Below are 60,948 nucleotides of genomic sequence, written 5' to 3' on the forward strand. Positions count from 1 at the left end.
AGAAGGGGGCCATCCCCACGCCCATAAGGGGTCTGGTTTTTTTTTTGTGCATTTTGGAGGTCGATTTTTGCCAAGGAAGAGGCTCAATGAGGAGCTCTCAAAGGAGGAGCGCTTGCCAAGCTTTGGGGCCAACGAGGAACCAACACAAAGGATTTTTGCTCACACTCTCAGCGAGAAGAGCTACACAAAGGTGAAGCCGAGGATCGCCCAAGTTTGTTGTGCTCTTCAATGTTGTGCCAATGGAGCCACACTGTAGCAAGTTTCATGGTGGTTGTAGAAGGTGTTTTTGGTCAAAGTTGAAGCAAATCATACCAGATTCTGTGCCATTTCTACCCCCTTTCTCCCCCTGTGCCTCCCCGGGCCTCTGTGTGTGAGAGAGAGAAAGAGAAAGAGAGAGAGGTGTGTTCTCTGTGAAGGTTGTAAATGGGCAAGATTGGTGTGGTGTGCTGTCATTTGGTGATGCAAAGCGTGCATGCATATGGTCATGTGCAAACGGTGGTTTGCATGTGGTATGTATCAAGTTTTGAAGGTGAACACTAGTGGATTGGGGTGCAGTATATATCCTAAGCTATAGAGAGGCATCATGTTTGTGTTCCAGGTGTGTCTCCTTTCCCCCTCTCCAACATCTAGGATAAATCTCACCACCCACAATCACAGGGACATAGCAGTACCCTCTATTGTAAGATCAAATAAAGAGAGAGGACGACCTTCCATTTAAGGCTCATAAAAGAAAGAGAAGGAAGACTTTTTAAAAAACAAGAAGTTTTGGTTTAATTTAACCCACTAGGATAGGAAATGGATAAAGAAAGAGAGTCCTAAATTATCTCCTCTCTCTCTCTCTCTCGCTCTCTCTCTCTCTCTCTCTCTCTCTCTCTCTCTCTCTCTCTCTCTCTCTCATACCCAAGTGGAGAGCCTTCCTCCCCCGGTACATTTTACATATAAGACATCTCTCTCTCTCTCTCTCTCTCTCTCTCTCTCTCTCTCTCTCTCTCTCTCTCTCTCTCTCTCTCTCTCTCTCTCTCTCTCTCTCTCTCTCATGCCCAAGAAGGTGGAAAAAAGAAACTCTTTTTACTGCATGTTTCCTTCCAAAAATATTTTGTCACTTCCTCGTTCTCTCTAGCTCAAAGATTGGATAGTTTCTCCACAAAGGTCTACCTCCAAGATATTTCCCTTAAAACAAGTCCCTGGAAACTCACCTGATTATTAAAAAATGGAAAAAAATACCCATAATAATTGGCCTGCTTTTTTATTTTTATATAAAACCAAGGTATATTAGAAACGTTTTTAACCTACCTTGGGATTATTTCCCCGCATAAATATCTCTTAGAATATTAAATATATTTTGCATCATCTGTATAAATCTAGAAAAACAGCTTTATAGAAAAAAAATGAAAAGAACACTACAATTAAAACTTGATCACTCCCCATCTTTCTTTCTCTCCATTGTCTCTCTTCCTATGAGCAAGAATACTAGGTAGGTATAAAAATCCCTTGCATTCTCTCACACTTACTATCTCACCTGCTAAGTAACACCTGACAAATGCAAATCCATTTCCATTTTTTAAAAAAAATCTCCATCTGTAAATCCTTGGAGTGGATAAAATACAGGATAGGGGGGTTTTTTAATCTCACGTTCAGTCTCTTGAGTTCAACTCTCCTTGTCGGCTAGATTTTTAAAGACTCTTGGGTACGACGTTTAAAACTCTCATTTTCTTCTTCTTCTTCTTCTTCTTCTCTCTCTCTCTCTCTCTCTCTCTCTCTCTCTCTCTCTCTCTCTCTCTCTCTCTCTCTCTCTCTCTCTCTCTCTCTCTCTCTCTCTCTCTCAATAAAAAAAGGATGTGCAATTTTTCAGAACCTACATGGGCTCTCCCTAATACCTATCTCGCTCTCTTATCCTCCCACCTAATACAAATTGGTGCCAACCAGAGCTAGCGAAAACATTTACTAAAAAAACCTATTATAAGCATGGAACAAAACTATAAAGAGACTGCAGCATTTTCTATAAAACACACCCAAGGGCACTGCATATGAGCAATTTGGCTCTGCGCTGCTCTCTAGCTTGCTCTTACAAGTGGTTTGAGGCACTAGCAGACATATTTAATACCTACTACATTACATTCACCAACCTCCTCCATTGCTCAGGATATTTGATGAGCTTGAAGCCTATTACATATAGCTTTGTACACTCACACACCAAGCTTACACACACACACACACACACACAATCTATAGGGATTGGGCTGATTATAAGAGAACGAAACCTACCTAGATGAGAACACAAGCCAGGTTACATACACACACACACACAAACACACACAAATACACAATCCATAGGGATTGGGATGATTAGCAGAGAACAAAACCTACCTAGATGAGAACACAAGCCAGGTTACACACACACACACACACACACACACACACAATCCCTAGTTTTTTAGATATTCTCAAAAACGAACTTGAGAGATACACACCACGAGACTGAGACTCGTACACACATGCAAAGATACTTAAATTGCGGTTAGCACCACTAGAATCTGCAACAAACAACGTGAAGGTATTTCTATAACCACACATGATTGCGGCAAGATTCGACAAAATGGTACACGCCTCCAAAAGCAGCCCTCGACACCTCAATTATGGTGGGAGCTTCAAACCAGGTAGACTCCTAGTCTACTGAGATGGGGTTTGTACATTTTTAATGAGGTTTTTAATGAATCATGCATGAAAAACATAAGCTTTCATACAGAATAAATATTGGGTTATGGTCTTTTAAAATATCAGTATCATCTAAGCTAACCAGTAACTGAATTTTATACGATATTGCTTCATTAGGTTTATACTATGTCCATATTTTTGAGGTCTTTACTGTTAAAAGCCTTTTTTTAGAATACGCAATGGTTTATATTAACAAATTTGGATGAAAAATAAGACGCATGTACATGCTTAAGCACAATCATGTGGCAGGACTAAAATAATAATGTAACCATAGCAAAAAAGTAAATATAGATGTACAAGTTCTGATTAGGCTTGATGGACGGTCTCAATTATGTTTAAAAAAATCAGGATATTGACACACACAGTAGCATTCTTTAAGAGAACGACAGTAGGGATAAAAACATAGATAAATAAAACCATGATGGTATAAGAAATCCTCGAAGTGAGGTAGCCAGATATGGTTCAAAAAATGGTGTTATTTTTTACAAAACCGTCAGAAAACAAAGGAAACTCTGCCATAATTTTCAAAAAATTTAGGAAATCTTGTTTTCTTCTTAAAAAAGAAGTTCTTACATGCGAAAAAATTTATTCTAAAAGCTGGTACTTACCATGAAAAAAGAGAAAACAAAAAACAATGATCTTTTCAATATGCTGTCCTAGTTAGGGAAGATGATAGGATCTTCAACTACCTCCCCCCTCCCTTTTATCTCACAAAAACTGATTGTACTTATTATCTGAAGGACAATACATGTATTTCGCTCCCAGAGCATGGGCTTTCCTTGGAGGTGGCTAGTATGAACATGCATAAGTCTAAGTATATGCTATGGTCTTGGTTTTTTGGGAACATGTTAGGAAGCAGGTCTCTTGTGTACCGTGGAAAATCTAGTCATGAAAATGCAGGTTTGAATAAGTTTGTGTTGATAAATGCATGCACACTAGGTGTTATGGGCCCTAGTGTTTAACACATGCTTTTTTGGAACATCATGCAAATTCATGGGCATGATAGCTTACAAAGCATATTGCACCACAGGTGCAGTATTTCTATGAGATCTATTCTGGATCTACCAACTACCATATGAGGTGAGAACTTGATATGGGTGTTTGTAGATAAATTGCCTAAATTATATACGTTTATTCCAAATAAGTTCACTCTTTAACCAAGTTGGTTGATCATAATCTGTATAGATTATACAGATTCAATAAAAATTTGTAAGTCATTGTGAACCCACCTTATCAATCATTTTTGGAGGATTGTTTGTAAATGATTGGGGAGAAACAACATACATACTACCACTCGTGTAAAGAAAAGTAGGAAATTGGCATGTATTAACTTGGTGCTAAAGGATATGCTAAGAGCATATGTTAGCAAGAAGCAACAAAACTTGAAAGATTACCTTTCTAGCTCGGAGTTTGCTTCTCATGATGCAAAGAATGTTGCAACTTGGTTTAGTCCCTTTCCAGTGTTCAACCTTGATCGCAAGTTCTGATTGGGTTGTCTACTGATAGAAATGACAACAAGTTAAGGACTTCATACAAGGTGATGAGTTATGTCAGCAGGTCACTTCTATGGAAAGTTGAGAAGAGGTGTTTGCAAGTCTGACTCTTGGTCATTCACTTAAACACCTCTTAGTTGTGGTAACTCATTTACAATACTCAAGTGAGTTATAAATAGAGTACACACACTATGTTGCATTTAAGCCGGTTACACCAACAGTTGCACATAGGCAACAATGTGGGAAATCAAGATGTTTCTCTTGGTTTCATTTAACCTCCTACCAAACTGTGTACTGATCACATGAACAACTAGACATCTAAGAGGTGCCACTGTGGAAAACATTAGTGTTCTTGAGAATATCTTACCACTTTGTTTTTGAGGACAAAAACGCTTCTCCAAGGGGGGAATAATGTCATGCCAAGGGTAGGACTAGGAGGGCATGGCCCTAGAAAAGTTCCAGACACACTTGTAGTATAGGGGTCTATTTATAGCTAAGAGCCAGAGGGGTAATTTATCTAATCGTTAAAGTTATTGATACTCTCTCAAGCTTTCTACCCTTCAAATTTCACTCTCATCTAATTTGATCACAAAAACAACATGAAGCTGCATGCTGTTGCAAATATGCCTTTGCTAAAAACTACGGCTCATAGCACCAAGTCTGCATGCATTTAGAAAAAATTTTAGGAGCCTACATTTCCTAGCGTGCAAAAAATAGGAAGGGGTGAATGCTAGCAGTCAATCCATACAAGTTCCCTTCAAGTGGACCCCTTCTTCCTTGAGCCTAAAATTTTGATGTATTCTCATTCTTTTTCCAAAAGCCTTGTAATTATTTTAATCATCGCTTATTAAAGATGAACAAGCTTTGAGAAGTTGAGTTATAGAGTCTATAATGATTTTGAGTCTCGTATGGTTGGCCACTCGCCAAGAGAGCCCTAAGTGTAAAGCCTAAGATGTAAAGTGGGAAAACACATTATGATCATTATCAAGTGTTTAAAAGTTGGTCCATACAGCTAAGAGTGGCATCTTCCCTACAAGTTGTAATCCTCATATCTTGAGTTTTGATAATGACATTTCCATTCTAAAACTTGCAAGGTGTTCCTTGTTTGATGTTTCATTCAAGTATGCTCACTTTTTATTCTGCTACACATTAGTAGGATAAATCTACTAATTTGAGTGCACTAATGACTTTTTATGACATTCCGACTTTAGGAGAGTGTTCCTAGATTCTAGGGCAACCTTTTTTATGTGTTCTGTTGTAGTTTTTGAGACTTAAATTATGATGGATCGTGATTTTTGTACCTTTTCTAAATTCGATTGAATTTGGTAGGTTAGTGCCCCTAAGTGTCCTTGACCTCCTCTTAAAGTTTTGTAGCATTTGGACTTTGTTCGAGTGCCAAAACGGGTTGATGATTGAGTGCAGTGACGTAGGACATAGGTATATGCTAGAACTGAGAGTGAGAAATTTTCATGTGTTAGAGATAGAGTTATTCTGTCGAATCACTTCTGAAGATTGACACCCTCAAGAATCTCCGTGCCCCATCTGATTTGCTTCCCCGAGTATTAACATTCTAAATCTTCTTGTAATGGCTACCATGTAGCTATACATGACCATGTCGCATGCATCAAAACAATTTTAGCAACATTGTTGCACAACTAAGAAAAACCCTTGGTTTGCTGTTGTCCAAGAACCCTTGGTGTTACCTTAGTAATTTGAACCATTCGTTAGATTCTAAAAAGATACTACTTAAACCATTAGGTAGCTGAGACCAACAGAGGCTATTATGCTACCAGTAGTGATTGTACATAGATTGGTATGATGCACTTAGCCACTACCCTTTGGCTATTAAGAAGTTCTTTCCTTGAAATTCCAAGTGTGAAGAGGCCAAAAATCAACCATCAACACTAATTAAATGATTTTTCCATTCACAACAAGTAAGGTCGTCCCCAGAAATTGTGCTTCTATAGACACGTCTGGTTCTATAGATAAAGCAAGAGATCCTCTCAAGTTGGAATCATATTCACAAATGGATCTTTGAAACAATCATACCTCCCCATTGAAAGAAGAGAAAGATTCACAAAACTTAAAGAAGGTAGTCATACTAGGGTATTCTTTGGCTTTGTTGAAGATATGTCATGCATAGTGTAATGTAAGCAAGAATTTGCATGCCTTGAGGCTCTCATAGAAGAGTCATGTAGCACATGAACTAGTTCCTTGATAGCCACTCTATGCATGTCTACTATAGAAGAATATTAGCACACATAGTGCATGCACCTTGTGCATATAGCCAAAGATATAGAGTGCCCACCAATGTAGTCATATGCAACTAACATAAGAAAATATACCAACCTCAATTGCTATTCAATAAAATGTTATAATCACTGGGAAAACAAACAAGATCTTACCTTGTCTTAAAGAAGCATGCGATTCTTGTGCATGTAGAGACATACATCGAGTTGAATCCATCTTTACCATTAGGTGGAGAATGTTGTCCTTAGTAGAGTATCTGGTGTTATAGTAGAAGCATGAATATTGATTGAGTGGAATTAAATTTGCCTTACTAGCACGCAGTTGGAAAAATAGAATGATAAGCCATTGGCGACAATGATGGCCTCAATGGTTTGAGCCGATACATTTAGGTTCCTTGCACTATCCAAAACTAAAGTTGAGACATTCAAGCATAATTTGGCATTGTCATACAAAAATACCAATTTCCCAAACCTATGTGCCAATGCCCTTGATCTTAAGTGAATGACTAGTACCTTGGCATGGGGTAGAAGCCTTGCTTCTTGATATATCCTTCAAAGTAATTTTCTTTGCACAACAAGAGATCCTTCCAAATTAAAGGTTTAAAAAATGGAAAAATGAGAAGAATTTGAAATTGTCTAACCTTGTCGCCTATCTGTGGACAATTGTCTCAAAATCTAGAGGCACATGCTTCTAGAAAAACAAGAAGAACTTGAAATTGTCTAACCTTGTTGCCCATCTGTGGCTAGTTGTCTCAAAATCCAAAAGCACATGCTTGGTTGAGAGTGAAGTGTGTGTAGTCTTGGTAATTGTGTGTGTGACTCCCACTAGCATATAGAACAATGATTTTAGATGTTAATTTTTTTAATCATGTATTGAGGTCAATACTCATCGACAATGTCTTTAGAGATCCTTTTGAGGTAAAAAATAACATGCCCAATACATATTTTACATATATTGGTTTCTTCATGTCTTTTATGTTCATCTCCAAGTGGAATGACCTATAGAACACCAAAATGTAGTAGATTAATTATGGTTTCTCTTCATCCATTTGTAGATCTTTGAGGTACCAAAATTGTAGGAGACTTTTATGGGTTCTGTTTAAGCCATAAAGGTATGGTACTTTGGATATCCAAGTTCTCCATTGTGTGTGGAGTATTGACCAATGTGTATTTTGTCAAGCATAGTTCACTGATTATCACAATGCCTCTTGAGTATCACACTTTTATTTAGAGATTCACAAGAGGTTCTCTCTATGACAAGTGGAATTTTTCCATTCACTAACATCCTAAGAGATATTTAGGAATTTTTGGAATTATTCTAGTACCACTTTTTATAATGCTACTTGAAAACTTAGAATTTTTGTGTAGTTTGAGCTATCATCTATTTGAAGGCACACTTTATGTCCCTTTAAAATATATCCCTTGACACATATCTGTAGGGGTGTGTTTATATAAATACAAAGGTACATACATAAATTACAATGACATCAGAAGCATTAGGGAAGAATAGCACTATATTAATTTTATTATACAACATTCTTCATGTGAAAATAGTTCTTTAAATCAATAGCTGAAATTTGAGACCTTAAGATTAAAGCATTGGCTATATCAACACCGAAAAAACTCAAAAATACTCAAAACAAATTATAGAATTGAAGGGACCTTAAAAGAGTGTGGTGTGTAAAAACACCAATATAGAAAATAAAACCAATTCACATATCAACATGGATCCAAGTATTTACAACTCATCCTTAGGAAAGATACTATGTCAATAGGCTCAATGACTACAAACACATCCTCAAACATTGCATTTTCTCATGTATTGCTCCAATACATACAAGGTTTCTCTATCATAAGCTGCTTCATTTATTAGAGTGTTATAAGTATACTCTTGTTTGTCCTTTGCATAGATCCAACCAAGTAAGCAAATAGTGATTTTTCTTCTAAAAAAATTTCAAGCTTCTCTACTGATTGATTCCACAATTTTGGAAAAATCAAGTAGGTTCCAAGAATATTCCATGTTACACTATAGAGGGCTTCGTAAAAAATTCAGGCATTATTTCCACTCTAGTCATGAAAAATTCTCCATGGTATGTTCTTATGGTATACTTTGGCATGATGCCTACCCTACTATGACATTAAATTTTTTATCATGTCATGAAAATATTAAATCAATAATATGGTGAGTCCTCTAGAATCAATTAATGCTCCAAATCCACACCTCAAACCATTGCATGCAAAAATCAAGGAAAGAGAATGCATCTTTGCAAATAAAATGCTAGACATTTGTACTCTCCTCAAAGAGATGTGTATGTTTTTCCCAATCTTGACGTACATCACCATGTTGGATCTCAATGGTCTTAAGTAAAACACCATTGATTTCAAGGATTGATAATCTTCTTTGTTGCCTTGTAGTATCTAAGGGTAGTGAAATCCTTTTCCTTCTAGGCGTATGAGTCCCCAATGACATGTGCCACCTCATATAAATGATTTGTACATTTGAAATCAAAATTATATGATTCAAAAATTCGTATCCAAAACTGGGGGCGGGGGGGGGGGGGGGGAGGTCATTATATCTAAAACCTACATATTGTGTGTGTACAAGGACTATTTATAAAACCTCTTAGTATTGAAATTTTCACCAATAAAAGGGACCCTTTTTGTACTCAATCTGTAATTTTTTTTCAAGATCATTTTTTCAATACCCTTCCATATGTTAAAATGGGAGAAGATATAGAAAAAAATAATCCCTACTGTTGAACCCACGTGATAGGAATTTTTTTATTATAGTGACCCCCTCGAGTCCAAAACAAAATACATGATGATCAATAGAAGAGTCAATATTTTTTAGTAACACATTGTGTACCAACAACATCTATTTCATCCATGATATATATAGGCTTAAACCTTCAAAGACACATTCTTCAATACAAAGGAAAATATCTTTCTTCAATATAGAAGGAATCTTGTACAAAAGTCTCAAGCCCTTTCTAGTATTGAAGCATTCACTATATGTAAAACTCTTATATCATGTGCGTTCAAGGAATACCTTATCTAAAGGTATGATCCTTTTATTTATAATCTGTAAGTTTTTTTGTTTTTTTAACCTTATTTTCTACGATGCTCATTAGGCTGGACTCACATGGTAGTGCTACACTAACATATGGAGGCAAGACCAAAATTTAGTTCATGCCTACAAACTAGATGTCAATCCTTTATTAGCTACAAAGAGATACAAATCTTGCCTAACAAATGCAAGTGCTACATTAGGATATGGAATTTTGATCCTCACTTGGGACTACTCAGATAGGATTTTATGACAAGGATTTTTGTGGTTGAGGCTCATACACACAATAACGTGATGCTCACCTAGTATGCTACCTAATGCACATTCAGAGGTGAGGCTCTAGTTCAATCCTAAGGCTTAATTCTTGACCACATTAAGCTCATGTTTCAAGTGTAAGGTTTAAGTCTCAGTCCCTTTCTAGTCTCAAAGCGTTCACTATGTGTAAAAATCTTATATTGTGTGCATTCAAGGCTTATTTATAAAACCTCTTATCTATGTATTTTTCAAGGTATGACCCCTTATTATTCATAGTCCATAAGTTAGTTTGTTATTTGTAAGATTATTTTCCTAAATTGTTCATGAGGTTGGCCTCATATGGTAGTGCTACACTAATATCTGGAGGCAAGTCTCAAGCTTAAGTTTAAGCCTAAAAAGTAAATATTAATCCCTTGTTATCTACAAAGAGATTATGAGTCTCACCTAACATATGTAAGTGCTACACTAGGATATAGAATTTTGAGCCTCATTTGGAACTACTCAGCTAGGAGTCTATGACAAGGACTTTTTTGGTTGAGGTTCATGCACTAGTGCTTCACTAAATCTCTTGGTTAGGCTTGAACTTAATTTGGACCTCATTGATGTTTGGTAATGTCACCAAACCCAAAATTTCTAGCCCTTAATACATTTTCAGAATAGCTACATCCTTAAGCTAGCTATAATCTGCAAAAATTAGAAAACACATGATTTGTGATGACTTTGGTCTTTTAGTGAAGCTCAAACTCCAGTTTGATTCTCCCATACTTTGTTAATAGTAGATGTGCATAGATGTCACTCAATTGACAATTGATTCCAAGATTTTTGTTTTTGAAAATTCACTCTTTCAATACTATCACATAACAAACTTCACAAAATGTTGTACAACTATATTTACAAAACGCTTTTAGAGAAAGAAAAAAGATAATTTAGATAAAATAGTTTTTGAAGGAACCTAATTTTCACAATTAATCAAGTTAATACATTTTCCTACCTTTTACACTTTGGGAGTTTGTTGTTGATATATGAGAATGGAACGAATCATTAAAGTTAGTGTTGCAAATACTCTAAAAAGCATTCCCACCTTTTTCATCAACTACAATGTTTTAAGGGGCTCCATCATCCTCTCTTGCATCATCATCGCCCATACCATGATCTTCATTAGCTCCAACATTGTTTTTTTCACACTCAACATCCACAACTAGACTAATTTCTTGAGCATTGTCTCCCCCTGCATGGTCAAAATTTATAGCTTCTTTAACTTTTTTGTCATTCGTATTGTCTGCATTATCATTGTCTTCATTTTTGTCACCATCCTCTCTAGCGCTTTGTTGCTCATAGATGTCAAGATTTTTGAGATCTTCTTTTCTTGCATCATCCAACTCCATTGCTTGTCTTTTCAGTGATGCTTGACTTGCACCACACCACTCCTACAAGGACAGTCTCCAAAACAGTAGAGCATTGAGATTCTAACCCCATTGCTTCAAAATCATCTTTACGTAGAGGAATGGCCCTTCTCTTCTTTAACAGGATTTTCTCCAATATCGTAAAAAAGTTCTAGAACATAGCTCTTCTCAGGACAAAAACCTGTAATAATGACATTAATGAAGCTTCTATCAATAAATTCTTGATCCTTGCCACAAGATCCTAAGATAAAGACTCTTCTTGTAGAAGCCTTGTCAATCACCTCAAATCTATCAACCTTGCTAGCAAAAAGAGAAACCATTGCAATCTCCACAGTCTTCTTTATCCATGAGTCATCTCTTGTTGCTTGGATATTGCAAAAAGAGAAACCATTGCAATCTCAACAGTCTTATTTATCCATGAGTCATCTCTTGTTGCTTGGATCTTGCCATATTTGATATGGACCTTAGTTGACTAGCTAGAAACCCCTTCAACAAGAATTCTGATATTGGATGAAAGCAATGAAACACAGTAACACATACTCATATTGTGTATTTGATGTGTTTAGATTGAAAGCCAAGTTTGCAAAAACATTTGTAGAGAGTTGTTCTTTGGTACCATGAAGATCCAAGACTACCAATTGAAATGGTACATGATCTGCCTTGCAAAAGTCTTTGATATTTGTCATATAAAATCCAACTCCCTTGATTTTCCAAGGAATAGATAGACATGTCTTGAGATATTATGCCCATATCATCTCTACAAAGGTGATTAAGGAGAGTTACTATGATTTTTGGAAGTGGGAGTCTTCTTTTCTCTGTTGAGGGAGTCCTTGACATAGTACTAGCTTGGTAGGGAAAGTTTGTCTAGTAGGTGTCTGCGGACTATGTGTGGTCATCATTACAGGAGCCTAGCCATGCCATGGAGAATTGGTAAATCCAATCATCAAGGAATATCATGTACCATCTGTGTCACTATAAAACCTATTGCAAGGATCTCTAACAAGATATGTCATAATCCTCATGGCTGGCTCAAAACGTCATGTGGTTTGCTCTTGTCTCAATATCTACGTCCACAATCATCAACATGGGTCAATGTGTGCTCCAATCTATGTAACTCCACTATCCTAGGATGTACTTGGGTGTCTAAATAATAATCAAAATGTACTCTATCCACAACATTGTATAAGCTAATTGACAGGGATATGTATGTGCTCTTGATCTCATCAATAAAGAACTCAGTCAAACCATAGTGACGTTTTTGAACTTTGATTACCGGCCGTATCGAAGGGTCAATGCCATCCAAGAAGGTGCCTCTAGTGTAGGAATGTCCATCAAGGCCAACAAACCAAGTCATGGCTCCTTTGTAGCCTAAGAAATGTAGCACAAGCTCACTATGGTGCTCTCTTTTTGTCGTTGCAATCTTGGAGGTGATCTAAGTTTATTCGGCTGTGTAGAGGGTGTGGTCATAGGGACTACTATAGGCTCAATTGTACTACACACAAATTAGACATTAGGAAGAGAATGGGGTGTAGAAGGTCCTCTTTATTTTCCATGAGCTTATGGAGGTGATTAACATTTTGATGAATAGGTGTATGCCATGTGTGCAAGAATGGTGTGTGTGTAAGAGATGTGTAAGAGTGGTCAAGGGATGCACTTTCCCCTCCAAAAAGGAGATGGACAATTTTATGATTTTTGGCCTTCCAGAACTCCCACATATGATCTCGGATTTGAGTAGAGATCACAGATCTACAATCTACGCATTGAGCTCTTTCCATAGATATGCTACATGATATGGTTTTACCTGCTAGATTTTAAATTCCATTTTGGGGGGGAACTTTGAATTCAAATAAACTAGCCGTTTTGCTTGTTTGAATTCAAAAGGTTTCCTTTGATTACTTTCTTAATACTAAAGGTTTGACTTCCTTAAACTCACAAATAAAGAGGCCCTCCTAGACCCCATTCTCTTCCTAATGAATAGAGTCGTCCACATAACAACATATATGTAGTCCTATCATAAATTCTCCTAAAAGGTGCCTCATAAGGAACGTGGTGGGATAGCACTAACTGTATCAGAGGTAAGATACTCTCCAAATTTGGCTCTAGTACTCATGTACATCCTTTGAGGAGCCTTTGACCCTCATCAACATAAAAGGGTCCAGTCTCATACAGGTCCAAAGATACAATCTATGGTAGCTCAAGGGTGTCTGGAAATCCTCACAAAGGGCTAGCATGAAAATTTCTGGAATATCCTCCGTCAAGTGTGTATATGATGTACCAAAACCATCAAGAATGTGTCCTGGCAAGGTTGGGTGTACTCGGACTCTAAGCACTTGGAAACTAGGTGTCTGATGGTATATGGGATGAAGCTCCATATGAAAGATGACCAAAATTTACTTTTCTAGGAGATGTCTACATACCCTCTTATCCTTGGGCAACCATACATCAATGCTACTTGTATGGAAACAAAGGTAATGGACGATGGTTCAGCTTATGCTAGGACAAGGAGCAGGGATGGGAAGTGTGCAGTCCAATTTGTTACTATTTGTGTGGACCATGAAAGGAACTATGAAAGTCTCAGAGTGAAAGCCTTGCCAAAATTAAACAAATAATTCAAGGACTATAGGGATATGAGGGGTTTTGGCCATGTATCATTGCAGAGTAGGATTGTAGTGAGTACAAGAAGGGAAAAGTTTTCGCATGATGTATATGCAAAAGAGATGTTTTTTACAGGTTTTGTAGGATTAATAGACTATGGATCTATCACTTTTACAAAGTGTGAGGACTTGAAGAGAGGTAAAAGACAACATGTAATAGTGTACAAGAATGTTTGAGGACAAATGGTTTGATAGAAAATGAGGAATGCATAGCAAGTGTGTTTGATGAGTGTTCATTTGTGGATACCATGCAACACTTGAATTCTTTAATGGATTACAATTTGTGTGTTTAAAATGAGGTTGTGAAAGTATGCTCCAGAGAAATGTACAAAGTTATTGAGGATTTTTATGTGTGAGTGGATATTAAGTATAAGTCTCTGGCAAACAAAGTGAAACCAGTGGCATTACCTCTACCAAAAGACTGCAGAAATAAGATGGCACAAGCTACTTTGCAACCTAGTCTTTGTGACCTAAGCAAGATTGGGCACAAGTTTATGTAGGATTCTTTGAAGGAGTTAAATTTTGGTTGCAAGGACAGTTTGACAGAAGCTGAAAAGATATTCTTTGAAGACATGCTTGCCAAACACGAAAAAGCTTTTGCATTTGAGCCGCATGAGATAGGATATGTTGATCCTTCCCTTAATGCTCCTATGGTAATCTTCACAATCCCTCATGTACCTTGGAACTTGCGGCCTATTTCAGTTCCAAAGGCTCATTTGCCAAAGCTCATTGATTTGCTTAATGAAAATATCAAGATGGGTATTTTGAAGCCTTCTTGTGCTCCATATTCAAACAGGTGGTTCACAATTCCAAAGAAAAATGGTTATTTACGATTTATCCAGGATATGCAACTTGTCCAACAAGGTTACAATTAGAAATGTAGGTACATGGCCAAATGTAGATGAGTTTGCAGAGGCATTCGCAGGGAGGGAGATATATTCAATGGGGATTTGTACTTAGGGTATGATCAATTCCAACTAGTAATGGAAAGTAGGGACTTGGCTACCATGGGGACACCTTTGGATTTGGTAAGGATGTGCACCTTATCTCATGGATCAACTAATTCAGTTGCATATATGATGAATGGTATGAAAAAAGTCCTATGTGACTTCATACCTCAAACTACAATGCCTTTCCTTGATGATGCTCCAATCAAAGGATGTGATGTAAGTGACATAGATGTGGCTCTGGACTCAAGGGGGTGCCGCAAGTATGTGGCAAACCATATCAATGATTGTGATAATATCTTATCAAGGTAAGAAGAGGCGACCCTTACCTTGTTTGGCAAAAGTGTGTTTGGTATGAATGAAGTTCTTATTGTAGAACATATGTGTTTGCCATATGGTAGAAGGCCTTGTCTTGCAAAGGTTAATGTAGTTCAAAGAATGAAAGAGAAATGTATAAATGTGACTAAGGTTTGAAAGTTTTTGGGTGCATGTGTGTTTTATGTTATTTGGATTCCACATTATGCGCATGTAGCAGAACCTTTGTATCAACTCTTGAGAAAGAACCAAAAATTCCAATGGGAAGAAATGCATACACATGCCATGAGGAAATTAAAGAAGTTGTTGCTTATGTTTCCAACTTTGAGAAAAGTAAACTATGAATGCGAAAGACATGTGATTGTGATAGTGGATACTAGCCCCACAAGAATTGGATGGGCGATTTGGCCAAGATGATGAAGATGGAAAGTGATATGTAGTGAGATTTGGAGAAAAGTTCCTAAGTGCTTGTCAACAAAATTATCCACAGGTGAAAAGGGAGTTATGGGGAGTAGTAACAACACTAAAATGTGATAAAGAGTAATTGATAAGTGCAAACGTAATAGTGGAGACTGATTGTCTACCACTTCTTGGAATGATCACAAGCTCCTCAATTCTTGACATTGCTATGTTGAGATGGATTGCCTACATAAAGTCCTTGAATCCTAGATTTAAGCATATTGTAGGGAAAGATAGTTCAGTTGTGGATGTGCTTTCTAGAGCAAGATATGAAAATGAAGAAGAAATGATTATCAAGGGTGATAATGTAGGCAAAGGTTTTATCGTAGCTCTCATGCAAAGGGTAATCATGTTTTCCAATCAAATGAACTTGAGTAATTTACAGAGGACCTATATCAAGAAGATTGATTGCTCATTGGAGGTTATATGAGCACTTTGACATGGCAAGAAGGGTGGACTGATCAAGAGTTCAAAAGATTATGCACAAAAGATTATGGATACTTTTTGAAAGATGGATACTTGTGGAAGCATCCAAAACAAAGAGATGATATGCCATTGAGGGTTGTGAATGATGAGGACACTAAAAGAGACCTTATAAGAAAGCTTAATGAGAGTCTTTATGTTGGACAGAAGATGTGTGTGGGCCACCTTTACTAAAATCAAAGAGAGGTATTGGTGGAAAGGTATGTAAAAATATGTGTCTCATTTTGTGACGTCTTGTGAAACCTATCAAATGTATTCAAATGTACGCCATTGTGATGGGTTGCACCCTACATACCCACTGGCTATGCACTATAAGTGGGTAGTAGATTTGGTTACAAGGCCATTGGGTTTATGGAAAATGAGATACATAGTGCTTGCACGAGAAGACTAAACTAGTCAGGTTGAAGGTCGTGCTTTAAGAACAAACAACATAGAAGGGATATGTAAGTTCCTCTTAGACGATATGATTAGCCGTTATGGTTGTGTTGGAAAAATAACATCTGACAAAAGTGAGTTGGATGCTGACAAAGCCAGGGAGTTTTTCTCTAGGTTGGGCGTTAAAATCGCTCTCACTACTACCCCGAGGGATTCACTCTATGTACAAAACGAGATGCCAGTTGCGAGCGGACAGCTTTGATTAAACCTTTATATACGACTCATATTAGGGAATATGACCCCCCTTTCTACACTTATAAGAAAATCAATGAAGAAAACTATCATACCCCTACCTTACCTATAAAATTCAGGTCTCACATAATCTAACTCAGTAAAATTAGTCAAAGAGTGTGTAGCATAATGATAAGCAACATGCTTAGGAACCACTTCTATTGATAACTAGATGTACCCTCAGTGTGTCTTAGTTTGACTAGCAAACTATGTGTCTGATCAGCTTGCACTCTGGCTACTCATCCAATTTTGACCCCTCCAAAAGCTGGTGTAAATCAACCTTTGACCTGCTCCAAATCATCCCTTATCTATGATTGGCTTGATGCAAAATTTGACGTGTGACCTGATAAAACTTCCCCAAAATTCATCCAAGTTCTAGTGCACACCAATGACCAATCGTTACAAGTAATCAACCCGGATCAGGTTTCCCTCCCCCCCTGAGAGATACCCTCCCCAGGGGTCTATGCACAAAACAATTTACACTTTTCTACAATTTTCAATATACATCAGAGTTGCAGAAGCATTTGCATAGGAGAGGAGTTCTCAGCGTCCGACCAAGCATGGAGTTTAGGCCATGAGCCGGACTACATCCAGAGGTACCTAGCGACTAGTACTACCCTTGAATGGGTATTATGAATGAAAGCATACTCAAGAAAAATATAACATTGTGGAGGGTGAATATATGTGTACACCGCGTTGCGGGAAGAGAGAGAGAGAGAGAGAGAGAGAGAGAGAGAGAGAGAGAGAGAGAGAGAGAGAGAGAGAGAGAGAGAATATAGTGGAGGGTGAAATAGAGTGCATAGAGACATGAGAAGATGAAAACAGAGAATATTTAAATACACATGTAAATGGAACAGGCAACCATGTATTTATGCAATGAAAAAATCTGGGTATACCATAACATCAAAAAGTTTATGACAAAATAACTAGCAGAGTATCGGACCCTGTGTAGGGATCGACCGGTCCACTCATCCACTTTCGCTCTACTACGGTGGAGAGAATTTCACTTTGTCTCAAGAGCGAGCCAGAACACCTCCAACCTACCTGAGCCAGACATAGGTTGAGGCCGCTTCACCTCCCTCCATGAACCCGAGCTCTAAAAGGATCCCAAATATTAGCAGGTGGTCGGGTATCAACACCAACAATACCAATTTAGGCACCACGTCTCTCGATGCCCAGCACCGGGTGTTTAGGCAAAGCCAAGGCAAGATCCCCGACGCATTAGCCATGTAGGTCATCAATCCCCGATGCGCTAACCGTGTAGATGAACCTAACAAAAAGAAGAAGACCTAGGTAACACCCCCGATCTAGCAAAGCCCCAGGTCAACAACCCTTTATTCTAAGGCTAAGCGATGTAGGTGATCCTAGTCTTGTAGCGATGCTGCCATGAGAAACATAACACATGAGTCCAATCACAATAGCACTTCCCAAATGCACAAACAATTCTTTTCCAAACAGCTAGACTGTACAGGGTCTCTACCCTTATACATCCACCATAAACCATCTTGATCACTTCATGATCCAATCCCAAAACCATAATCCAATCACATCACATGGTTGAGCACTCCACCCTACTCGGGTGAGGCACGACCAATCCTGCATAACCATTTTGGAACATAACATGGCTGCAAAAATTTCAGCAGCATAACCCAATCCAAAAAAAAAACCATAAGTCACACTGGCTTCCACCATATACTTTCAACCATAATCCATGAGGGAATCTCAGCCCTTAAGCATAAGTCATAATCACACTGAACAAACTCCCACACTTGGAGTTTGACCCATCTCCTGTAAATCAATTGGGGTCTACACACATGTGACCCTTAAGATGTGATTCTTTCATGCATAAAAAAAGTCCAACCAGCAACTAATCATGATATAAAAATCCAATTTTGACAACATCCAACCATGCAAAGTTGATGCATCACATCTGCACTTCACCACTCTAGCACATAGAGCTAGTTTTGACCTAGAAAGGTGGAAATTAGTCATAACCATGCATATGATGCATCCACATCAATCTATGAGTTCCCATACATCATATGATATCATTACATCACCGTAAACATGATGCAAAACAACTCCGACCTTTAGGTCAACCATAAACCATAACTTCACACATATGCAAAAAAAACAATTTCTTGATATTTTCGGAAGCATGTAAAACATGCAAATGAAAGTATTTGACCTCAAACCAATACATCAATTTCAGCTCCATAATATAGACTATCACTCCATCACGTCACTTTGACCATATGGTACCCACACAACAAACGGTAACCCCAAAAGTAAGTCACTTTATTCATATCTGCCTATGCGGTTCGGGATGTTTAACCATATACTCTCATGTAAGTTTATGGTTATCTAATAATAGAAATCATATCACCAAAACAAACCATAAATCATATCAAAACGGCTTGGTTAACTCACGACGTCATATGGTATCCCTCCTTGATAACATTCCTATGCGTGTAGGTAAAACCGATAATAGAGTGATTAATAACTCGCATTCCCGAAGTGATAACGGAGACCTAAATTCATTTATCATCAAGTTTCATCAAGATTTTCGATTGGTTAAGTGGGTTTGCCCATCCGGTGACCCTATATAGTGGTTCTCCAAGAAGCTTGGAGTCAAAAAATTTGGTTGTGTAGTGGGCAGCAATCTATTTTTTGACCATATCTCTTAGTTTTTCTCATGACACAAGAGATAAAACATTCTAAACAATGTGTTTTACCTCTCGTTAAGGGTTCGGACTGATTCATAACGGTTTGTGATTTATGACCAAAACAATATTCCTACCACCTCTATAACGTAAAACAAAAAGCGCGTTTTATGCATGTGCGTGATCATAAATCCGTCATGTGCATAAATCAGCGTATTAAACATGATGGGATAATCATGAGGCAACACTCGTATGTGAAAAACAATCACCGAGAGGGTGACTACGCAGAAAAACGACATAGAGCGAGAGAGAGAGATGATGACTATGGAGTTTAGAGTTTTTCCCCGTGCTTTAGAATCGATGTGGGGTTGTCGGAAGGCTTCTTGCTTTGCCGCAAGAGAGCGGTAATGAGAGCTACGTAGAGGTATCCGCCACGAAGCTTACGAAGAGTGCGTACACCGTGAAACGAGAGAGAAGATAATAAGCAAGTAGAGAGAGAATATCCTTCTTCTTCTTCTTCTTCTCAAGAGAGGTGATAAAGAGCTTGCACCACTCCATATAATGGATAGGTAATTCTGACGTCAAGGCCAGAGAGCTTCCGCCTCTGAGAGTGTATCTATCTGTGTTCAAGTGAAGGGAGAGAGGTCTTTATATAGGCTCTCAAGGCCAAAAGCACAAGTCAAGAATAGAGTGACCAAAGAGAGACAAGTTCGTGCACGTTCGCGGTTTTCTTTTATTAAAAAAATCTTTTTACGGACACAGATTTCGATGCGCGATTTAGAGACTCTAAGAAGAAGCTTGGCTTCCAAGAAAAGAGCTCTAAATTAAGCTCCTCCTCTCTTTTCTAAAAAGATTCTTTATTTCCTAAAAACAAGCCTTTGCTTTTTTGGTGGTCAACTCTCCCACTTACCATTCAATTTTTACATCAAATTTGACCATCCGAGCAGTACCTGACCAACTAATGGAAACAGTAGACTACAACACACCGTAATATCCTGACATAACTATGACTTTCCAATACTGTCAATCAAGCATGTTAAATCAAAATTCGACGAAACAGATATTGAAAGTTATTTTTTCTTATTTTTAGAAGAGACCCAAAAATTGAGGATCTTACATCCTCCCACACTTGAAAAATTCGAAGTGTCCTTACCTCGACATGAAGTCTGGATAATTTAGTCTCATTACATCATCGCGTTCGCAAGTGGCATCTTCCTGAGGATACCTTGACCATTTGATAGGGTGTTTAATAATGGTCCAATTACGTAGAGGCTTGGTTCTGCTCTAAAGTATTGCTTCGGGATATACTTCAAAAGTTCCATCAGTAGATAGATAATAGATAATCATCAAGAATATGTTGTGGATCAAGTACATACTTCTCTGAAGTATTGCTTTGAAATATACTTCAAAAGTTCCATCAGTAGATGTAGATAATAGAGAATCATCAAGAATATGTTGTGGATCAGGTACATACTTCTTGAGTAAGCTGACGTGAAAAACATCATGTACCTTTATGTGTGGTGGTAACAAGAGTCTGTAAGCTTGATCATTAATTCTCTCTATGATCATAAAAGGTCCACAATATCTAGCACTTAGCTTCTTACACTTACCCATTGATAAAGAACTACGTTTAAGTTTCACCCCCCTCAAAAATACCATATCGCCTTCTTCAAAAATTCTGGTAGATCGTTTTGGATCAGCATAACTCTTCTGTCTACCTTGAGCAGTCTGAATATCATGCCGTATAAGATCGGTTTGTAGTTGCATTTTATCCAACATTTCTTGGACGCTTGAACTCGTATGAGAGGGTCAATCCATTTGAGTGGAGTGAGACACTCTTGTCCATACATGCTTGAAAAGGAGGCATTCCAATTGAGCCTTGGAATGATGAATTATACGCAAATTCAACCAAATAGAAATATCTGGTCCATTTACTCTGTTCATGCATACAATAATCTCTCAACATGTCTTCAATGATCTTATTCGTTCTTTCTGTCTGTCCATCAGTCTGAGGATGATAAGCAGTGCTAAAGGCTAACTGGGTTCCTATAGCTGAGAATAATGCTTTCCAAACATCGGAGGTGAACTTCACATCACGATCAAATATTATCATTTGAGGTAGACCATGATACATGAAAACGCCTTTCATGAAAACTTGAGCTATATCCTTAGCTGTAAATGTTGTCTTGATTGGAAATAAATGGGTCATTTTTGTAAGCATATCAACAACCACAAAAATAGAGTCATATCCCAGAGATGTAGGAAGTCCTGTAATAAAATCCAAGGATATGCATTCCCACTTTATTTGTGGAGCATCAATAGGTTGAAGCTTACCGGGATATCAAATTTGTTCAGCTTTAATACGCTGACAAGTTAAGCATCTTGTAGAATAGTTTAACACATCGCGCTTTAGTCTGGACAAAAGAAACTCTTTCTTACAGTAGACTAAGTTTTAATGTATCCTGGATGTCCTGCTATAGGTATATCATGAACTTCTTGTAATATATGAAGTTTGATTCTAGATTTATTTGGTATACAAAGACGATTACCGAAGTAAAGGTCATCACCTTTAACGTGAAAGCCTTTGATTTGCCTTTTCTACTTCTCTGTGTGATTATTTAGGATTATCAAGTATTGGATCTTTAAGTAATATGGGTCTTGAGTCATACCTTCTCGAATAAGGTCAATTAGAGAAGTAGTAGAGGTTGTGACAGCCACTATAGTACTCTTCCTGCTTAAGGCATCGGCCACAAGATTTTCCTTCTCGTGTTTATATTCGACTCCAAAATCATACTCGCATAACAAATCCATCCATCTTCTCTGCCTCATATTAAGGTCAGGTTGGGTGTAGATCCACTTCAGGCTTCTATGGTCAGTATGTAGTTCAAATCTCCTTCCAAGAAGATAATGTCGCCAAAATTAAGAGCATGCACAACGGCCAATAATTCCAAGTCATGTGTAGGATAATTTAATTCATGTATACGTAGCTTACGAGATTCATAAGCTACTGGTTTTCCTTCTTGAGACAAAACGCCACCAATTGCTTGTCCACTTGCATCAGTGAGCACAGTGAATGTCTTTAAGAAGTCTGGAAATTGTAGTATTGGAGCATTCACCAAAGCTTATTTGAGTTTCTCAAAAGTAACTTGAGCACGTTCATTTCAAGTAAACACTTTAGCTTTCTTAAGTGTATTAGTCAATAGAGATGCAATCTTAGCGTAACCTTCAATAAATATACGATACCATCCTGTCAAACCAAGAAAGCCACGTACTTCTTGTATTGATTTCGGTGTAGGCCAAGCTTTGACAGCTTTGATCTTACTTGGGTCAATAGAAACACCGTCTTTGGATACAATAAATCCCAAATATTCCACCTTGTCAGTGAAGAAGGTGCATTTGCTACGTTTGGCATAAAGTTGATTTTGACGAAGAAGTTCAAGTACTCACCGCACATGTTGTTCGTGTTCTTCTATGTTTCTTGAGTAAACCAAGATATCATAAAAGAAGACAAGAAAAAAATCATCAAGGTGTTCTCGAAATACATCCATCATAAGACGATTAAAAGTTGCAGGAGCATTAGTAAGTTCAAAAGGCATAACTGTAAATTCATAGTGTCCAAAACAAGTATTAAAACCGGTCTTTGGTATGTCCTCTTCTTTGATTCGGATTTGGTAATACCCTGACCTAAGATCAATCTTTGTGAAGATAGAAGGTCCATGTAATTGATCAAGCAATTCATCAATCCTTGGTATTACATACTTATTCTTGATTGTTACCTGGTTCAATCCACAATAATCGATATAGAGACATAAAGTACCATCCTTCTTCCTATTAAACAGAACAGGCGTACTCCATGGAGAAATGCTGGGTCGAATGAAGCCTTGTTCAAGAAGTTGAGTTAATTACTCCTTGAGCTTTGCAGATTTGGGTACTGACATTTTGTAAGGTCCAGGAGCAATTGATTGAGCTCCTGGAGTAAGCTCTATTGCATGATCAACATCACGCCTGGGTGGTAGATGAGAAAGTTCTTTGGGAAATACATCATCAAACTCTGTTATCCATACAGGTTCAAGTGAATCTATCTTCTTCTCTTTTGGGTTAAGCTTTACTGCGTAAATCCTCTCATTCTTCCTATGACTCTTTATAAGTGTGGTAAAGTTCACTAGTTTGAGCTTAAGCTTTCCCCGTTTCCCAGTAACTGTAACTCTAGAGTTTTGATCATTTTGAAAAGTCAATGAAGCGTCTTTACAATGTATGTGAGCATCATTGGCTTTAAGCCAATCCATTCCTAGGATTCCATAGTAAATTTCGATGGGTAAGACTCTGAAGTTTGCAAAAGTATTATGACCATCCAAAGAAAAATTCAGGTTACCCATTGAAGTAGAAGATCTAACCTTCCTACCCATAGCTAATTCTACTATAAGATTTGTATCAGGGTGTTCAGTCTCATTCTGCCTGAACGTTTCTAATAAATACTAGTTGCTCTAACATAATGCACTTGGTAATATCCATTGTGACATCCTTCCACCAATGGAGCATAGTTGTTCCATTCCTTGAGTATGTCTGATGGTTGACTCCAATAGTTCTTTATAATCTTTGGCTGGAACATCTCTTCATTGGCATGTGAGTAATAGCATTCTTGAGTAAGAGATTTGTTTGTTACAAGTACCCCCATTTCAGTGTGGATAATTGCCTTCCTGTACCAGAAGTAGTCATCGAAGAAAGCAGATTCCTTTGGAAACACATCCGGTGTGTCCCATCCAACTGAGCTGTGAATATTTGCACAATCTGCAAGGCACTGAGGTTTGTTGTAGGCATTGTATAAAATTGTTACATTGCGAGGGGTTGTAGATAAGTGACTTTCCAAATAAGTCAAAGAATAACTTCCAAGGTACTGGACTATAGGAATGTCGGTCATTGTTTTTGCACTGTCGTCCCCCATACATTAAACATAACAATGTTGAAACATCCCGTAGCCATTACTAAACATAATGTGTATCTAGCTATCCACATTTCCTTTGTTGGTCTTAATGTGAGCTCATACGCATTTATATACAAAATTTGGTTTGTGACAACAATTTTCTTTCCTAACTTAGAATGTATCCATTCGATACACCCAACAGGTGAAGGTTTATGTTGAGGTGGTCTAAACTCGGGATTCCCTGCAGCATAGTGATACCAAGCTCTGAAGGTATTTGGTACAATGAAATCCATAGACATCAACCTTTTCTTCTCTTTTCTGTTATTCGTGGTAGTGACAAGTCTTTGTACTTCCACTCCAGTTTGGAAATGTTCTTTCACTATAAGGCGAGAGAGTATATCCGTCCATATCCCGGGAAGTAAAATGTCAATCATCTACACACACACCCCATCACTCATGTCAGTTAGAATATTAAAAACCAAGATTCAAATTGAAGTATTATATCCTCAAAACAATATGTGTTATATCAAAATCAAATTTTTATAACCGTCGAACATCAAAAAGATACATAGTGTTTCTTGGGAGATACATAAATACAAAAGGGTCCAATGAACCAATTCTTGGTTCCTACAATTGAGGTTCTACCCCTATATTTGTTCACATCTCAGGTGTCAAAGTTTAGCACTTCAACTTGTGCACTAAAAGTCGTGTCTTTCTTTTCGTACCATTCTCCCCCCCCCGTGATACATCCTTGGATGATAATCCATTAAAGCAGTTTACATGGGCATGTCATTCATTTACATCATTTTTGTAGAAATATCTACTCGAGTTCACTGCTATTGGCTATGCTCAGGCAAAGTCACTAATGCACCTTGGTTTCTCATAGTCATCAAAGGTAATGGTAACATTATGAGGGTTGTATTTGAGAATAAGTTCATAGACTTTATTGAACCAATCCTGGGGTACATAATAGAATTGGTTGCCGCCATTTCACTTCGTCCATACCATGATTATGACCTTCTCACAAAAGCCATATCTTTGTTTTAGCATAAGGGCTTTCTTACTAAGTATGAGTTCACGACTTGGTATGTCCAAAAGAGAGTTAAGGTAAAGAACATATCCTTGCACTTTAACTTCGCCTTCTTGGATCTTTTCCTTCACCCAAAGCTGTGGGTTGGTCACAAACCTATCAGGCACTTGTATTTGATGTTCTCTCAAACCTCCCACACGACAACGTGGTCTGTAGTTATCCTCTAACCTTTTTTTTCCTTCTCTACAGTGATCCAAGTGGTTGCACAACACAAGAAAAGTGACTAATTTCTACACACTTTTGGAGTGAGCTGGATGGCTACACACCACAAAGTGGCCTATAACCTGCAAGCCAACTCTATGATGAGAGTAAAACAATTGCACCACAGGAGTCTGACACAACACACAAAAAAAAAAAAAGAGAAGGACAAGTTGAAAATATTACCTCAAGCTCTGGCTGTCCCAAAATCCTCCTCAAGCTATAGTTGTCCCTTTGATCGAAGCGGCTCAAGCTCTAGAACTGCTTTTGATCAAGCCAGTGACGGTTTCTAATATAAGATAATATTCAATTGAAAAGAAAATAAAACAGCTATACAATGATTATACGAGACTTCAGCGTATAATGGCGTTTTATACGTTTTTTTTTTTATACGGGTGTAAAAATGCAACGCAGATAAGGATAGATTTGATAAAAGGAACAGAAAGCTTGCAAAGAGATGGTTTGGTCCTTATATGGTTAAGCATGTACACGGAATGCAACTCATACCTTGCATGAGCTGGATGGGACAAAAATGAAGATTTCCATTGCAGGGAAAAGAATTAAACTATTTAAAAGAAGAGGCGATATAGATCCCTTTGTTTCACAAGAAAGTCAAAATGAAGGCTTTGATGAACATGTTATGGATGAAGATAAAGAAAGAGATGATGATGCACTAGACTTCATTGCAAGTTATGATGAAATCAATATGTATGAACTTGCAAAAGATATGTGTGGCACATGCCGGAGGATGTCCAGGTTTAAAGGGGATGAATGTCGTGCCGTGGCACGTGTATAATTTGAAACTAAAATATATATTCACTCTCAATGCTTTTGTTATGTGGGATATAATGTTATGATGTACATAGTGTGATACATGTGAAAACAGACGCCACCGTTGCAGTCGTGTATATACCTTGTCGGGCAGGCGAGGCCTTGGACGTGGCATTTACACGTGTTTTATCAAATTAAAACATGCTTAGTTTGATTTAGAAATGTACAAACATTCAAGTGTATTGAAGTGGCACGCTCGTTTTGCCTAGAAAGTTCAATGCGGGCGATCTTAGTCAAAAATAACAGGTTTTATGCGCATGCGTACAAGGTGCATCTAGAGTGCTTTCCAAGTGGGAAAATGAGGTTCAAGATGAAATTAAAGCCCGATGGTATTTTCCACAATTTTAGGGATTTTTCTTTGCTCGTTCGAGCTTTTTACAAAAAAACGAGCATTTTTTTGCTAAAAATGATTTTTAAAAATGACCCAAAATGATAAAAAAGTGGCTCAAAATGCCACATCACTCACGGTGCCATAACTATGAGAGCTGAAGGAACATTTTAGAACATCAATATCAGCACTTTGAGCTCCTCTATGAAGGGATACAAAGCTTGCACCTATGGTCTGCTAGTGTAGTCCATTGGTGTTGTTCCAACCTTGTATTCGAGGCTGTGAGGCCACCAATTAGGGTTTCCCCTCTTCAAATACCTACTTGGGAATGTATAATGAAGTTTTGAATCTTCCATGAAATGGAAACAACGGAGAATTGAAGCGTTTGATTAGGGTTTTAATCAAGGTGAAAGAGCAATGCGATTGTGCAATTGGTGCTACACCAAATCATCACATACACAAGAGTTTTGATTTGATCTTGGCTTGTTTTCAAAGTAAAGATTTCATGAATGGAGTTTTGTTCTTTTCGAGTGTGTTTTTAGCTTCAAATCTTCTACGACTTGCTTGATTTTTCTACTAACTCTCACAGTCATAGGCCCGGCGCTTTCGCTTTCCTAGCCCACTGCACACTTCTTGACACGAGCAACTCATGGCGGCACGTCCTTCCCGTCTACGGGCAAAACTCTCGACCGTCAATTGTTTCACACTGCCATACAATCTGTCCATTTGCAAGTTCAAAAAGAGGGTCGTAAAAGTTAAATAAAATTCATCGAAAAGAAACCAACAACTAAGGTTAGCAGTTTCCACGTTTTCGTGACAGTAATTAGCAGTTGCCACGTCCTCGTAACATACCCCCTCTTGAAATTGCAAACATCCTTGATTGCATGCCATTGATGATCTTGTGTTGTTATCACGCTTTTATCATCGCATGCACCTGCAAGAAAGGTCATAACACATAGATACAAATGACCTAATGAGACCTTTATATTTTTTTCATTTCCATCTATGATAGAAGTGAGCATAATACATTTAACACTTGAAGAGCAATGCACACTTCTATTTCATTGAATCCATATGTACATTTGATGTGCTAGCTCCATCATTACCCTCCTTTGAACACGTGGAGTTGGGACATATGTAGGTTGTAAAGCTACGATATATCTCGTGACTCTATCAATTCAGACGCTTCCATCCACTTTGCACCAAGTGTGGAATGATTGGATACTCCAAACGATCAAGATCTGAAGCATTCATATCAACAATGGGTACCTCTATAAATTGTGCAATGATAAAATGTATTTCATCTTCAATGAGACAAACCACAATTGTCACATCAACAAAAGTACTTTGAAAGACTTTTGACAAAAGAGCAAGACGTTGCAAAATGTCAGCCATAAAAGTGCAAGTTGTACACAAACTGAAAATCTGTCACCTTCTCAAACAAGGATGAATTAAGTGCTTTCAAAAAGACCAACAATGGCTCCAAAGACTCACACACTTTATGAACACATAATGATCGGCTCAACCATTTGACTTTATGTATGCGGCTCATCTGTAACACTATACATCCAAACTCAGTCTCTAATTCTTTCAATTTAGCATTCTTGATGGCACTCTTACTAAATGTTGATGCAATCGCATTACCTATGTGATCAATAGATTGTGCATATTCACTCCCTTTTATAGCGCCAACTAAGCATAAACTAGCCCGATACGCTATGCAATGAATAGAGGTCATAAACCGATTTTCTCGTTTGAAATGAGTTGTCACCCCATTCAAGCAACTAGTCATGGCTAAGGCACCTATGCATACCATCTTGTCACGATCTAATCACATCTCTGCCAAAAAAAAACTTGCACGCTCATGCATGTACCCTCCATTAATCCTAGAAAAACTGTAACAAGCTATGAATCCTCAATGAAAGTTGCATAGACAATCATATGTTGATCTAAACTCACATCGCTTGATTCATCTATCATTATGCTATAAAAATTCGAAGCCTTAAGACGTTAAAAAATCTTTCTTAACAAATCCTCACTAATATAATGCACAAAAGAGCTACATGACTTGTCATTTTGATAAAGATCCCTCATCAAATAAGGACATGCACAAATTTCTAATAAGTCAAGCATAGATGTAAACTTACTGAATGCCTAGTCCTCTTTTGCCACATAATAGGCTACAGCAAACAGTCTCTTGGTACTCACCATAGCCACGTCTGCTCGTTTTTGAACCCCATCGTCTATGGTCATCTTGCTTTTCCCAAACATGTAGTGTGCATCTTGATCAGCCCTAGTACCTGCATGTTCGGTCAATGCACTATGTTGCATATTGATAGAACCATTCTTACCAAACTCGCTTCTTGAATTCTTGACCTGCTTGCAATACTTACAAAGAAATAGAGCACTTAAAGGCTCAAACTCTACCCATTCAAAAGCACCACTACCTCCAGCCCAAGCAGGATTCCATGAAAGTCTACGTATGGCTTTTTGAGACTTGGAATCTTTATTGTCACTTCATACCAAATTACTGCTTTCTTGCACTTGCATCTCCTCGATAGAAGAGCCATCTTTCGTACGACGTCTCTTCTTGGTTTTCTTGGAAGGGGGTTGCTCGTTCGTGAAGTGTGGCATAGCCCATAGTGTTTTTTTAGCCATGATAATCTGCACGTAATAGAAGAGCCCTTTACAAGTTACAATCTCTCTCTCTCTCTCTCTCTCTCTCTCTCTCTCTCTCTCTCTCTCTCTCTACACAAGTCTGATGCACACAAGCTAAGGAGGCATTTACCGATGCTTTGCAATCGGATACATGAGGCCAAGATGTGTATAATGCACATTGCGCAAACGCTCTAAACTTCCATAATCTAAACTTTAAAATTACATTTCACCAAAGCTTTGAAGGTCGGTATCTGAGAGTGCGGAGCAGTGGGTGCAGCAAATGGGTCTTTAGTAATTCCTGTCGTTGCGCACCAGGCCTTCCAGAAGCACGAGTTAAGACTCTCCTACTCAGATCATGACTCACGACTTGGGTGACTGGGTGCGATGCAACTGCCAACAAGCTTTCAGGGGGTGGAACTTGGCCCTTAGATAATTGGGTTGCAATTAGGCAAAGGTTGGAGTCTGGACTAACCTAGAGTCCGCGCATTAGGCCAAGTCTAAGGCACTGCACAATAGACGAGACAGGCCTTGACAGGCGACAGATCATCCAACTTCCAAGTTCAAGGCTCGACTCTCGAGTCCTCTATTCAATGTGGTTCGCAGTCAAGACTCATGAGTCTGGACAGCCTTCGAATCTCGCTTGTGCCATGCAACAGAAGTTAGAACAGGTCCCGACTACCAGCCTCTCAGAACTCGCCTCTCGCAGCTCGCTGCCCTCGCAGACTCGCGCCAAGTTCCAACCATACCCCTTTTGGAAATTACAAACGTGCACGGCGTATCCATATTTCAACTCAAATATTCAGAGTCGAATTTTTCAATTTAGAAAACTAAAGTTAAAAGATATATAGCTCTCTGCCATGTGGTCCTTTTCCAGATTCCAAAGTCCAGAGCTCTTAAATTCAATTCAATAGAAATTAGTCTTACATTAAAAAATAGGGCCATAGTCCAGAGTCTTCGGAGCCCACTTAGAGGTTAGGAACTTAATACTATCTACTATTTTAGAAATTGGTAGATAATATATACTATAAACTTATAAAGATTCAAAATCCAAGCTTTGAAAATAAAAACATATTATAATATTATATATATATATATATATTAAACCTACTAAACTATCATCATTCCTTGAAAATAAAGACATCCATTTTTTTCAAGCCTTTAAATTAAAGGTGTTTCAGCCCCACCCTTGAAAATAAAGAAATTGGGAGTTTTTTGACCGGTTTTGTCCAAGGGACGGTTCTCACGAGAATCGGTTTTGAATTTGAGCCGCTTAAAATACACTGGACCCCGGTTTGTTTAGGACATTGGACAAGAGCTTTTCAATGAGCACCTTGTCGCATGATTTCATTCGGCACGGAGAGAGAGCCAAGGTGCAGTTCACGTGAGGGGCTGGTTGGCAACATGTGTGCAACCAATTGCCAATTTATTGTGTTTCCATGGTGGTTTACTTGCCTGGTTGCTGGTTCTTGGTTGCGAACTGGTAGCCCTCTTGCTCCACCTCTTGGATGTGAAGCGAGAGTGCAACTACGAAAAAGACAAACAATTGTGCAGTAAACACACGCCTGTTTTGATAATCAGGCCGAGTTTTCAGAAATAAAAGTTTCATTCTGGCTGTTTTTTCGCGACCATGTGAACTAAATAGCACGCGGAAAACCATTTTGCGACTGGTTGCGAATTTGCAGCTCATGTGAACTGGCTCCAAGTTCCTTTTGGGGGTTTTACCATACTGCCAAAAAGTTTTATTCGAGCAGAGGACACATCGGATATTGTTCATCCTGTTCTTCAATCAAAGAGTGGAGGTGGCATCATCCTGTTCGTCAAAGAGTGGTGACAGGTGGCCTTTCCGTGTACGACACTCATGTCTGATAGGGGCTAAGAGTTTTCTCCTTGGGTCTTTGATGGTGACGCAAGGAGGCCCATTGTTCACGTCAGGCAACTACTGCAGAATGGGTCGACCGCGTCACCGCAGTGCTCGAAAAAAACTTTTTCAAAATTTCAAAATTTGTAGGACTAAACCTAGGTTTTTTTCGAGCACTGGGACTCCGACTCGACCGGCATTCCCCGCCGTCATGGTCGCTGGAAGGCTGACAACTCAGCACCCAGAATCTGCCCTGTTTACACGTCAACACGCGGAAAAATAAGGATCAAATTCCGCCAGTTTTTGCGGGCTGTAGCCGGTGGCTGGTTGCAGAACCAGTCGACCGACGACACAGGCAAGGCCTTCTTTCCTTTTTAACAATCTGATGAGTGGGAACTTAATAGGATTTAGAGTGTTTCATTGCAAATGCTTCTCACCTGGGTCCTTGTTGTAAAATGCACAAGAAGTTTTGGACAAATTCTCACAATATTTCCCACATTGCGACTTACCTCAACATCATGAGCTTTTGTGAGGGAGGCGCCGCATATCTAGCTAGGTACGATTGGGGCAGGGGACCCCCAGCCCGGTGGGGGGGCCGGGACCAATCGTACCTAGCTAGGTATGCGGTGCCTCTAGAGCAGAAGCTCATGATGTTATGCATGGTATGAAAAACAATGAGAAAGACTCTGTTTTCCTACACGAGAAAATTTCTAAATCTTCTTGTGATATGGTGTTTGCTCTCCCTATTTTTTCCCCTTCTCCACACTGTCAAACCTGTAGAAAGTTCTTAGCTTTACATAGTCTTCAACCTTTGCACATTCGCATGCCCAATTCGCTTATGCCAAATGTCAATAATCAAGTGCATTTGCATCAATCGTAGAGCCAATGACCATACTTCTCTTGAAGGTTACACGACAGATACAATGCCGCCTCCTTGGCCATCGGTTCCACCACCTTCTCTAGGCTGTTGGCAAATTGACCACAGAACTACCAAAGGTATGCTATTCTTAGTAGCTTAAGAGGACCAAATGAAACATATGGTGATGTCCACCAACAAGATCATGTGACTGATTGTAGATGCAACATTGACGATATCGATAGGCAAGGACTTGAAGCAGATACTCGAATGGCACTTTTCGCTGAATGTGCTTTGTCCTCGCATTGAACACTCGGGTGTGGTTCTGGATGCTCTAGACTATTCATCATGCATGCAACCGCATGATGTGTTGATTTAGAAAATGAAGTATGCGTATGATTTGAGAGGCTTAAAAATATCCACTCATTTGCAATGTTCATAGCATTAAAGTACGGTTTAATTAAGTGTGAACCTTCATATTCTAAATACAAAGTTGTATGGTTACATTCTACTCTGTCAAGTTAATCAGAAACTCATGCAGGTGGGCAACTAGCCGAGGTTTTGAACACCAAGATTTTGTATCTATTGATCCAACTATACCCTTTGTGGTAGTCTTTTGTAATTGCAACTAGCCGAGGTTTTGAACACCAAGATTTTGTATCTATTGACCGAACTATACCCTTTGTGGTAGTCTTCTGTAATTGCGCTTCTTCTTTAATATTAATCTGCTCTCGCCCTTTATGGTAAAAGAAAAATTGTATGGTTATATCACAAAGTTAAAGAGACCCTTATTTAGTTTTTAAAACTGGTATTTTAAACCTAGGGCTTGATGGACCAAAATTGACTTGGGCTCAAAGATGTTTGCATGGATGTGGCTTTAACTTTTCCATATTGAAGTATGCAAACCATTATATCACCATCACTTGAGGGCTTGTAAAGCTGCATGGGCAACACAGTATGCAATGGCTTGAGTTGTGATCATGGGATTAATTCCAATGGCAGTTGGGAAAACACTTGCATCTGCAATAAACAGATGAGCAACATCCCATGTCTCACCATTGGGATCTACTGCAGACGAAGATGGATCAATCCCCATCCGACACGAGCCCATCTGGTGTGCAGAGCAGAGAGGTGCCCCTAGCTTCTCAATGCCCCTTGCTCGCACACATTGAAGAAACTCCTCCACTTGTGCCAGCGTCGTCTCCTTGGTGATGCAAATACGGTCACCAAATCGATTATACGTCCCAACTTCTGACGCACCCGCCGCAATGAGAACACGCAATGCGGCCTCGCCACCATCTATCAGGCTCTCATGATCAAGGGGATGAAGAGGGTAGTTGATAATCCTACCGTTCTTGCCCCACCCAATCGAACCGGTCCCACGATCACGTGCAAGAGCAAACACATGTGCAGTGCGAGAGAAACGCCGCATGCGTTCTTTGAAGTCATCACCGCTTAGCCAGGGCACTAGAACAGAGCAGACGCCCGGGTGAAGAGAAGGACACTGCAAGATGCAGCCATGGCCACCTCTTTGGCATTTCGCAAATTCTCGAGAAACTGAAGTGATGATGCCGCCTTCGTAGGCGACTTCATCCGAGGCCCCATCCGCAGGGAAGTAACCCCACATCATATGAACAGGATGGAGATGGAGATGCTTACCAATTTGGGGGTTCTCAAGGTGGCTTCTCTTTAGCAATATAGGTGTGTTCAAAGAACCACAAGAAACGATGGTGATATGTGACTCAACAAATAGCAGCTTATCATCGTTTCCAAAGCTGGCGACAACTCCCACAGCTTCATGTTTCTTTCCCTGAGTGGAATTTTTGTATAGTACTGATTCAGCAGAAACGCTGGTTACAATGGCGGCCCCATTATCGGTGGCATCGACAAGCCACGTCTCTGATGTAGCCTGCTTTTTGCCATTCCAGCACCCAAATCCGCACCATCCACAAGCATGATCGGCCACACTATTCCGAGGTGCGTGGTCGACATGGAACCCAAGTTTCTCACAACCTTTCCACAAAATCCTGTTTTGCCAATTCTCCTCGCCAGGGTCAGGTTGTACTGAAAGGCGCGACAGCACAGCTTCCATAGCCGCCTCGTATCGGCCGCCGCCATTGAAGAGAGGTATACCCTTGTCATGTGCCCACTCTTCCAGGACATGAGGGGGGGTTTTGAAAGAGGCGCTCCAGTTGACAGCAGAGCCACCGCCAACTGTTGCTCCCGCTAGCAAGAGCATATTGCATTCAGCAGTTGGCAGAACGCCTCCACCTTCATACATCTTATCAAAAGTGGGGCCCTCCAGTAAAGATAGATCGTCTCTGGCATAATATTTGCCCTTCTCAAGGATTAGTACCTTGTGGCCAGCCTTAGCCAGCACACCCGCTGCGACACCACCGCCACTTCCAGAACCCACCACTACTGCATCACACTTGACCCCAATAGCCTCACGTTTTCCTTTCTCTCGGCGTGATTTTCCCAGGTTCCATAAGCTTGCCATGTGTTCTACATCCTTCAAAACCTCGAACCCCGCCTCTTTCAGCTGCAAAGCTAAGCCCTCCTTGGATGTAGACGCATCGAAAACCCTTCCTTCTAATGGCCTCCTTGCAGGCTTCTCCACCATCTTCCTATGCTCCGTTGCCACTGGATCCGGGCCGCAATATCCAATTGCCTTCCATGATGGGTTGTGGCCATATCCATCAACCTGTTAGCATGTAACAAAATTTCTCCATAACAGAATAAAAACCCTGCCAAAGAGCGTGAAGACTACATATATAGTGTGCTAAAGGAAAAATTGTTTGGAGCGATATGCCCTTGGGATAACAATCGGGAAATCATTTTATCACATGAATCCACGGCTAATCTGTGCAAGGCTGTCATCTATCAGTTAAAAAAAGGCAGATTTTCTGTGTATGCACAGTTATTCCACATGTCATTCACAAAAATTCTAAAGAAAACTACTGACTGCAAGAAGAATATGCCCAATTCTAGCTTCACCAATTGGACTTAAAGCTATTCTACAAGAACGTTGATTTTCTGATCAATACACCTTCCCAATGATAGCATTGTTTTAAATGCCAAATCAAAATGTGTATCCATCGCAACACTCTGCATTTCACGAACAGGAATTTTGAGGATATCGAGCACGACGTGCACACCCGAAGGTTGTCACCCTACAAATGCTCGCCAAATATGACCTCAATCTGAGAAAAGGAGCCAAGCAAGTGCTAGCGCTGCTTCTCAAGATGCTGAACCCTGCTCTGATACCAAATATTTGAAATTATAGTTGAATGCTCATAGCTCTGTCTAGCTAAGAAGAAACCGTATCGAAATGGAGGCCCCTCCTTCAGCACATTCGAAAGGAGTTCTCGTCGTTCACAAGGTGGGAAGCAATCTGAGGGTCTTGCAGTTCTGCAAAAGCTGCAGGGATCTGGGCATGGAGCATCCTGAGCCCTATGTTCACATGCAGAGCTGCTGTCAGCAAAAAATCAGGAAGTCTATACATGACTGATCGGTGATGAATGCCCTGCATGTGTGCAAAGCAGCAGTACGCTGTCATCCGTTGAAGAGTGAACGAACTGCTGCATGAACGGCCCATGTGCGCGCTACATATATCCACTGTTTATCTCTCTTCATTATCCATAAAAATAAGAGAGCCATAATTTCTATATTTTATAAAGCAAAAGTTTGTATTAATCCACTTATCTAGTAGAAAAAGTATCCAAACTAACCTTTGAAAAGAAGCTGTATGCTGCAAAGATCTTGAAGGCATCAAAGACGACTCGAAAGAACACGTACGGGCTGTGTGACCACGCCTTGACGAGGAGCCTCTCCCTTTCAGGGAATGGAATCTCAGTGAAGCTTCTAAAGAAGGGTGGCTTTGCGCACAGGCTTTTGCGGCCACACAACAAGTATGTCCCCATGCGAGTAGAGAGTAACCACAGCACCACTCTTGCTAGTCTCAACGAGTCAGGATTCAGCTTGTTCTCTATAAGCCCTGCAGCCTGCTCACAGATTAAAACAATAACACAAGAATTATCTATAAGATAAAACAACATCTCACAATTTTGCTTATCCAACATAGTGAATGGAAATGTCAGACATGTAATGAGGGAGCAGCACATGCTAAGCAAATCCTGTAGGGGGCCAATAGTCCATTACTCTACCAAAACACCACCGAAATTTGTGGAAATCCCCAAAATACATCTCAAATTTCAAGAATTCCCCTCCTAGTTTTCCAATAACTCCCAAAATGCCATTAAATTTTTCCCAAATACCCCTTGATAATCCTGCAAACATCTCCACCGACTTTTTTTTTATAGGCAACCCTTCATAGGAAGAATGGTTCTCCCTCATCATTAGCTCTCTATAGAGTAAAGGAGCCAGTTGTGAGACATGCCCCAATTATAATAGGGAAACTTATACATCCCCAATTTAGAGACAAGAATTTGGATTATGCTTGGAATCTTGCTTATTTGTCCTTTTGTGATTTGCTACTATCACTAGCTAGGGCTTGAATGTCAGGAAACCTCAACAAAACTGAATTTTCTCAAATAAAGATATAAATCTTGATATGTCTAATTTGTTTCAAAAATGCCTAGATGCTCAAATTCCGCCCCAAAATTACTAAATTTTAACTAGTTAGTCTCTATACCCTATGTAGCATCAGCTTCTTGGGGGATTCGATCCAATGACCTTGGACTAATCACTCTGAGTAGTAAGTGCAAACACACCGAGTGGATATAGACGATGGAGGGACTGTTGCTTACTTCAAGGGAAACAGCAAGGGGCGGTGAACCCACAACCCTCGTGTTTCGAACAGAAGAAGCTTTACCATTCCATTGACTCCCTCGATTCGGGGGGCAGGTTGGTCGGTTGGTCGACCCCTCACCAGTGCTGGGTGGCTGTGTGTGTGTGTGTGTGTGTGTGTGTGTGTGTGTGTGTGTGAGAGAGAGAGAGAGGTTGCAGGTTGGTCGGTTGGGTGGCTGTGGCTGTGGCTGTGTGTGTGTGTGTGTGTGTGTGTGTGTGTGTGTGTGTGTGTGTGTGTGTGTGAGAGAGAGAGAGAGAGAGAGAGAGAGAGAGAGGTTGCTCACATAAGTGGGGATTCCAGCTTTTGATGCAGGAAGTTGGTAATAAATCTCGGCAATCCTGTCGTCGAGAGCGGGAGGCGGAGAAATGGATGGGATAAAAGTATCCATAAGCGCCTCCATAGCTTTCATCTGGGCTTCTGAGAAAGAATGCGTGTACGCTATGCTACCGCCCATCAACTCTGAGCTCGCCATTGAAGCTTCACAAAAGCACGTACCAACAGGAGGTGAGTGAGGGAACCAGGTTGTCAGAAATCGTGGCATTTATAACACTTGGTTTTGTGCGCGCGATCTCTCTCTCTCTCTCTCTCTCTCTCTGAATGCAATCACTCTCACAGAATCCAGATTCGTTTGCCATCTCTCTCCGTGTGTCGACTTTGTCCACGATGATCTTCATCTGAAGGCTCATTTTTGAAGGGTGACCCTAAACATTCATTTTAAGGGTAAATTTTTATTAAGCTGTATTAGGCAAAAATTAGAAGGGTTACTCAAAGATTTTTCAATATTCTAAGGGTAAAAATAATTTTGCCCTCCACTGAAAGATAAAAGTGCCTTCGAAGTGCATCGAAGCCTTCAAAAATTAGGCCTGCTTCAGCTTGCCCGAACTTCCGAACAGGTCTTCGGGCTTGGAATTTGGAAAGCAAGGACAGGACTTCTCAAGACAGACGTTGGCAATGTGCCAGGGCCTTTCACTCCAAGTGAAGAAAGAGATACAGTGTGTAATAATACACTGTGTATATGAGAGGCGGTCGATCTAATCGTGCCTCAGCTTGCGCACATGCACACCACTGCTCCCAGCAAAAAAGTAGTTTGAGCCCACCACAGGCCCGCCATGCCCTACACTTAGCCATCGTGACTTTCACCGGCACCACCGTAACATCATAATACTAGCCTCAACGGTCATCCCCGGTGAGAGCCATTTGCTCAGAGGGAGGAAGCCCCATTGGCTGCGACATGAAGACATCACGACCAAAGGAGTTGACTTTAGTTTTCAACTCTGTGACACCGATTGCAGTTGTTGTATGTGCGCTTATTGTCGGGAGGTGGTGAAGGTCAAGTCTCAACCGGCCACCCATCGGGACCAAAGCATGTGCGAACTCTATCTATGTTGAACGATTGCGAGCGAACGCTGAACTGCACCCGTTAGGTTGCCAACATTGTCAAACTGACACGGCGGCTTTTGCAGAGGGCATTGCATACCTACTCGCATAGGATTTCAAGCAGTAACGAAGTCCCCCGCCATTTCAAACGGATGCGTTTGGATTGAACGATTCCTCAGCTTCCCTAAGGATCGATCATTGGAATCGCGTCACGATGGGGCATGAGGACAAAATATAGGTGGGTCCATCAACTTTTTGAGCGAACGGCGCGCTTATGTGCACACTATAAGAGAGAGAAGGAGAGGACGCGCGAGAGAGAAAGAAGTGAAGAGAAGAGAGACTATAAATTAAAGAGGAAAAAATAAAACATCTATACTCTTTATAATGGAGCTTAAAATTTTCAAGGAAGGGGAGGGTGTCCATGTGTCACTCCCTGGTTTATTTCAAAAAACACCTTACAAAACATCTAATCTAAAATGCAAAAGTAAAAGGTAAGATTGTAAGAAATGACAACCTTTGCAGAATGTAAGAATTGACAAGCCTTTTCAAATGTAAAGTCAGAATTGACAAGCCTTTTCAAATGTAAAGTCAAAAGACTTTCTATTCTATATAAAGTAAACTAACTTGCGCGACCCGCCTACCGACGAATCTCGCTTGCTCTTACTATGACACAAATTAAATTAATGACACACATGGTATTCATAAGTTCATGGTACACACACACACACACACGCAAAGAGTGCAACATGGTTTTCATTCCAAATAGGAGCCAATCGTTTTGTTACAAAAAAGAGGCTTCTTGATAAGAGAGTAATCATCAGAAACATAAGGGATAAAACATAAGGAATCCCAATCTCAAAAAGAGATCACCATCAAACCAAACCCATTGTAGAAGGCATCATTTAGGTTGAAAGCGAAGCTTGCGATAGACACGGGTTCGCACTCGGAACACCCAGGGCCCAATGTATCACACACTTCGTCCAAGCCGCCTTGGAGTATCATCGACAACATACATTCTCACTTTCCAATTCTCCGCTTCAAATCCAAAGGAAGGTAGTGCATTTATGGGTCGTTGATACCCTATCTCTCTAAGAGAGACATGACCCCGTCCTACTGCCTCGTCTAGCTCTAAGGCAACATGATAGTATCCTATGTGTCCTAAATAGCACGTGGACTCATATAGACCTACCAATAGATGGGCTGGATAATAGTGTTTCCTACAAAAAAGAAAGAGTATGTTAAGAAAATTCCAAACCTATTGCAAGACATAAATAATAATAATTCAAAAGCCATACCTTATGACATCAAAGTCTTCTAAGATATAGACAACATCATTTGCAGGTATGGGTCCCCTCCAAAAAAGTGGATCTATGCTTCATACAAAACGATTAGTATGCTTTAATCATTTAAACTTTAAAGTGAGGCTCAATTTTTTTGTAAAGTTTCAACAAATTACCTCGAATATATTCAGATACACTATCCATTTGTGTATTTGACTGTAGATCGGCTGGCCATCTATAAACAACAACAGAAATTAGAATTAGTATAAAACTTCATTTAACAAAAAGTTAATGACAAAGAGTAATGCATGGATAAAAGATAGTATGATACCTTAAACATTTCTGACCTCTAGCACTTCTTTGTAGACAATGTTTGGGCTGCAAGCCATTGGATTTGCATTTGAATTTTCTATCGATGTTTGACTACCATCTATCAAAATCTTTATGGCAGTAGAAGAACGCACGCGAGACATTGCTACATAGAGCTGACCATGAGTAAAAACAGATGTAGCAAGGTACAAACCTAAAAATCCAAGTGTTTGACCTTGTGCCTTGTTGATGGTCATTCCAAATGCAAGTCTCCCAGGAAATTGTCTACGCTTCATTTCAAAAGGTAATCCTTGAGAACCTCCTATGATAAAGTTGATCCTTGGTATGAACACATTGTCTCCAACATGAGAACCTGTGATTACTTCCGCCTCAATGACCCTGTGATAAAAATGCTTAGATATTAATCTTGTCCGTTGCATAAACCACGCCTTGGATCCAGGTTGCGAAGGAGCATGATTGGAGCATTCTCTTTTAGGTGCAAGCAGTGTGGTGGGAAGCCACCACCAAGATCCAATGAGTTTAAAAACTCTATTGGATATAACCCACCATTACAATCTGATGTACAAAGAGAACCTGCATTCAAGTATTTTTTGTCAAGTCCTCTCATTTTATGCATAGCCAAGTCATTGATTATGGAAACATCCTTATTGCGTGGTGCAAGAATACCTCTGTCCCGAAAGAAGCTTGCATGTCTTTGGACATTTTGTAAGTCACCATATATACTGTGAATTAGGCCTTGAACATTGTTATCTTCGAGTATCATACTACTTGGAAATGCTACAGTATCAAGTAAATCCCCATGACATACATTCCCATTGCCAATGTCTAGTACCCATTTTGCAAAGTCTCTCTCAACCAAGTCATTGGAGCAATGAAGTACACGCATATTCTCTATTAGCTTCAAAGTCTTCACATGTTTCCATACATAAGATCGGCACAAAGAGGCGCTCGACGTCCTTTGGGCACAATTGGTAAAATTTGTCTAAAATCACCCCCAAGGAGAAACACCTTTCCCCCAAACAATGCATCACTTTGCATAACATCTCTCAATGTCATGTCCAAGGCCTCAAAAGCATAACGATGGACCATGGGAGCCTCATCCCAGATGATCAATGATGCTAATATCAAAAGCTTTGCAAGTTGACTATTTACTTTGATGTTGCATGTTGATTCAGAATGCACTTCTATTGGTATCTTAAATCTCGAGTGTGTTGTACGTCCATTGCTAAGAAGTAAAGCTGCAATTCTCGAGGATGCACATGCTAAAGCGACATTATGTTGACCACGTACACAACAAAGTAGTACATTATAGAGATAAGTCTTCCCAGTCCCACCGGGTCCATCCAAGAAAAAAATTGTCCCATTTGATGAGTCAACTGCTTGCATGATTTCATTATAAGTAGCTCTTTGTACACAATTCAAAGATGCTTCCATACGAATGGCTAGTGTCATCTGCTCGTTTGCATTGAACATCCTCTCTTCTGCTATCAAACCACTCCCACATCCAGATAATACAGACGGTCTACTTCGGGCATCCCAGAGTAGTCACAAAGTCGTTTCCCATATGATTGAAGCAGAGACTCCAAGCTACATAATGCTTGATTCTTAGCTATCTCATGACATACACCCTCATCACTTGTACATTCATGCAAATCATAAACATAATCCTCAAAAAGCTCCAAGGAGAATCGGTGCCACATTGTACCTCGACATAATGGCTCACAAAATACCAAGATCATAACAAATAGTTGTCGTAGTTGCAAGCCGGTACTTGTACATGATGCCTCTTGCAAACACATAAACCATTCATCATCATTTTGTAGCAAACCCCTAGCACTGCAAGCTTCCTTGAAAGTGGCATAGGTTTGTCCGTTGAAAGTGCGAAGTTCCTCAAATGATTTACAACCCTTGCATATAGTAAGCAGCATACGCAAATAATAAAGATCGCCTGCATTGGGAACAACATTGTACATTCTCCCGATAGTATCACCTCTTTGCCTATGCAACCACACTTTATTAGTGGGGTTCCAAACCCATTCAGAGGGAAAATCTATATATAATAAATCATTTGCTTCTGGATATTGTTGATTCGCTACAAACCACTCTGTAAGTGTTGTCTTCCTATTATTATCATTATTCACCAAATTGGATATGTCAGTAGAGTCTCCAAAAGCAACCATATTCTGTTGTGGAAGATGCACTTGCAAATGCAATATATCAGGCTTTTCCTCATGCAATGAGAACCCAAAAATTCTCCAAATTGCCTCTGATGCGGATACATAGCGTGCATCTAAATAACTCTTGATTTCATCAAGAACACCTTCTCCATCTTGGAGCACAATCGTGGCCCTATCATGTCCTTTGTACACATACTTATAGAGATACTTCATTGCTGATATGGTTGAGCATATCTCTACATTGATGTGAGCTTTATATCTTAGAGACAAGAATGGATTATAGGTGTAATGAAATTGGCCTATTTAATTTGAGAGTAGCGGAAATTAATGAGAGTACTTTTGAGAAATTACTTTGTGAGCATAGCGGGTGAACATAATTGAAGATAGCAACATAATCATAGCAATTAGTTAACTTGGTATGAACAATAATTTTGCAAGAGAGAGAATTTAGAGAACATGAAAATAGTTGAGGACCAAATTTATGTGGAGCTGGTCCCCCCTCTAATAGGCATTTGTATTATGATTTCTCCCATTAAGAGAGACTTGTTACAATACAATCTTTGTGTTTCTTGTGACCTAGGTGATGCAATGAAGATGGAAAGTTTCATGCATCACAAACATAACATAAACTTGAAGAAAGCTTTAACTATCCCAAGCCTCAGTCCCAAGACCTCAAACACCTTCGAAGGTGGAGAGAGCTAGCAGGGAATGAGGGTAGGGAAGAGGAAGAAGAAACATTTCGTAGGAGAAAGAATTAGTTCCTCACTTATCATAACTCTTGTTTCTAGCATACATAATAGCATAGTAATGAAGAAGAAGGAGATGGCAAGCTTAAGCATTGAAGCATGGCTCTTGGTTGGATTTGCACTCCATATCCAAGAGTGTTGGTGTAAGCTCTCAACCTCTACTTGCTTGGAGAAGGAGAGGGAGCTCTTGCACTTTGCATAGCACACAATGAGAGTGTTTGTGAGTGTGTGTGGGTGAGTATACCCCCTAAGCAGCCCCCTAGCTTGCTTGGGTCGACCCCCCCTTGTAGCTCATGCTTGAAGCTCATTGGACCCCTCCAGGCCTAGCCAATCACAAGCAGGAGGCATTACAAGCAGCAAGGGTAGCCTTGAGACAAGTGTCCCCCTTTCCCCTTGGAGAGAGAGGGCTAGATAAATGCTAAATCAATTAATTAAATCTCCTAAATTATTATTGGACCCCTTGGGTGGCCAACCAATAGGCTTCAAGCACATCATGAGGGCAACATGAGGAGGAACTTGACAAGTGTCCCTTTTGCTTTCTTTGTACCATGCATGCCTTGTGTGAGTGTGTGGGTGTTCTCTCTCATCCCCCCTCATGTAGGGCTCGCCCCCTCCTTGTAGGGATTGAATCTTTGACTTTTTGACACCTCAAGCCCTTCATGCATAGGCCCAGTTCCCACCAGCTTGGCTCATAAGCACTTTAGGCTTGGGCTGGGTTCTCACCTCAAGTGCAACCCTAGCATCTCGAGCATGTCAAGCACCTCAAGCATCTCAATAATTAAGCACCTCAAGCATCTCAAGCACCTCAAGCACCTTAGTCATCAAGCATGACAAGCAGGACAAGCACCTCGAGCTGGGTCGGGTTCCCACGCCTCAAGCTCAGCCCTAGCTTACCTAAGGTCAAAGTCCTTTTATACACATTATTGGAGGTATTCAATGAAGCTAACCCTAAGGTCTTATGCTCCATTTGTTAGCCATGCTCTTTGATAGACCATCTCTCATTTGGGCCCCTTTACCATTGGCCCCGTGTTGAGATAGATCTATAAGCACATGTCTATATCTTAATACTTGTTCCCGTTTATTCTCCCACATTAGGTGATCGATTTAATATGAGAAAATCATTTGGGTTGGTTAGATATTAGATATTAGATTTTATGACATTACCTCTCTCTTGAAATCATAGTCGTCCTCGACTATGAGGTAGAAGAGATAAAGCCTTAGTCATTAGTCAATTTTACTTAGCGGGTAGAGGATCCCTTTTTACCCTACAACATCTTTCCAAGATGGATGACTAATCCATTTGGTGCTTGGGAGACATAGCTGCCGCAAGCATGTCTGCTCTTTAGTCCTTTTCATTCTCCCAAACTAGAGTGACAAATTCTACTTGGTGTTTGAGAGACGTCGTCATCACAAACATGATTCTAAGCATGCATACTAGCTAAATTTGTGCACAATTAAAAAGAGGACTAGTCTTATAAGACAAAAACATGAGTCATTTAAAAGAAATTTGTACATTTTCTTACTCTAATGTAGCATTGTAAGCATTGACAAGGTTCATACTATCCTTAAGCTATATTTGTTGCATCCATCTAGCATCTTCAAAAGGATAATTTTTGAACTTAATAAGATACTGTCGGATAATCTTACCATGTCGTAGTACCTTGTCTTCATACCGAAGAACAGCTTCGGGTTGTAGCACCTCTTCTTGGTCTTCAACTTCGGGAGGGTCTTTAATAATTGGTTCAATTGGTTGTAATGAACTAGGCCACTAGGCTCTCCTCCCAACCTCCCTTTATAGGGTAGGCTCCTAGCCCCTTTCCCTAGATGGATCCCCTGTCCACATTGCCTAGCCCGACCCGTGGCCGTAGTCCTTGCCTAACCTAGTCCTTAGGGTACAGGACTCGTGTCCTGACATTACTCCCCCCTTAAAGAAGAGTTTTCATCCTCGAAAACAAAAGTGGGAAACTTCTTCTTAAGAACACTAATGTTTTCCCAAGTGGCACCTTCTTCAGGTCGGTCTTTCCACTTGATTAAGGCTTGTTGGCGTACATGATGGCATGTACGCAACTCATGAAAATCCATAACACGTTCAGGTTCATGCGGTAATGCAATGTAATCGACCAAAACGTGTTGGTCAATGACGTTGTCGTCCCCATGTAACCGCTTTCGTAAACGGCTAACATGAAACACCGGATGAATGCGAGAGTGAGATGGTAGTAGTAGCTTGTAGGCACGATCACCAACTCGCTTGAGTATTTTGAAAGGCCCACAATACCAAGGAGATAATTTTGGTGTCGGTCCAATTTTTAGACTTTCTGAATGTTCTGGCACACGTAAAAATACTTCCTCCCCTTCTTCAAAGGTAACTTGCCTACGCTTCTCATTAGCGTATTTCTTATACCGATCCTGTGCTTGTCGGACATTTTGACGAGCAAGTTTCAGCATATCCATGTGGTCTTGGAGAAAATCCTTAATCTGTTGAAGTTTTTCGGTTGCCAACCCCACCGCAACTGGTGACCTAGGTTGAAACCCGTACATCAGCATGAAAGGACTGAAGCCTGTTGTGACATGCTTAGAACTGTTGTATGCAAACTCGAGAATAGGTAAGTATTCTTCCCAGTCTGTCTGTTTTTTGCTAACGTATGCTCGAAGCATATCCTCTAACACCTAGTTAACCCGTTCCGTTTGACCATCTGTTTTCGGATGATCAGCTGTACTAAGGTTGAGTTGTGTACCCAATCGTTTAAATACAGCTCGCGAGAAGTGACTGTTAGACTTTGGGTCATGGTCACTAACAATATTACTTGGCAACCCGTACAATTTGTATAGATTGTCCACAAATAATCGTGCTAGTTCCGGTGTCTTAACCGTTTATTTGGTCGGAATAAACTTACAAAGTTTAGTCAACCTGTCTACGACCACCCATACTGAGTCATGACCTCGTATAGTGGTTGGTAAACCTACTATGAAATCCATGGAGATACTTTCCCATTTTCCATTGGGAATTTCCAAAGGATGTAAGAGTCCTCCTGCTTTCAGGCGCTCTGCTTTGTTAACTTGACATTTTTGGCAATGCAAGACATAAGCTTGAATAAAACCACGAAGACCTGGCCAGTAAAACTGTCGTCGTACCAGTGAGTAAGTTTTCTGAATCCCCGGGTGCCCTGCACTTGGACTATCATGACATTCAAAAAGAATTTGGCGCCGAATGTCTGTGTCCGTCGGTACACAAACTCTCCCTTGTGGAGTAGGTACCCATTGTCGATGGTAAAATGCTTCCATCGCTGTAGTTCATCACTTGATAAAGGAGAACTAGGTGTGGAGGTTAACTGTGCACTACCTGCATTGGAGTGAGAAGGATCCCTCTTTTGAACATAGCTCCACACTTTGGAATATGTTTCATCTTGCTCATATTTTCCCTTGAGAGAATCTAAAAATTCACTACGGATTTCCGTGAACAATAGTGAATTAATCTCTGGCATTCAATTGAGAGCATCTGCCACTATATTGTATCGGCCTTTGCGATACCTTAACTTGGTGTCATATTCCTGAAGGATCTCGGCCCACCTGGCTTTTCGACCCTTTAAGTCTGTTTGTTGTGTAAACCATTTGATGCTTTCATGGTCAAACACAATCTCGAACTGAGCACCATACAAATAGTGACGCCATGTCTTTAAGGCAGACACTATTGCATAAAGTTCACGTTCGTAAGCAGAATAATTCTGCTAAGCTGCATCCAGCTTCTTACTTTCGAATGCAATTGGTCGTCCGTCACTGCTCCAATAGCACGGTCACTGGCATCCGTTTCCAAAACAAATGGTTTCAAAGGATCGACAATAGCTAGTATAGGAGCTGTAGCTAATGCATCCTTGAGTGTTTCAAAACTCTGCTGTTGAGTGGCACCCCATTGGAAAGACTTACCTTTGCCTTTTAGTTGGTCCATCATAGGTACAGCAAGGTGAGCATAGTTTTTAACGAGCCTTCGGTAAAAACCTGCAAAGCCTAAAAAAATCTGTAATTCTTCCAGATTTTTAGGAGGTGGCCATTTTCGAATGGTATCCACTTTGGATTGATCCATGTACATGCCATTTGCTGAAACAACATGCCCTAACTAGTGAATTTCTTCCTTGAGAAAATCACATTTAGATTGCTTGGCATATAACTTATGTGTACGTAACAACTCAAACACCTGTCTGAGATGTTGTAAGTGCTCTTCTTCAGAAGCACTATAAACTAGTATGTCATCGAGGAACACAATGACAAATTTTCCCAGATATGGTTTCAAGACACTATCCATAAGTGTCATGAAAGCTGCGGGCGCATTGGTTAACCCAAAGGGCATCACCAAAAACTCATAATGTCCAAACCGTGTTCGAAATGCAGTCTTAGGGATATCAGCAAGCCGAATACGGACTTGGTGATATCCTGACCTCAAATCAATTTTTGAAAATATTCATTTATGCATTAACTTGTCAAATAATTCATCGACCCTTGGCAATGGGTATTTGTTCTTAATGGTTACCGCATTTAAACCTCTGTAGTCTACGCACATGTGCATACCGCCGTCTTTTTTCTTCACCAAGAGAATGGGAGAGGCCCATGGTGAAGAACTTGGTTGAATAAACTCTCTACTGAGGTAGTCAGCAAGCTGACGTTCCACCTCAGCAGCCTCAGAATGACTCATTCTGTAAGGCGGTTTACTCACTGGCTTACTGCCTGCAACCACGTCTATGCCATGTTGCACAGAACGTGTCGGCGGTAGCCCTGGTGGTAAATCGTTAGGAAAAACATCTTGAAATTCCTTTAACAACTTTTGTAACTGATTAGTAACTTTTGCTTGTGTAGAATTAGAAATTGGTGGAATAGAGGAGAGAGAAGCATGTGGCATTGAGGAAGGTTCAACAGACTCAAGATTGGAAAGAAAATGAGACAATGAGTAACACAAGAAAACCTAATCTATTTCATTATCAGAAACGAGCTGCATCAACTCAGCAGTACAAATCAGTGGTGATGATGGTATATCCTTTGCTCCTAACAACAACACATGTGTGCCATGGGAATCAAACATCAAACTGTTGTGCTCGTAGCTACGCTTCAATGATGGACCTAGGCTATGCAACCACTCCCTACCAAGAACCACATCATCCCTTTCCATGTTCATAACTTGAAAATCCAAACAAGAAGAGTACCCTTGTACCTCCAATGGAACAGCTCGACATTGAGTATCCCAAATTTCACTATCATGTCCATTCATCATTGCTACCTTGTAGCGGTGGGTACTCGAAGTTTGAGGCAGTTTGAGCTTTTTCACCAATCCATAGTTGATGAAATTGTGCGTAGCACCGTCATCTACCAAGATGCGCACCTTGTGCCCCTGCATATATCCGTGCATACGTACTAACTCATGTGGTCCAAAGGTTTGTTGCCACATGGAAGCTGTGAGAAAGCATTCATGCACCACCTCAGTGTGTGTTACTTCTACTGTAGAGAACTTTGAGGAAGACTCAAGAGGCAGCAGCTGCACCGTGTGCACTACTTTCTCCTTCCCTTGGGCAGCAGATTTCCCCTTGGGACAATCCTTTTTGCCATGGCCTCTTCCTAAGCATTGAAAACATAGCTTCTCTTTCTTGGCCTTATCAAAATCCTCAGGAGAGAGAGGACCCCTGGACCCCTTGGGTTTTTTAGATGCTTCAGAATTAGCAACTATAAATTTTCTTTTATTGTGCCCGTACTGAGTGCGTGTATTATTATGTGTACTAGCAGGCACGTGATTGTGATGTTTTTTCTTGTCATCCGGGTCATCATGAATATGTGCTTTCAGTACTATGGCTTCCTCAAGTGTTTTAGGGTCCTGGGTCTTGACATACTTCTTAAGTTCGGGAGTCAGACCTCGTATGAACCCTCGTACTTACTGAAAGGGATCCAATCCTTCCAACTTGAGGATAACGTCCCGATAGTGAGAGATATATTCAAGGAGTGATGGATATTGGCGCATGGAACATGTGTCCCAATCGGTCCAATTCCGATCTGCCTCATTGGTAGGCAAAAACTCCTTGCTGAACATTGTTTCGAAGGCTGCCCAACTCTATGGTATGATGTTCTTCTCCTTGAGAGACATCCACCATTTGTAGGCCTTGCCTTCCAGAGTTAAGCTTGTTTGCAGAGCTCTTACTGCATCCGGCGTGCTCCGTAAGGCGTGAATTCCATCCCATTTACTGAGAAAGATGGTCACTGCATCCTTATTGCGTTCCCGGTCTTCTCCTTTGAAAACTGGTGGTTTGAAATTTTTCAATAAATCATCTACCTCTTTGGCAGTGAAAGTATGCAATGTTTCATTAATTGGGCCTTGCCCTTGTGTTCCAACGTGCTCATGCATGTGAGTGTCAGCCGAACCCTTGGTCTGCTGTTGCAGCAATTGAATGACTAAATTAGAAATTTTAGTAACATTCTCATTTAAAGCCTTTAAATTTTCATCCATGACTGTCATGCGTGTCTGAAGAGCACGAAATTCTTGAATATCGAGCAATTCATAAGTATCTTCTCCTGCCGTAGCGTCGCGGGTACTCTACTTGAGGTATCCGGCCGCGAGCCATCATTGGCAGGGTCGGGAATACTGTGCTCAAAATCGAATGTCATGTTGATATCCGAATCCATGGCTACACAGTGCAGTGTCAGAAGTACTCAGAAAAAAAATACTTGATCTCAGTCGCCTTGGCAAAGTATAGCTACTCCGTGTCGTAGTCGATTTCACCCAAGAGCAAAGGAAAAATATTGAGCAAATCGACAATCGATGATTCACTCGAAGGTACGGAGCAAATTTAAGCAGCCAATAATCGGGTTTGCGTTGTATGCAATACACCAATTAATCTTTGAAACGTGTCGACGAAATTAGCAGCCGGCAAGAAGCGTGAATAGACGAATCACTGTAGAGTTATTTCTGATAGGGCTTGCATCATATGCAAGAAGGCAAAACGGAAAGAATTTCAACCAATTGATGGCTTGTCGAGACGTCCAAAAGTTGTGTGCAGCAAATTCGGACTGCTAAGGATGTTGCAATCAATCAACAATCTTATGTTGATGACGGCCACCGAATCGGAGAAGAAAACCGTGACCAACAGAAGGCTTGCCGAGCAAGGTCCCCCTGGCTTTTCTGTGGGAAGGGCCACTATGATGGCCGAGACCAAATCGAATGGCCAAAGGCCTTCAATGGCCTTTTTTGTAGTTTGAAATGCTCACTATTTTGAGCGCAGGCAGTGAAGCCGATTAACGACGAAGGTGAAGATGCACAGTGTGCCTTGCACAGGCCGGTTACGGCCGAGAAGAGATGGCGCAACTCCCTGTAGCCTGAGGGCGACCCGTTCAAGCCCAGCACCCCTCGGTTTCATGCGCCGTAGGCTCTCGTCCAAAAAAGAAAAAACTTCCCGTTTTGGCAATTGGCCCGGCTATTTTTGGTAAAGTTTCTAAAAAGCAGTGGTTCTCACAGAAAGAGGGCTGTTTTTAGGGGCCAAAGATGACCACGCCTAGAGAGAGAGAGTGGAGGAGAGTCCATGGCTCTTATACTATTGTAATGAACTAGGCCACTAGGCTCTTGGTGATCCTCCTCCCAACCTCCCTTTATAGGGTAGGCTCCTAGCCCCTTGCCCTAGATGGATCCCCTGTCCACATTGCCTAGCCCGGCCCGTGGCCGTAGTCCTTGCCTAGCCTAGTCCTTAGGGTACATGACTTGTATCCTGACATTCGTGGCTCTCCTTTGTAGGGCTTAAGTAGGCTTACATGAAAGGCATTGTGTATGAGCCAATGGTTGGGCAACTTGAGTTGATAAGCCGTCTCATTGATGGGCTTCAAGATTTGGAAAGGACCATAGTATCTTTTTGCTAGTTTATCATAGTACTTTTGATGGCCCAGAGGATTTTTGCCCGTCGTTTGCCTTAATCGAGCCTTAGGAAACTTGAGTAAGACCCAATCATTTTCTTTAAACATTAAGGCTCTTCTGTGCTTATCAACAATAGCTTTTTGCCTTTATTGAGAGATAGATATAGCCTCCTTAATCTTTTGAAAAGATTCTTGTAGGTCACGGCTATACTCATCGGCAGCGAAGATCTTCCCATGTACTTTGAGTAGCAATGGACTTTTAGGTCTTCCCTCAATGATCTCAAAAGGTGCTTTTCCCGTAGAAGTATGTACAATATTATTGTAGGCATACTCTACAAGAGGTAAGTACTTTTTCCATTGTGAGCGTTGATCTACTTCGGTAACATAAGTCTTGAGTAGATCGAGTATCGTAAGATTGGCTATCTCACTTTGGCCATCCGTTTGTGGGTGATTGGCCGAATAGAAATTCAATCTTGTTCCTAGATTTTCAAAGAGACCTTTCCAAAAATTACTGGTCATTCTAAGATCTCTATCTGACATGATGGATGTGGGTAATCCATGGTGCTTGAAAATATGAGATATGAAGAGAGTTGCCATTTGATGTGCCTTAATAGTCTTTTTGACAGGAATAAAATGTGCTTGCTTGCTAAACCTGTCAACTATTGTCCATATTCCTGTATTCCCATGGATAGACTTGGGTAATCCAAAGATGAAATCCATGGATATACTCTCCCATGGTGAATTTGGGATATGCAATGGCTGGAGTAATCCAGGTTGATTCCCTCTATCATACTTGGTCTTTTGGCATACTACACATTTTGAAACATACTCTTGTATGTCCACTTTCATGGTAGGCCAATAGAAGTACGTCTCTACTCCTCGGAGAGTAGGTTGAATACCTCTATGCCCCGCCTATGGAGGAGCATGGGATTCATACATAACTTTCTCACGAAGGGAATGGGTAACACATAGCCTATTATCATGGAGAAGATAACCATCCTGCAAGGTGAATGGTTCCTCTTTCTTCCCCAAAGCAAGGGCTGACATTATGTCTCTAAAGTCAGGGTCAGTAGCATACGCATCTATCATAGAGGATAGATCATTGTGAGTAGCTATAGACACCACATTAACTTTGGGTCGTCGTGAAAGTGCATCGGCCACTTGATTGTGCTTACCAGCTATGTGGGTAATATGGAAATTAAATTGTGAAAGAAAATTTGCCCACCTCATTTGTTTGTCGGAAAGCTTGGTTTGCGTCATGAAATACTTGAGACTTTGGTGGTCGGTTCGTAGGATAAATGGAGTCCCCAATAGGTAGTGCTTCCATGTGTCTAGGGCATGTAGAACAGCTAAAAGCTCTTTCTCATAAATGCCCAAGACTCGTTCATCAATATGCTATGGCATGCCCTTCTTGAAGCAAAACTGCTCCAAGGCAATCACCACAAGCATCACATTGGACCTCAAATGGCTTTGAGAGATCCGGAAGCACGAGGACTGCTTGGGAAGTAAGCTTCTCTTTGAGCTTCTCAAGCATTTTGCTCCTTAGGAGTCCATACAAACTTAACGTTCTTCTTAGTTAAGTCATGTAGTGGTCCTGCTACTTGAGAGAATTTTGCTATGAAGCATCTATAGTATGTGCACATACCAACAAAGCTTCTTAGCTCATGTAGATTTCTTGGGTTAGGCTATGCTTTTATTACCTCTAGCTTTGATGGATCCATTTGGACACCATCTTTAGAGATAATATGACCCTCACCGGACGCATTGCAGGAAATGCGGTGGACAGCTGTAACAGTCGGAGGAGCTGCTTATTTAAGCACCGAGGTGGCGATGCTCTTTATGCAGTAACTGGACCAGGTCGCAACACGGTGTCTTTTGTACGACCTCAGCATTGCGTCTCTGGTCCAATGGTGGCTGCTGGTGGCGATTGCTCGATTGTGAGGTGCTGATATAGTGGCACATAGTGGACGCTCCTCACGATGGCTATTGCCGGCCCCCAACTCGGGATTGCTTGACTACGGCAATGCACACAGCTGAAGGCGGGGAGTGTTGCATTGCAACTTGCTCATGGTGCGACGCCTTGCACTAGCTCGAACTCGAGCGCGAGAACCGAACCCCACCGGACTTTTGCTTCGGCTCACACCCCTTAGCGAGCGATCTTCCTCATTAATAAATTAATGAGACGCAACGTAGACCCTGTATACCCAGTAGGTCTGTTTAATTTTGATTTACTTCTTAGGGACTTAAGTACATACTAATATGTAGAGTTTAGAAGCATGACTTTTGACTCTTGTCAATAGTGTTAGGATTTGAATACCCACTATGTGGTCCCAATCTTTGCAAGCACGTCAATTAAATCGAATCTAAGAAGATGCGCCATGCTTTAGCGTGAGGTGAAGAGGAAAAGGAGAGGCGAGGGCGAGGTGGCATGTCAGTGGGCACAGACAGGGTGAGTCGGACGCATTGCAGGAAATGTTGTGGACAGCTGTAACAGTTGGAGGAGCTGCTTATTTAAGCACTGACGTGGCCAAGCTCTTTATGTAGTAACTGGACCAGGTCGCAGCACGGTGTCTTCCGTACAACCTCAGCATCGCGTCTCTGGTCCAATGGTGGCTGCTGGTGGTGATTGCTCGATTGTGAGGTGCTGATATAGTGGCACACAGTGGACGCTCCTCACGATGGCTATTGCCGGCCCCCAGCTCCGGATTGCTTGACTACGGCAGTGCACACAGCTGAAGGCGGGGAGTGTTGCGCTGCGACCTACTCGTGGTGCAACACCTTGCACCAGCTCGAACTCGAGCGCGGGAATCGAATCCCACCGGACTTTTTCTTCGGCTCACACCCTTAGCGAGGGATCTTCCTCATTAATAAATTAATGAGGCGCAACGTAGACCCAGTATACCCAGTAGGTCTGTTCAATTTTGATTTACTTCTTAGGGACTTAAGTACATACTAATATGTAGAGTTTAGAAGCATGAATTTCGACTCTTGTCAATAATGTTAGGATTTGAATACCCAGTATGTGGTCCCAATCTTTGCAAGCACGTCAATTAAATCGAATCTGAGAAGATGTGCCATGCTTTAGCGTGAGGTGAAGAGGAAAAGGAGAGGCGAGGGCGAGGTGGCGTGTCAGTGGGCACGGACAGGGTGAGACAGACGCATTGCAGGAAATGCCGTGGACAGTTGTAACAGTCGGAGGAGCTGCTTATTTAAGTACCGAGGTGGCGATGCTCTTTATGCAGTAACTGGACCAGGTCGCAGCACGGTGTCTTTCATACGACCTCAGCATCGCGTCTCTGGTCCAATGGTGGTTGCTGGTGGCGATTGCTTGATTGTGAGGTGCTGATATAGTGGCACACAGTGGACGCTCCTCACGATGGCTATTGTCGGCCCCCAGCTCGGGATTGCTTGACTACGACAGTGCTCACAGCTGAAGACGGGGAGTGTTGTGCTGCGACCTGCTCGTGGTGCGACGCCTTGCACCAACTCGAACTCGAGCGCGGGAACCGAACCCCACCGGACTTTTGCTTGGACTCACACCCTTAGCAAGGGATCTTCCTCATTAATAAATTAATGAGGCACAACGTAGACCCTGTATACCCTAGTATACGGTATACTAGGTCTGTTCAATTTGAATGGATCTCAATTGTCAAAAAAGAATAAACATTAGGGAATCATGAACAATCGAACCAAAATAGATAGAAGGGTATTTTGGAAGTTTTCACAAATTAGAGGTTTTTGATAATTTCCTCTAATTTTTATTTTGTTATCAAGATTCATCATTCAACCTGTGAAGTTTAAAGTTTAAACGTTGGGGTTTGTCCATGACTATGGTCGTGCGAAGTTTGAACGCATATGCAACCCTTAGGGCCGAAAGGGTCACATTGAGTCTTGACAACTTCTCACGCTCGTCTTGAATTGTCTCTGTCTGCTTCTCGTGAGTCCAAAGTCGTCACTTAGCAGTGAGTCATCTTCACTGTCGCCTGCACTGTAAAGTGTCCTTAGTTTCGGAGTTAGAGTCCCGACTTGCACGTCGACACCTGACGTGGGAGGTCGATTTCCTATGCTAACTTGCTGAGTTCGATTGTCCTAGTCACAAGTCCTCACTTCTCAGTGCTCACGACCTGGTTGAGAGATGGGATGTGATGTCACACTCTGTCCGACTCTGACGATCGACCTAGTTGAAGCTTCGACCTATCGCAACTCAACCTGGGACCTATCGCCTCTTTCGCTTTTGCCCAATATTTTCAGTATAGCTTATGTAAATTTTCTGGTTTTCTTCTAAAGGTAGCCATAAACTTGAGCTTTTATCCATGTCTAGAGTCTCAGGTACATTATGTATGTATCATAAAACCCTTCAAATTTAGTCATTTTACCTTTAACACTAGGGTTATGTGAGCATAAGTCACTTTTGTGGCTATAAGCAACCCTTTCAAGGATTTGTTCTCAAAGCATATAGGGAGTTGAAAAAAAGAGAAATAAATATTTTCATGTAAAATTATTATTATTTAAGAACCAACTTTTAGGTACAATCGAACAAAAATCACTCAAAAGTTTTGATATTTCATGTAGACCTCTTAAAACCCTTTAAAGCACATTGAATTTTTTTAAAAAAATGCATGGATATGTATACAATGAGAATCTATGCTACACCACTTTTAGAAAAAAATTGCCAACTTATTTTAAGCCTCAAATACGTGTATGCTGTTAAATTTAAAAACCAATTTTGTGGCTTCTTACTAATCTTAAAAATTTAAAATTTTTAATTTTACACTCTCTGGAGATAAATGGTATATTAAAATTTTTCTCTTTGTCATAGGGTCTCAATGGTATATTATAATCATGGTTTCTTGAAAATAGATATTCATAGGGACAATTCTTTAGATTGAGGTGCCAAGCCACTTAAGTGGCTCAAACACAAAAATAGTGTTAAAAGTTTAAGTCTTTAAAAATAAACGTTGCTTAAGCATTGAGATGAATTCACATACACACACACACAAATAAGCTAAAAACTGAAAAATCTACTCCTTGGTTCCTCCTCTTAAATTTCTTATTTGCACACTCACAAATTTCTTAAATTTCTTATCTGATTTTATGAGGGAGCCACATATTCATTTAACACAAACATGTGGAAGTCTCTTAAATATATATATATATATATATATATATATTTTTTATTTTTTTTTGTGGGTCTTATTTTTCAATACACCACAACTTCAGCTCATTCAAAACCACTTTATCCATGTTTTAGTATATTCTTTTTTATAAATGGAGTGGGCATAACTGAATGGAACTAAAAAGTTTTATATGACTCAATATTTTTGAAGAATTTTTATACGTCTCAATATTTTTTGTTTTGGTTTTACTCACAATTTTGAGTGGTAGTGTTGTATTAACAAAATGTTAAGTTGTGCCTCTTTTTACAATAAAAAGCGTTATAGATTTTAAGATTGTTAGTTTTCTATTTTATACAGTTACAATTTTGTAGTCTCAATTTCTCACATGGTTATATGACTTGGTCGGGTGTGTTATCTTGAGGTATAGTTTTTTGCCAAGACACGTTTAGCATACCTTGGGTCTATATAAAACACATACACAATGTCTTTATTTTGTATATAATTACAAATATAGTCTCAATTTGTCACATGGTCATATGGCTTGATCGGGTGTGCCATCTTGAGCTATACCTTCGGTCCTTCTAGCTGTCCATATGTCTTGATTAAGTCTCTTGAGCTATCCATTCTTACTAAATGTAAAGTTGTGCCTCTTTTTACAATAAAAAGCGTTATAGATTTTAATATTTTGAGATTGTTATAGAGTGTGAGATAAGTGAAATATTAATGTATAAGATAAATGACATATTAATTTATTTCTTAATGAATTACTTTTTTGGTATTTTAATTTTTGATATAGATGGGTGCAAAATTTTCTTTTTGTTCATTAGAAAGGCAATTGTAAAATTTTCCCTTCAATGTAGAAGGGCATAAGTTGCACATGCCTCTCATTAGACATTTGGGGTAGCCCTTCAAATCCTACCACTAATAGGGGTAGAGTTTTCCTTCCATTTCAACGTAGGACCCTATCACATTGGGATGATCAAGTTTAGTTGGTAGAAGTTCATTCATTCTAGAAAAAAAATGCAGGTGGTCACAAGGCGCTATGAGAGGGATGTCCTAAACTGCCTGCCCAACTTTCCAAGGTTGAGGCCAATTGCAAAAGCGAGTGTGAAAGTGCAAGCAACAAGGATTTACCATTGGCTAGAGCCCATTTGATGGGAGATGGAGGCACCCTTTTACTCATATCCCAATGTGATAACAAGTAGCTACCCACCCTTCCAAAAAGAAGGCAAACACCTGCCTAGTGTGACAAGGGCCTTAAGCACCCACCACTTTCATATGAAGATTAATGCATACATATCCCATATCCTTTTTTTTCTTTATTTGCAAAAGTCACAATATGTGATTAGTATTGTATTAAGCTTAACCAAAAAATACATACGTGTGTGTGTGAATGTATGTATGTATATATATATATATATATTGTCAGTATCTGCACTTGCTAGAGTTGGACTTGTAGTCAAATTTGTGGATGACAGATGTACAGTTCATGATCTGAGTTTTGGTGATGAAATTATTGCATTTGGCCTTTTGTGCCGTGGGCTGTATAAGCTCACTTTGTATGACAAGTGTGGACAAAATTTTGCAAATGTAGTTGCAGATTCAAGGACTATTTCAGATGCAAAACTGTGGCATGCACGTTTTGGGCATCTGAATTTTGCCAATTTGTTGCGTTTGCAGAAATCTGATATGGTTGCTTCTTTTCCACCTCTTGAAGCACCTGCCAAACATGTTTGTGAAGGCTGTATTTTGGGTAGAATGCAATGTTCTAAGTTTCCAAAGGATGGTTCAATTAGGGCCACATGCAAGTTGCAGCTTGTGCATAGTGATGTTTGTGGGCCCATGCAAACTCCGTCCTTAGGCATTTACCTGAACTTCGTGACTTTCATTGATGATCACTCCAGGCATGCATGGGTATTTCCGCTTAAAGCGAAGTCCAAAGTTTTTATGTGCTCCAAACAATTTCTCGCTATGGCTGAAAATGTCTTGAAATGTACTATGGGAACCCTCCGTTCCGATCGAGGGGGGGAGTATATGTGTCTGTTGGGGTATAGGTGCCTGTGCCTTGCTCTGCCACCCAGAGTCTGGGCGCCCACTGACTTGTATACCTTATACATAGCATAACTGTATAGGGGGCTGCTCACTGATTGAGTCTCCCCACCCATATCTGTGTGTCGTGTGTCTCCTTCTCTCTCTCTCTCTCTCTCTCTCTCTCTCTCTCTCTCTCTCTCTCTCTCCGTCTGTGGTGCTCCCCAATCCCCTTCAATTGGTATCAGAGCGACAGGTGTGAGAACGTAGATGGACGGCTTCGCGATAAACTCGTCTGCTATGGCAGAGAGGTCACAGATCTGAGCAAAGAAATAGAGGAGGCTTGTGGACAGCCATACAGAGGCTTGCAGGAGAGATCTCAGGAGCTTCCTAGAGCTCACAGATCAATCCACAGTTCCTTTACAGATCAGCCCACTGTGTACAGCATCTTCCCTCTTCTCGGCAAGTTTTGCAATGGCTACATCGGCGACAGATTGGAGCTTGGAGCTTCCATAGACATGGAAGCATTGTGAGATTGATACATTCAGCTCACGCATCGAGGTGGGAAGTGATTTTGAGCCTTTCTATGAGCTCAAAGAAGCACATAAGAAAGTCGTTCAGTTTTTGGCAGTTTGACAGCAGTCTACTGTTTTGCTCATAACTTGAGCTACAAAGCTTCGATTCCAAAACTTTTGGTTCAAAATGGAGCTGGCTTCAAGCTCTACGACTTTGTAGAAAGAATCGTTTTCTGATTCGGAGTGCAGGTGGGTCTGAAATTAAAAACACAGAGACTGTTTTTCAAAACAGTTTTGGGCTCTGTTGTTTTCTTTGCTGCAGACAGCTTACCCGTGCACACTGCAGGTAGTAGGCACATATGAGGTGTTACAAGATCGGGTTTGACTCCCAGGTAGGTTGAGTCTAGTACTCCCACAGGTGTTGCCAGTTGCAGTTGAGTGGTTCTTCTGCAGTGTTGTGGCTTACATAAATGGTCTTTGAGCGGGTAATGCTCTATGTATGCTTATGTGGTGAGTAGTAGATCTTGTGAGCAAGTGCAGAGGTTGGTTGTGGATAACATGTATGGTAACATGTGGTACTCTTTGTGAGCATTTATTGGACACAGGTTTGCAGAGCTTATGCATGTATGTTGAGTGTAGTCTAATGCACATTGATTGCTCATTGTATTGAGCTTGCAAGACAATGGTTATTTTGTGTTGATTAGCCATTGTGCGTCGAAACTCTGGCGAAATTTTCCCAGGAATTTTATGGGCATCATTTATGCGATCTAGGTAGAGATTCTGGGTTGCACTCAGCATTTGCGTGCGGTGTTCTCTACAGGTGGGAGATTTGTGCGTGTGTATGCATCGATACCGCACAGTGTGGGCTTGGTGATTAGCTCACGGTTTGACAGGCGCACAGTTATCTTGGCACACTCAGAGGAGTGAGTATTGTGATGTATGCTTGTGTGGCTACGAGCTAGGTAGCCGGATTCAAGCACTAATGGCTTGAGGTTTTTCAGCCATTGTTTCCTCTTTGCAGGTGTCCATGTATGGCTCAATTGTAGGCTGATCTAGGACACGTTTGTGACATGTTTGGGACAGCTGTTTTGGGGCTGATTTGCAGCCATATTTTACAGCCATACAGGAGCTTGGTTTACTCTATAGGAGCCTCGTACACTTGGCATTTGGGATTTGCATCATTGCCATTTGTGGAGCACAGTGTGGTTACACTACTGCGAAAGATTTTATGCGTGGATTCGCATGAGCATTGTAGGTGCTGGTGAGCTCTTTTTTTTTTTTTTTTGAAAGCATTTTCTCGTTGCAAGTTGCTTCTTTTGGATTAGTTGAGTGCATTTCATTGCTACTGTACCTAGAGTAGAGTTACAACTCTTGGTTATTTTTGACATTCACTTATAGTAGTCAATATGTGTGAGACTTTCGAGTCTAGGACAATGACTCATGAGAGACGGCGTTCTCGTTCGTATCGACACTTGAGATGTTGGCATTGTGGTCACACAGGGCACATTAGACGACGATTCTTTTGTCGTATGAGACAGCACAGGAGACATGCTAGTCTCAAGGATGCAGTAGATGCTATAGGCTCCGTTGACTTGACAATTTCAGAATCAGATACAGAGTCTGAGTACCCTAGTGACAGTGAGGTCACATTTGCTTCCTGTATTACTCCTGATTTTTTGATGTTTGAGGATAGTGCACTTCTTTTGCAGTGGGTGTTAGACAGGGACGCTACTTTTCATGTCACTCCGTATCGTGACTGGTTCAGTAGCTATTCTAGTGCATGGTGGTGTGCGATTGGCAGATGGGTCACTGCATGAGATTGCTGGTTCAGGAGATGTGAGACTTTCATTACCGAGTGGTGCATCGTACGTGCTCAGAGATGTGCGTCATGTGCCAGATTTGACGATGAGTTTGATCTCCGTTGGTCACCTCAGGGATAGTGGATGTTGGGTATCGCTGCTTGAGCGATCTTTTGCGTTGCATTTGGGTTCGCTAGTGATTGCGAGAGGTGCTAGAGTTGGCACATGGTACCCATTGCATGTAGTACTGGTGCGAGATGGTCGAGTCTCAATCTTGTTACAGCCATGCAGAGAGCGAGAGACCCGGACAATCTCTTTCGCTCATGGGTTGCAGGGTGCTTTGAATGGAGTGCAGAGTAGTGAGCTCGTTGTGCACACAGTTGGGGCACGACTTGAGCAATCACACAGAGAGGTGACAGAGTCAGACATGCATGCTTTGCTAGTGACTGACCAAAGCAGAGAGTCAGTTGCGCGAGATACTTCTATGCAGGATAGACAGGTAGAGCGGTCTTGCTCTAGTGAGTCACGACAGGAGGACGTTGTGCAAGAGTCTATGCATAAGGAGTTAGAGCATGACAGCTATAGTGAGTCACATCAGATTGAATGGTCATGTTTGCACTGGATGATTGCAGAGGAGGCTGAGATGTCAGCGATTATGCAATCATTCCTTTCTATGCTTGACACTGAGCATGGGGATATAGTTGTGCAGGATATGTCTTCCAGCAGACACCTAGAGCAGTTGGTTTGCTCTAAGGTTGCACGACAGGTTGATGCGTCTTTTGCGGGCA

General features: G+C 40.6%; 2 protein-coding genes across 2 annotated transcripts; both read right to left on the reverse strand.

Moving 5' to 3' along the window:
* Positions 1-28,764: 28,764 nt before the first annotated feature.
* LOC147440847 (long-chain-alcohol oxidase FAO4A-like) lies at positions 28,765-37,555 on the reverse strand. Its single transcript, XM_086482661.1, has 5 exons — positions 37,203-37,555; positions 35,841-36,113; positions 33,166-34,813; positions 30,844-30,919; positions 28,765-29,213 (listed from the first exon to the last, which is right to left on the reverse strand). The coding sequence occupies exons 1-5, from the start codon at positions 37,458-37,460 to the stop codon at positions 28,892-28,894; spliced, it is 2,577 nt and encodes an 858-aa protein (XP_086338787.1). The 5' UTR covers positions 37,461-37,555; the 3' UTR covers positions 28,765-28,891.
* Positions 37,556-41,393: 3,838 nt separating this feature from the next.
* On the reverse strand, positions 41,394-42,296 carry LOC147440848 (uncharacterized). The gene has a single exon (XM_086483346.1). It carries the CDS (start codon positions 42,294-42,296, stop codon positions 41,394-41,396), a length of 903 nt encoding a protein of 300 aa, XP_086339472.1.
* Positions 42,297-60,948: the final 18,652 nt, after the last annotated feature.

This window comes from Adiantum capillus-veneris, chromosome 15 (assembly GCF_014529385.1).
Source record: "Adiantum capillus-veneris isolate H3 chromosome 15, ASM1452938v2, whole genome shotgun sequence".
Lineage (NCBI taxonomy): Eukaryota > Viridiplantae > Streptophyta > Polypodiopsida > Polypodiales > Pteridaceae > Adiantum > Adiantum capillus-veneris.

Bases quoted from the DNA above. Each gene is read 5' to 3' on its own strand.
- LOC147440847 (XM_086482661.1), bottom strand. From the start codon at position 37,460: ATGCCACGATTTCTGACAACCTGGTTCCCTCACTCACCTCCTGTTGGT. The intron at 34,814-35,840 runs GTTAGTTTGGAT...ACATGCTAACAG, and splicing joins CATACAGCTTCTTTTCAAAG to GTTGATGGATATGGCCACAA. The intron at 29,214-30,843 runs GTAAACCACCAT...AGCCATACGTAG, and splicing joins AAGAACCAGCAACCAGGCAA to ACTTTCATGGAATCCTGCTT.
- LOC147440848 (XM_086483346.1), bottom strand. From the start codon at position 42,296: ATGAAGTATCTCTATAAGTATGTGTACAAAGGACATGATAGGGCCACG.